At 40.2% G+C, this 72,089-nt stretch overlaps 2 protein-coding genes across 2 annotated transcripts; one reads left to right on the top strand and one right to left on the bottom strand.

Moving 5' to 3' along the window:
- Window positions 1-29,752: 29,752 nt before the first annotated feature.
- On the bottom strand, window positions 29,753-34,353 carry hmgn6 (high mobility group nucleosome binding domain 6). Its single transcript, XM_061901767.1, has 6 exons — window positions 34,193-34,353; window positions 33,238-33,261; window positions 33,092-33,121; window positions 30,880-30,927; window positions 30,674-30,793; window positions 29,753-30,593 (listed from the first exon to the last, which is right to left on the bottom strand). Exons 1-6 carry the CDS (start codon window positions 34,205-34,207, stop codon window positions 30,549-30,551), a joined length of 282 nt encoding a protein of 93 aa, XP_061757751.1. The 5' UTR covers window positions 34,208-34,353; the 3' UTR covers window positions 29,753-30,548.
- Window positions 34,354-35,021: 668 nt separating this feature from the next.
- sh3bgrl (SH3 domain binding glutamate-rich protein like) lies at window positions 35,022-63,694 on the top strand. Its single transcript, XM_061901768.1, has 2 exons — window positions 35,022-35,235; window positions 63,470-63,694. The coding sequence occupies exons 1-2, from the start codon at window positions 35,191-35,193 to the stop codon at window positions 63,677-63,679; spliced, it is 255 nt and encodes an 84-aa protein (XP_061757752.1). The 5' UTR covers window positions 35,022-35,190; the 3' UTR covers window positions 63,680-63,694.
- Window positions 63,695-72,089: the final 8,395 nt, after the last annotated feature.

The raw sequence follows: 72,089 nt of genomic DNA, 5'->3' as shown, positions 1-72,089 counted from the left end.
GCATTGTCTTGCTGAAATAAGCAGGGGCGTCCATTAAAAAGACGGCGCTTAGATGGCAGCATATGTTGTTTCAAAACCTGTATGTACCTTTCAGCATTAATGGTGCCTTCACAGATGTGTAAGTTACCCATCCCTTGGGCACTAATGCACCCCCATACCATCGCAGATGCTGGCTTTTGAAAGTTGTGTCGATAACAGTCTGCATGGGTTGCTTCCCCTTTGGTCCGGACGACACTATGTCGAATATTTCCAAAAAACTATTTGAAATGTGGACTTGTCATACCACAGAACACTTTTCCACTTTGCATCAGTCCATCATAGATGATCTCGGGCCCAGAGAAGCCGGCGGCGTTTCTGGATGTTGTTGATAAATGGCTTTCGCTTTGCATAGTAGGGCTTTAACTTGCACTTACAGACGTAGCGACGAACTATATTTAGTGACAGTGGTTTTCCGAAGTGTTCCTGAGCCCATGTGGTGAAATCCTTTTGAGATTGACGTCGGTTTTTGATACAGTACCGTTTGAGGGATCGAAGGTCACGGTCATTCAATGTTGGTTTCCGGCCATGCCGCTTACGTGGAGTGATTTCTCCAGATTCTCTGAACCTTTTGATGATATTATGGACCGTAGATGTTAAAATCCCTATATTTCTTGCCATTGCACTTTGAGAAACATTGTTCTTCAACTGTTTGACTATTTGCTCACACAGTTGTGGACAAAGGGGTGTACTTCGCCCCATCCTTTCTTGTGAAAGACTGAGTATTTTTTGGGGAAGCTGTTTTTATACCCAATCATGGCACCCACCTGTTACCAATTAGCCTGCACACCTATGGAATGTTCCAAATAAGTGTTTGATGAGCATTCCTCAACTTTATCAGTATTTATTGCCACCTTTCCCAACTTCTTTGTCACGTGTTGCTGGGATCAAGTTGTAAAGTTAATGATTATTTGCAACAAAAAAAAATGTTTATCAGTTTGAACATCAAATATGTTGTCTTTGTAGCATATTCAACTGAATATGGGTTGAAAAGGATTTGCACATCTTCGCATTCCGTTTATATTTACATTTAACACAATTTCCCAACTCATATGGAAACGGGGTTTGTATGCAAAGTAAAACAAAAATGACGCAACTCAGTCTAGGGCAGTGGTTCTCAAATGGGGGTACGCGTACCCTTGGGGGTACTTGAAGGTATGTCAAAGGGTACGTGAGATTTTTCAAAAATATTCTAAAAGTAGCAAGAATTCAAAAATCCTTTATAAATATACTTATTGAATAATGCTTAAACAAAATATGAATGTAAGTACATAAACTGTGAAAAAAATACAACAATGCAATATTCAGTGATGACAGCTAGATTTTTTGTGGACATGTTCCATAAATATTGATGTTAAAGATTTCTTTTTTGTGAAGAAATGTTTGGAAATGAGTTCATGAATCCAGATGGATCTCTATTACAATCCCCAAAGAGGGCACTTTAAGTTGATGATTACTTCTATGTGTAGAAATCTTTATTCATAATTAAATCACTTGTTTATTGTTTAACAAGTTTTTAGTTATTTTTATATCTTTTTTTCCAAATAGTTCAAGAAAGACTACTACACATGAGCAATATTTTGCCCTGTTCTACAATTTAATAAATTAAAAACTGATGACATAGTGCTGTATTCTACTTCCTTATCTCTTTTTTTCAACCAAAAATGCTTTGCTCTGATTAGGGGGTACTTGAATTAAAATCATTTTGACAGGGGGTACATCACTGAAAAAAGGTTGAGAACTGGTCTAGGGGACAAGACTGGCATATAACGCATCCCGATTGGCTACCAGAGACAGGTGAGTCAAATCAGCACTCCAACAGAAACTTGAAAAGGAGCAGGGGAAGAAACAGACACAAACATAAAGTCCAGGAAAACATTGGCCAAGTCCAAAACTGTCATTTGGGAATTATGGTTTGAGATACAGTATATGATAGTATAATATGTGTTGTCTTTTTAGATATCGATAAAGAATAAAAGACCTGCAACTGCATGCAATAAATGCATGCAAATAATAAAAAAATGGAAATAAAAAATATAGTGACAACTGATGTTTTCACTAAAACCTTTTGGACAATTGTAGACTTCTGTTTTTATGGAACAAAGGATATTCAGCAGGTGCAACATCAGTGACCTGTGACACCACAAATGTTCTTCTGGATGAATGGACAAAAAAGTCACCCAGACACGCGCCAACACATCGTACAAAGTGTCCCCAGTGGAAAAAGTTCCTGTATATTATATTCAACTGCAAAGCGGAGACCAACTATATTTTCTTTTCTTGTAGGTACAGTGATCAGGTGCCTTTAGGTGTTTGTTTTATACATTTGAATAACATTATTGGATTTCCATAGTTCAGTTCTGACCAGGAAGGTTGTTAGTTAATTTTCAGACTAAAACGTGAATTTGTAGTTTATAATATTCCACTGTGTGACCATTTGTGAGGTACGGAGTTTGTTTTAATTAATTAACTGTAAGATATAATCCTTATGAATTTCACTAAGTTTGGGGTGTCCAACCATTTTTTCAATGAGGGCTACATTGAAGTTATTACTGCCCCCAGAGGGTCGCTTGTAACACTAAATAAATATAAATACAAAATAGATAATAATTTGATGATTATGTTTTTTTATGTACAAATTGAATAGCTTCCTTTGAAATTATAAGTCGAGGTGATTAGCAGATGTTTAGGTCATTGTTGCAACACAAATGTTTGGAATATATGATAAAATAATAACTGTTCTATGATCAGATAATACTAAAGTTCAAAACAGGGGTGTTAAACGTAGCGCCCACGGGCCGGATCAGGCCCGCGAACAGGTTTTATCTGGCCCGAGGGATGAGTTTGTTACGTATAAAAACGGGCCAACATTTTTGAATGAAAGAAACTGCTAGTCTAAATGTGTCCACTAGACGTCACAATAGCAATTATTTGTATCTTTGTAGATTATGCTACATATGTAAAAAATAAATAAATAAACCACATGATGTTTGTGCACCAGTCAATGAAAATTAGCAAACTGTAATTTGATTTTGATATTATTTTTGTACCTCAAAGATTGCAAATCAACACCAATGAGTTAACTGATGAACATCCATCCATCCATCCATCTTCTTCAGCTTATCCGAGGTCGGGTCGCGGGGGCAGCAGCCTAAGCAGGGAAGCCTAGACTTCCCTCTCCCCAGCCACTTCGTCCAGCTCTTCCCGGGGCATCCCGAGGCGTTCCCAGGCCAGCCGGGAGACATAGTCTTCCCAACGTGTCCTGGGTCTTCCCCGTGGCCTCCTACCAGTTGGACGTGCCCTAAACACCTCCCTAGGGAGGTGTTCGGGTGGCATCCTGACCAGATGCCCGAGCCACCTCATCTGGCTCCTCTCGATGTGGAGGAGCAGGGGCTTTACTTTGAGCTCCTCTCAAATGGCAGCGCTTCTCACCCTATCTCTAAGGGAGAGCCCCGCCAACCGGCGGAGGAAACTCATTTCGGCCGCTTGTACCCGTGATCTTATCCTTTCGGTCATGACCCAAAGCTCATGACCATAGGTGAGGATGGGAACGTAGATCGACCGGTAAATTGAGAGCTTTGCCTTCCGGCTCAGCTCCTTCTTCACCACAACGGATCGATACAACGTCCGCATTACTGAAGACGCCGCACCGATCCGCCTGTCGATCTCATGATCCACTCTTCCCTCACTCGTGAACAAGACTCCGAGGTACTTGAACTCCTCCACTTGAGGCAGGGTCTCCTCCCCAACCCGGAGATGGCACTCCACCTTTTTTGGGGCGAGAACCATGGAATCGGACTTGGAGGTGCTGATTCTCATTCCGGTCGCTTCAAACTCTGCTGCGAACCGATCCAGTGAGAGCCATCAGGACCACATCATCTGCAAAAAGCAGAGACCTAATCCCACGGCCACTAAACCGGAACCCCTCAACCCCTTGACTGCGCCTAGAAATTCTGTCTATAAAAGTTATGAACAGGATCGGTGACATAGGACAGCCTTGGCGGAGTCCAACCCTAACTGATGAACATTATCACATAATTTATTCAGAAAGTATAAATAATGACAAATAAAGGTATACTATACAATTAACGGCAACATGGAAGTGTAAAAAAGATGCTAAAATAAAAAATATTATGATTTGTACATTTTCAGCATGTGTTTGTTCTATTTTTAAACAAAGAAAACAATCTGAAGTTGTCTTTATTTTTAAGTTATCATGCCATGATATTACCAGTCCGGACCACGTGGGAATAGATTTTTCTCCATGTGGCCCCCCCATCTAAAATGAGTTTGACACCCCTGGTTTAAAACACATGCAAAAAAAAAAAAAGTACATTTAGTCATTTTCTTCCAGGCTCTCGTGGGCCATATACAATGATGTGGTGGGCCAGATTTGGAATTTGACACCTGTGACTTAAGGGGGAACATTATCACCAAACCTATGCAAGCGTCAATATATACCTTGATGTTGCAGAAAAAAGACCATGTATTTTTTTAACCGATTTCCGAACTCCAAATGGGTGAATTTTGGCAAATTAAACGCCTTTCTGTTTATCGGTCTTTTAGCGATGACGTCAGAACGTGATGTCACCGAGGTAATACAGCCGCCATTTTCATTTTCACATTACAAACACCGGGTGTCAGCTCTGTTATTTTCCGTTTTTTCGACTATTTTTTGGAACTTTGGAGACATCATGCCTCGTCAGTGTGTTGTCGAAGGGTGTAACAACACTAACAGGGAGGGATTCAAGTTGCACCACTGGCAAGAAATCTGCCGCCAGACCCCCCTTGAATGTGCCAGAGTGTCTCCACATTTTACCGGCGATGCTAAGACAGACATGGCACAGAGATGTATGGATAACCTGCAGATGCATTTGCAACAATTAAGTCAACGAAATCTCAAAGGTGAGTTTTGTTGATGTTGTTGACTTATGTGCTAATCAGACATATTTGGTCACGGCATGACTGCCAGCTAATCGATGCTAACATGCTATGCTAATCGATGCTAACATGCTATTTACGCTAGCTGTATGTACATTTGAAACTAGATACCCACATTTAATGCGAAACAAACACTTAACAATCGACGGATTTAAGTTGCTCCAGTGTCACAAGATGCGAAAGTCCTCATCGTTTGGTCTGCACATAAGGCAGCCATGCTATGGGCCAGTTCATCAAGTACACCCACGCTATGGCCGAATAGCGTCAATAGCTATTCGCTCAACAGCTTCCATTTCTTCTTCAATTTCGTTTTCGCTATCTGCCTCCATACTCCGACCATCTGTTTCAATATATGCGTAATCTGTTGAATCGCTTAAGACGCTGAAATCCGAGTCTGATTTCGAGCTAATGTCGCTATTTCTTGCTGTGGTAACCGCCATGTTGTTTGCATTGGCAGCCCTGTATGACGTCGAACCCCAAATAGGGAAAATCAAGTACTTTAAAGCTTTTTTTAGAGATATTCCGGGAGGTGTAAAATTTTGAAAAAAAGTTTGAAAAATAAAACAAGCCACTGGGAACTGATTTTATTGTTTTCAACCCTTTTGAAATTGTGATAATGTTCCCCTTTAAATTAATTAACCTTTCAAACATTTTGTGATGCAGGAAGATGCGTAGTCCCCATAATAAAATGCCAAGTTGTCCGACAAGATATTAACTATGACCATCCGCCACAACTGAATGGCATGAAATAAAAATAAAAAACTGCAATATACCTAGCACACACAACACACAGACACACACACACACACTCGCATTGTTCACTAATGTGTGCCTGACATGATGACGTCTGAAACTGTGTGTGTAAATGTTTGTATGACATTTGAAGATAGTCTGTGACGTGTGAGGGCACTGCTGCTGCTTGAAATTAAAAACATTTAGCATGGCACTGGATGACAAGAGTGGTTTGTGTGCGTGTGTGTGTGTGTGTGTGTGGGTTTGTGTGCGTGTGTGCGTGTGTGTGTGTGGGTGTGTGTGTGTTTGTGCCTACACTGATTGACGTCACAGACTCCCACTCATTTCCATCTTGCCTACATGCGCAAAGACAATAGACCCCATCTGCATCCAGCTTCTTTTCCCTCTGAACACTTTTAGTATACTCTTTCTTGCTCGCTCCTCACTCACTTGCTGTACTCTTATTTTTTTTACCAGTCCTTTACATCCAGCCGAGCACAGCCAGCTTGGCAGATAAACAAGACTGTTAAGCATAAACAATTTAGGACAGCCAGACAGCGCCACCCTCTCAGAGATACACATTAGGGACCCTCGCCTATAAACATCTGTTCATTTCAAGCACCACTAAGGTTTTGTCATGAGGGAGGGTATTTTGACTCCTGCACCTGATGCGTACGTGTGTGTGTGTGTGTGTGTGTGTGTGTGTGTGTGTGTGTGTGTGTGTGTGTGTGTGTGTGTGTTCTTGTATTTTTACCCTTCTTGAGACATCAACAAGGAAAAGTACCTTCCATATGAGGACCGGTGAACAAGTTAAGACATAAATCATGGTCCCAATACGGGAAACCATTGCATCTAATAGAGATTGTCTCATTTGCATCCCTGGTAGTGAAATCTATCAAAATTAGGATGGTCCAACAAAAAGGAGGGATTTTTCAAAATTACTAAGTGTTGGTTTTACAGTAAAAGTGGTTCCCATTGAGTCAACATATGAAATAACAAGTGTGTGTAAAAATTTGTAGTGCTCCCCCTCTGGCCAACATATGGAGTAACAAGTGTGTGTAATACATTGCAATGCTCCCCCTTTGGCCAAAATGTATCTAAAAATAAATAAATATGTATATAGAGACGTACTGTAATAACTTAAAGGCCTACTGAAACCCACTACTACCCACCACGCAGTCCGATAGTTTATACATCAATGATGAAATATTAACATTGTAACACATGCCAATAGGGCCTTTTTAGTTTACTAAATTGCAACTTTAAATTTCCCGGGAGTTTCTTGTTGAAAACGTCGTGTAATGCTGACATGTACGCATGACGTCAAGGACTGTTAGGAAATATTAACGCTGCGCACACACACAGCTAAAAGTCATCTGCTTTAACCGCATACTTACACAGTATTTTAGACATTTGTGTTGCAATTTGTTCAATTAATAATGGAGAAGTCAAAGTAGAAAGATGGAGTTGGGAAGCTTTAGCCTTTAGCCACACAAACACATGGTGATTACTTGTTTAAAATTCCCAGAGGTGAAGCTTTCCTATGGATCAGAGCGGTCAAGCGAACATGGATCCCGACCAAATGTCAACCAGCAGTTTTTGGTGAGAAAATTGTGGTAAAAAGTCGCGACTTACCGGAGATCAGCTGAGCTTGTGCCGTCCATACAGCTGCCGTCGACTTCCATCAGACACTGGCCTCAAAACACCTGTGGACAAACCCCTCCAACTATCAGGTACTATTAAACTCACTAAAACACTAGCAACACAATAGAAATATAAGGATGATCCTAGTAAATGTGTCTAAAAACATCTGAATCCGTCCCAATGCAGTCACGTTTTTTTTTCTAACTTGATTTAAAAAAAAAAAAAAAATGTTCTAGTCCGTCGCTATCAATATCCTCAAACACAAATCTTTCATCGTCGCTCAAATTAATGGGGAAATTGTCATTTTTGTTGTAAGCTCCCATTAAAAACAATGTGTGGATGTGAGGAGCCATCAACAGGTGACGTCATCGTCTACGACTTCCGGTAAAGGCAGGGCTTTTCTATTGGCGACTAAAAGTTGCGAACTTTATCGTGGATGTTCCCTACAAAATCCTTTCAGCAAAAATATGGCAATAATGCAAAATGATCAAGTATGACACATAGAATGGACCTGCTATCCCCGATTAAATAAGAAAATCCAATTTCAGTAGGCCTTTAAAGTCAATAATAAAGGTTAAAAAACAATTACAAACAAAAAATATATACAATTGGAAACAATTTCTTATATTTGTGTTTCTGTAAAATTGCAATATTTTCTTGTAAAAATTATTACTTTTGTTATGTAAAATAATTGCTTTTTAATGCAAAATGGTGACATCTGTCATAAAAAAATGCTATCTTTTATCAAAATATTGCCAATTTTTATGTTGTTTTTGTCAAATCTGACATTTTTCTGAGTAAAATTATGAATTTTGTCATAATTTTTTGCCAAGAGAAATTTCCGATTATTATTATAATATTGTCAACATGTTTAATTTTTTTTATAAAATTGTGACTTTTGTCGGGTAAAATTACGACTCGTTTCATAAAATTGCCAAATGTTTACGCTTTTCTTTTCAAATTAAAGTTAAAGTTAAACTTCAGCCTTAACGTGCGACTGTAATTGAGAAAAATGCCAACTTTTATCATAATATTGCACAAATATTCAGTTTTTCTTGTAAAATTTTGACTTGCGTTGAGTAAAAATACGACTTTTATTATAACGCTTCCCCAAAAAATTTCTTACAGTATTAAATTGTGACCTTTTTCTTTTGCAATACAAACTCATATTTTACAACAAGCTTTTTTATATTTGCATAGTATGTATGTATTATTAATGTTGTAAATGCAAATCTTTATAAATCTCGAAAGGGTGGTCCTAAAGATGTGGCATTTTTTTGGAGGTCTTAAGAAGGTAAGAAATACAAGTATATGTGTTTGTATGTGTGTGTGTGTGTGTGTGTGTGTGTGTGTGTGTGTGTGTGTGTGTGTGTGTGTGTGTGTGTGTGTGAGGGAAAGAGAGAGAGAGAGAGAGAGTCTGCATTCTCCTCTCCTGTTTGCTATTATTTGTCTCAGCTTGTGCTTTGTGACGTTGTTTCCACAGTGGATGCTCATCCCCACTCGCTCTCTGGTATCCCTGGTGACGACAGGACATCATTTAAATCACTTCCCCATGAAAGGTCATCCTCGTGCTTTTACGCAGGAGAAGGTGTGCGCAAACTCAGTCACACACCCCACCGTACCCTACTCCTGTGTGCAAAGCCATGACCATAATCATATGCAGAGTGGGTGTGGGGAGGAAAGAGGAGCTGCAAATGCGTGGGTTGACAGAGTAGGACAAGCAGAGGTTTAAAAAAAGAATATTAAGGCTATTTTAGTCACCATTCAAAAAGTTGGATCGGAGAGAAAGTGCACAGTATTCCCTGTGATTATTTTGGGGGTGGAGGGGGGGGCGGACAGCACCCACAGACTAACCTGAGTCAGGCCAAAGTGGAACTCAAGTAAATAAAATAAAAAACCACACACGGGATAAAGTAAAACTGTAATAATGAGCTCTTTGATGCCAGAGAGCCTGGGGAGATTATGTGAATGAGTGTGCCTGTAAGTGTGTGTGTGTGTGTGTGTGGGTGTGTGTGTGTGTGTGTGTGCGTGTGTTCTTGTAATTATATCCTTCTTGAGACATCAACAAGGAAAAGTACCTTCATTGTGAGGACCGGTGAACGAGTTAGGACATAAATCATGTTCCCAATATGGAAAACCATTGCATCTAATAGAAAATGTCTCATTTTCACCCCTAGTGGTGAAAACTATCACAATTAGGGTGGTCCAAAAAGGAGAGATTTTTCAAATTGGGCAAATTAATTTGGCCAAAATTAATAAATCATAGATCAAATACCCTAGTATGTTAATGTGTATGTGAACGTCGTCTGTCTATCTGTGGTGGCCCTGCGATGAAATGGCGACTTGTCCAGGGTGTATACCGCCTTCCGCCAGATTGTAGCGGAGATAGGCACCAGCGCCCCCCGCGACCACAAAGGGAATAAGCAGTAGAAAATGGATGGGATGGGATAAATCAAATACGTATTATAGAGACATATTGTGATAACTTAAAGTAAATAATGAAGATTAAAAGCCAATTATAAACAAAAAAGAAAAAAAAATCCATCCATTTTCTACCGCTTAAAATTAATTATCAATCCAAACCAATCCAATCCACTTTATTTATATAGCACATTTAAACAACAAGAACGTTTCCAAAGTGCTGCACAGCCATGTTAAAAACAATATTAAAAACAATATTATGCTCCACCAATGACTGAATAAAAACGAAAAATAAATAAATATAAACCCAATATAAAAACAAAATAAAAATAAATATGATTAAAAACAATTTTAAAGGGAAAAAGCAATTAAAACAGTAAAATAGAAATCAAAGTGTATAAAAAAAACACAGAGCACAACAGAGGACAGAGGACCACACAACTCACGTAGTGTTAAAAGCCAAAGAATAAAATTGGGTCTTAAGACGAGACTTAAAACACTCCAAAAAGCTGTGTTAATTTTTTACTTATAAAATTGGGAACAATTGCTCATATTCTTTCTGCTTCTGTAATATTGCAATATTTTCTTTTTAAATTATAAATTGTTTATACAAGCCGTAGAAAATGGATGGATGGATGTTAAATTTTTACTTTTTTATGCAACATGGTGACATTTTTCATATAAAATTCTGACTTTTATCACAATATTGCCAGATTTTTTGTTGTTCTTGTAAAATAGTGACATTTTTGGAGTAAAATAATGACTTTTGTCATCATTCTGCCAAGTAAAATTCCGATTATTATTATAACATGGCCAAAATGTTAAATTTTTCTTATAAAATTGTGTCTTTTGTCGAGTAAAATTACGAATGTTTTCATAAAATTGCCAAAATGTTGGGCTTCACGGTGGGAGAAGGGTTAGTGCGTCTGTCTCACAATAAAAAGGTCCTGAGCAGTCCTGGCTTCAATCCCAGGCTTGGGATCTTTCTGTGTGGAGTTTGCATGTTCTCCCCGTGACTGCGTGGGTTCCCTCTGGGTACTCCGGCTTCCTCCCACTTCCAAAGACATCCACCTGGGGATAGGTTGATTGGCAACACTAAATTGGCCCTAGTGTGTGAATGTGAGTGTGAATGTTGTCTGTCTATCTGTGTTGGCCCTGCGATGAGATGGTGACTTGTCCAGGGTGTTCCCCGCCTTCCGCCCAATTGTAGCTGAGGTAGGCACCAGCGCTCCCCGCGACCCCAAAGGGAATAAGCAGTAGAAAATGGATGGATGGATGCCAAAATGTTAAGCTTTTCTTGTAAAATTGCGACTTGCGTTGGGTAAAATCACGACTTTTATTATACTACTGCCAAAATTCTAAGTTTTTTTTGTGAAATTGTGACCGTTTTCTTGTGAAATTCCAACTAATTTTTCACAGCAAGCCTTTTTATATTTGCATTGTATATACAGTGGGGCAAAAAAGTATTTAGTTAGCCACCCATTGTGCAAGTTCTCCCACTTAAAATAATGACAGAGGTCTGTAATTGTCATCATAGGTACACTTCAACTGTGAGAGACAGAATGTGAAAAAAAATCTAGGAATTCACATTGTAGGAATTTGAAAGAATTTATTTGTAAATTATGGTGGAAAATAAGTATTTGGTCAATCATTCAAAGCTCTCACTGATGGAAGGAGCTTTTGGCTCAAAATCTCACGATACATGGCCCCATTCATTCTTTCCTTAACACGGATCAATCGTCCTGTCCCCTTAGCAGAAAAACAGCCCCAAAGCATGATGTTTCCACCCCCATGCTTCACAGTAGGTTTGGTGTTCTTGGGATGCAATTCAGTATTCTTCTTCCTCCAAACACGACGAGTTGAGTTTATACTAAAAAGTTCTATTTTGGTTTCATCTGACCACATGAAATTCTCACAATCCTCCGGTGTATAATCCATGTATCCATTTTGGTATTTTCCATCATAATTTACAAATAAATCCTTTAAAATTCCCACAATGTGAATTCCTGGATTTTTTTTCTCATTCTGTCTCTCACAGTTGAAGTGTACCTATGATGAAAATTACAGACCTCTGTCATCATTTTAAGTGGGAGAACTTGCACAATCGGTGGCTGACTAAATACTTTTTTGCCCCACTGTATGTGTTATTAATGTTGTAAATACAAATCTTTATATATCTACAAAGGGTGGTCCCAAACAGCATTTTTCAGAGGTCTCAAGAGGGTAAGAAATACCTCGCCTGCGAAGTCACTAACAAGTCAGAGGGCTGATCACAGGAGGCAGCGTGAACTGATCGATCCAAGTGTTGGAACTGAGAAATATCAAGAGGACTTCACAGATGAAAGAAAGCAGATGCTTACATTAGAATGAATGGAGTTAGCGTGTCTAATGGAAGTACATCACTTCACTTCATAAGCGAGAAAATGTGTTTGAGTTTGAGGGTGATAGAAGATAATCATTGAACAGATGATGCTTGGAGATGATTAAAAGACTTTTAGCCCGACAGTATGGGATATCTATACATTTTTGCTGTGATTCATACGCGTACAGCTGGGGGGGGAATAATGGATAGTATTGTAATAGTATATTAAGAAGACTTTCTGCAGAATATGTGAGCTTGTTCCCTTTTCAGCCTCCTTGTTGAGTCTCCCTTGATGTAATTAACGTAGTTTTAACACCAAAGAGGGAGAAATGTGGATTTCAGAAAATTTTCCACCGTCTGTGAGGCAGTGAATGTGTATGTACAGGCCAGGGGGCAAGGAAAAAAGGGGGAATAGGCAGCAATAAAGACCTCTGGCTGCCCTACACCTATTCATCTACACCTTCCGTTTCCTCAGCAGTGGCAAACACTGTCAGCAGGGACAGCACCCACCCTGTGTTGCAGCTGTTTGACAAGTTGCCCTTTGGGAGGCGCTTCTTGTGTATTTAAACAAATAAATTCAAGAACTTTCACCTCTGACATCACATGAACAAAAGATGAGAACTTCTGGAGGAAAGTTCTGTGGTCAAATGAAACAAAAATTGAGCTGTTTGGCCACAATACCCAGCAAATGTTTGAAGGAGAAAAAAGTGAGGCCTTTAATCCCAGAAACACCTTCCCTACCGTCAAGCATGGTGGTGGTCGTATTATGCTCTGGGCTTGTTTTGCTGCCAATGGAACTGGTGCTTTACAGAGAGGAAATGGGACAATGAAAAAGGAGGATTACCTCCAAATTCTTCAGGACAACTTAAAATCATCAAAGCTCTTCAAAATGGCCGTGGCAATGTGTACAGGATGTACATAGGAGGGCCATTACCTCTTCAAATTGGCCATGTCTGCATGTACGGGAAGTAATGTCATCAAAATGGCTTCAATTGGCATGCAAAATGAATGAATGAATGAATGAAGCTTACATACGCAGAGCCATGGTCCACACACAGAGGCATATTCGGCTCAATGTAAACAATCGTAAACCGGAAAGGACAAAGAAAGAGAAGTTTATGAATCGAGGTTCTACTGTATTTAATATTTTTCACTTTAATTATTTCGCAATACTGATAATGGTCTCATACGATAAGAGCAGGAATCCTACTTACTTCTATTGTTTTGTAGTGTGGCTTGTTAGATCAGGTGAACATAGTCCATCCATCCATCCATTTTCTACCGCTTATTCCCTTTTGGGGTCGCGGGGGGCGCTGTCAAACGGAGAAAAACACAAACCTATTTATTATTAACTGTCTGTAATGGATGTATACCGTCTTTAAATTGAAGTGGGATGGTGATATGTTTTAGCAACACCTAGGGGCCACAATAATGTTGTATTTTGAACTCATTGATGTACATTGTGTTACAAGAATATAACATGCAGTGAACTAATGTGTCAGTAATTGCTATGAAATAGAAGAGAGGTTGGATTAATTCAGCTTTGCTTCTTTCTACTCCTTTTCGAACATGTTTAAAAGACAATTAAGAATGTGTGGCATGGATTATATGATGTATCACAATGTATCTGTATACAAGTTCAAAATAAACTCAAACCATAACCATAACTGTAGTGCTGTGTATCATAACTCGCGTTGTCCAATATCCACTCATCAGTTTTGTAAAACCAGTCCAACTGTGCAATATTAATATTTGTTACTTAACGTAACCCACACATTTGACCTGTTCGCACATGTATACAGTCCAAACAATGCACCTGTTATTTCTTACTCCTTTTCTTTATATTATTGCACTATTTTTATAATTTACCTTGATATTGTTCTATTTTTTCCCTATTATACTGCTTATTACTGCATACCTGCACCAGAGAAGGAGCTGTTTTAATCCCATATGTATTGTGACAATACTGTCACGGCGCAGGTTCAATCCCGCAAGTCCTCTGCGGCAATCTCTAGAAGCGTGCCGGTACACGCCCCTATTCGCTCTGCACAAATCGCAGCCACGCACTTGCAAGGCTGCAGGCAATCGTCAATCAGCGCACTTGGGTCTGACAAGGGCAGGCAAAATAAAGACTAGCAGACCCGAACATCCTGTGCCATAACTTAGTTCGCTCTCGCAGTAAGCATCCTGTCTCTGGCTTCCCTCCTGCATACTTGCTCTCTCTCTGTGCCTTCCCTGTTCCCGTGTCTTATATCCTTTGTGTTCCTCGATCCTCGACCCCTGCTTGGACACGAACCTTGTTGCCTCTCTCCTTATTATATATAATCTTAATTGCTTGTTTGTACAAGGTGTACAATGTGAAGTGAAGTGAATTATATTTATATAGCGCTTTTTCTCTAGTGACTCAAAGCGCTTTACATAGTGAAACCCAATATCTAATTTTTACATTTAAACCAGTGTGGGTGGTACTGGGAAAAGGTGGGTAAAATGTCTTGCCCACGGACATAGTGGCAGTGACTAGGATGGCGGAAGCGGGGATCGAACCTGCCACCCTCAAGTTGCTGGCACGGCCACTCTACCAACCGAGCTATACTGCCCCCAATGTTGTACCATTTTTTTTATTTTTTTTATTCTGACCAGCCTGAGACCAGCTGGTAAGGCAATAGTTGAAGTGGCTGAAAATCATCGAATGCAAATACCAATTTTGCAGCTTTAGTTGACTTTTATTTTGTACAATAAATTGTTGAACTTCAGTTTAGTCACCTGGGAATCTGTTATTCTAAAAGGGAAAATCCTGATAATATCCACCTTCACAACAGTGATGCCTTTAGAATGTTCACTTAAATTAATATGTTCTAATTACTGTTATTACAGTTTACAGTTTAAAGAAGGGAGTAATTCATCCATCCATCCATTTTTTACCGCTTGTCCATCTCGATGTGGCAGGGGTTGTTGGAGCCTATCTCAGCTGCATTCAGGCGGAAAGCGGAGTACACCCTGGACAAGTCGTCACCTCATCGCAGGGCCAACACAGACAGACAACATTCACACTCACATTCACACACTAGAGCCAATTTAGTGTTGTCAATCAACCTATCCCCAGGTGCATGTCTTTCACTTTCATAAAAATTTTATCAGATGAACCAAATTAAACATTTGCAGCACTGTCTCCATGTAAACGTACAGTACTCAGATTAATCACCTCTATTTTGTCTGAACGTCCAGTTTAAAAAAATGTTTGATCATAGCTATATAATCCTCCATATTGGCAGCCATATTCATTCATTTTTTTAGTCGAGTGCAAAAACAATGTTATTGCTTCCAACAAAAAACAAACACAACATGGCAGCAACATGCATCTGCTCGATAGACCGCATGACCGCCCCCACTTCTCCCAGTGTGGCTAGTCAGAATACTACAAAAGACTCTGGAGCCTACAGCATCTCGTTTCTCGATTTATAGACCGATTAGCAAGAATAATGTTGTCACATTGACATCAAAAACATTAAACAGGCTTTAGATTCAACAATGAAAAAATTTGAAATTCATGGTGTTAGGACTCTATCTATCTATCTATCTATCTATCTATCTATCTATCTATCTATCTATCTATCTATCTATCTATCTATCTATCTATCTATCTATCTATCTATCTATCTATCTATCCATCCATCCATCCATCCATCCATCCATCCATCCATCCATCCATCCATCCATCCATCCATCCATCCATCTATCTATCTATCTATCTATCTATCTATCTATCCATCTATCTATCTATATATCTATCTATCTATCTATCTATCCATCTATCTATCTATCTATCTATCTATCTATCTATCTATCTATCTATCTATCTATCTATCTATCTATCTATCTATCTATCTATCTATCCATCCATCTATCTATCTATCTATCTATCTATCTATCTATCTATCTATCTATCTATTAGGGGTGTGAGAAAAAATCGATTCGAATACGTTGTGCGATTCAGAAGGGATTCTCATTTTTAAAATAATCGATTTTTCATCTATTTATTTATTTATTTATTTTTTAGTCAATCCAACAAACCACTACACAGAATACCATAACAATGCAATCCAATTCCAAAACCAAACCTGACCCTGCAACACTCAGAACTGCAATAAACAGAGCAACTGAAAGGAGACACAAACACGACACAGAACAAACCAAAAGTAGTGAAACAAAAATTAATATTATCAACAATAGTATCAATATTAGTTGTAATTTCAGCATAGCAGTGATTAAAAATCCCTCATTGACATTATCATTAGACATTTATAAAAAAAAAAAAAAAGAACAATAGTGTCACAGTGGCTTACACTTGCATCGCGTCTCATAAGCTTGACAACACACTGTGTCCAATGTTTTCACACAGATAAAATAGGTCATATTTTTGGTTCGTTTAATAGTTAAAACAAATTTACATTATTGCAATCAGTTGATAAAACATTGTACTTTATAATTATAAAAGCTTTAAAAAAAAAAAAAAATACTACTCTGCTAACATATCAGCAGACTGGGGTAGATCCTGCTGAAATCCTATGTATTGAATGAATACTGAATCGTTTTGAATCGGAAAAATATCGTTTTTTAATTCGAGAATCGCGTTGAATTTAAAAAATCGATAAATTATCGAATCGCGACCCCAAGAATCGATATTGAATGGAATCGTGGGACACCCAAAAATTCACAGTCCTACTATCTATCCATCTATCTATCTATCTATCTATCTATCTATCTATCTATCTATCTATCTATCTATCTATCTATCTATCTATCTATCTATCTATCTATCTATCTATCCATCTATCTATCTATCTATCTATCTATCTCTCTATCCATCTATCTATCTATCTATCTATCTATCTATCTATATATATATATATATATATATATATATATATATATATATATATATATATATATATATATATATATATATATGTATATATATATATATATATATATATATGTATATATCTGGAAACATGTTTGGTAACATTTTGACAAGCAGACCAGCCAGTAAGCCACACCCTCATCCTCTTCCGCTTTCCACAAACACACACATGCAAGAACGAGAAGCGGTACGATAACCAGAAACTTTATTAGGTCTGTGTGAATAATTTAAACATGCATTATAATCATATAGAAAATAAATTTATAACAACGTTTAATGGACAACTTTTGATATTATTTGATGGTTATAATTTTTTTTGTGTGTGTTTTTTCACCATGAAAAGTGAGGCTCCACCTCACCTGGCTATCCTGACCGCTCGTCTCTGATATCCACACATGCACTACTATTCCATATCCGTGTCACACCTAGACCGACTCAACTAAACTTTAAAGTAATATCTCAGCCAATCTCCGATAAGTAATTATCACACCAAGTATTATATATGTAACATTTATTTGCAAGATTTCCTTCATTGCGACTCTTGCTTGTCAATAAAGTTAAAGTACCATTGATAGTCACACACAATAGGTGTGGTGAGTTTACCCTATACATTTGACCCATCCCCTTGTTCCACCCCCTGGAATGTGAGGGGGGCAGTGAACAGCGCTCAGGCATGTGTTTTGGTGATTTAACTCCCATTACCAATTTTTGGGGCTGAGCGCCAAGCAGGGAGGCAGTGGGTCCCATTTTCAGAGTCTTTGGTATGACCTGGCCAGGGTTTGAACTCATGACCTACCGATATCAGGGTGGACACTCCAACCTCAAGGCCACTATATTTATGTGCTACTTTGGTATATCTATGAACTAGAGATGCGCGGATAGGCAATTATATCATCCGCAACCGCATCACTAAAGTCGTCATCCACCCGAACCAACATTTCATTAAAGCCACACCCGCCCGCCACCCGCCCGTTGTTATATATCTAATATAGACGATGCAAGGCATTAGTGAGGTTAGAAAGTCTAACTCTCTCCAAATACCACAGACACAATGTTTTTCTTGAACTGATTTATTTGAAAGCGTACTTTCCTTTCAAATTCACCGTTAAAATTTGTAATAAATTAACCATGTTACAAACGTAAAAATAATAACATGCACAGCATGTAAATCAAACATTTTACCAAGTAAAATACCAACAAATGACAAATACCTCGTTGGCCATACCCGGAAGTAGCTTCCTTACAAACGAGACACTTCCAAATAAAAGTATGCCCACATACTCTTTCAAAGAGTGCTGCTCATTTTTTGTATGTGGGTAACAACATTTAACTATTTATAAATGGTTGATTTCTATAGGCTATTAAGGTAAAGTGTTGTACCTGACAAGTTTGGGCTACCTTGCTTCTGCAGCCTTCATCAGAGGTGTCACGTGATGTTAGCGTGACGTTGTCTGTGACGTGATATATGGATTGTACCATCAAGAGTTGTCAGGTACAACACTTTACCTACTAGCCTATATAAATCAACCATTTATAAATACACATCAGTAGGCTAAATGAACCTCTTCAACATAACATTTAATCATGTATAATGTAGCAGCTGGCTACGGGGTGTTAGCCAATGACTTTGGCTGGGAGATACTTCCGGGAGATATAGGGAAGTGACGTTATCGACAGGAAGTGAGACTTCGAGTTGTTCCGGGAAAAGCGTTAGAGACATGAGAGCTGTTGTGTGGTTGTATTACATCTTGTGCAATAAAGACAAGACAAACGAAGAAGTTTTATGAGCCTACATTCCTGGGATTATTACATTATATATTTCCGAATTGGTTCAACCGCCACCCGCCCGAATCTATTTAAAATCTATTTTTTCGTCATGTCACCCGCCCGACCCGCGGTTTATCCGCGGACTCCGCGGTTGTGACCGCAAACCGCGCATCTCTACTATGAACAGTGTCGACACTGTATTGTAAAGGAAAATGCATGAATATGATACTTTTGTTTTAGCTGGCATCGTTCAGGGCTTCACGGTGGAAGAGGGGTTAGTGCGGCTGCCTCACAATACGAAGATCCTGCAGTCCTGGGTTCAAATCCAGGCTCGGGATCTTTCTGTGTGGAGTTTGCATGTTCTCCCCGTGAATGCGTGGGTCCCCTCCGGGTACTCCGGCTTCCTCCCACTTCCAAAGACATGCACCTGGGGATAGGTTGATTGGCAACACTAAATTGGCCCTAGTGTGTGAATGTGAGTGTGAATGTTGTCTGTCTATCTGTGTTGGCCCTGCGATGAGGTGGCGACTTGTCCTGGGTGTACACTGCCTTCCGCCCGATTGTAGCTGAGATAGGTGCCAGCGCCCCCCGCGACACCGAAAGGGAATAAGCGGTAGGAAATGGATGGATGGATGGATTGCATCGTTCATCAGATGAACTTGTAATGAAACTGTCCTTTGTCGAGATAACCAATCCGGCTCAAAAGCGTGGCATATCAAGATGCTGATTAGAACCATGGTGTATATTTGACCACTGTAAAAGGCCACACCAAAATGTGGAGTATGGAGACCACATGTTACCACACCAGTCCAGGACGTCCTTATTCTGCATCCTCACCTCCAAAATGGTCTAAGACCAGTTGCTGAAAGAAGTGTTTGCTTTCTTGCCTTAAACCAAGAAAATGACTTGCCTGGGCACATGCTCACATTGGATGGCGTCTGGCACATTGGAGAGGTGTTCTCTTCACGGATGAATTTACTTTCTCACCGTTTAGGGCAGATGGCAGACAGCGTGTATGGCGTTGTGTAGGTGAGCGCTTTGCTGATGTCAATGGATTATGTGGACTGTGGTGACTGTTTGGACAAGTATGACAAGCTATGGATAGCAAAAAAAGGAACAATATTCTATTTCATAATGAATGCGCAGATATACTCGATGATAACCTCAGAACCTTCGTTGTGCCATTCATCCACAACCATCACCTCATATTGCCGCATGATAATACACGGCCCCACATTGCAAGGATCTGTACACAAGTCCTGGAAGCTGTAAGCATACAATTTTCATCCCTACTTACTGCACATGCTACCCACTGAACATGTTCGAGATTTTCTGAAAAGGTTTTTTTAAAAGTGTGTGTTCTAGTCCCAGATATTATCCAGCAACACACAGCCTTTGAAGAGGCATGGACCAGCATTCCACAAGGCAATAAAATTACCTGATCAACTCATTGCACAGGACATGCGTTACACATTTTGCAGTAGCCTGTACAATTATCATGCTGTCTAATCAGCATCTGATTATCTCGCCAAAGCAAAAGTGCTCACTGACACTGATTAAGACAGATTTGTGAAAAATATTTGATGAACATAGGCCTTTTGCTTACGTAGAAACAGTTTTGGATCTTTAAGTTTGGCTCATGAAAGATAGGAGCAAAAACAAAAAATGTTCCGCTTATATTTTAGTTGAGCTCAGGAGGCTTTTGCAGTTAATTTTCTGATTAGAACACAAATAGCACAGCATCGACTAGTTCATGAGATACTGAACTTGCAGGTTTTATTAGCTTTAAGATATAGTTATAAAAATATTACAAATAGATTCCTAATTATTTCACTATCTGTAATATGTTATTGTAGATACAAACAGGGTGGAAGTGGAAAGCCTAGGAAGAGGTTGGCAGGGAGATCAGCAGGCTAAAGTTAAAGTTAAAGTCCCAACGATAGTCACACACACACCAGGTGTGGTGAAATTATCTTCTGCATTTGACCCATCCCCATGTTCACCACCTGGGATTTCAGGGGAGCAGCGAACAGCAGCGGTGGCCGCGCTCGGGATTCATTAAATGATTTAACCCCTAAATCCAACCCTTGATGCTGAGTGCGAAGCAGGGAGGCAATGGGTCCCATTTATTAGTCTTTGGTATGACTCGGCCGGAGTTTGAACTCACGACCTTCCAGTCTCAGGGCGGACACTCTAACCACAAGGTCACTGAGCAGGCGTACACCGCAAGGTTGTCGAAGAAGTCGTGGGGGGTCGGCTAGGCCTTGAGAAGACCGAGACACCACACTTCTGGTCTGAGGCCTCCAAGAAAGAGAATGGTGGTGGCATAAATAACAAGGACATGGAGCAAAAATGCCTCAATATCAAAGCGGTCTCTCAAAGCTGGATGTCATGGTAAGGTGTCACAGGTCGGTCAATGTGAGGGTCACATCTCTGGAGGACCCCGCAAGCTTCTCGATCAGATCCACCTATGACCCGTTACATTGTTCCTGAGACTTATCCCTATGATAATACTAGCTACACAAGTTTCCAGCATATCTTGTCGGGCCTCAAAACAGCATTGTCCTAATAGTGTGTCAGTGGTGACACGATCAAGTGCTTAGGAAATTGGCAGACCTCCAGCTCCAGCAGCACATACTATCCTGTTTCCAAGAATCAGAGAGAACACCAGTACACCCCGCCGAAGACAGACTGCAGGATTCCTGTCACCCAGCAGCAAGACATCTTTGAGAGTCGACCTGGGAAAGCAAATTCCATTCCCCATGGACAGTTGTAGAAACATCCCTCCGGCAAGACCTAATCATGGGGTCACAGTCACGCAAGATCATTATGCAAGTGGAGCTCACTCTCCCGTGAGAGCGGGCTACGGATGCCGCAAACATGCGGAAGCGCTGCAAGTATATGTAGACATGGTGGTAGAGTGCATGGAGGCTGGCTGGATAACTTACACAAAACACATCAAAGCGGTATACGGTTCCTCGGGTCAGCTGATCCGCTGCTCCTGGAGGTACCCAAACTCTGGAACGATCTCCCTCTCCAAGTGAGACAGGCCCCTTCTTAGGCTACTTTTAAAACTCTTCTTAAAACCCATTTTTACTCACTGGCTTTTAACCCAGCATGAAACTTTGAACTGTTTAAACTGAGGCCGACAGATCTTCCGGAGCCCGGTACACAGGTTTGAGCCAGACTTTTATTGGCATATATACAAGGCGCAGACTTTTCAGCCAACCGTGTGTGTGTTTTCTTTCTCGTGTGCTTCTGCTCCCAGCCGCTCTCCTCCTCATGGCTTCGGCCCCTGCTGATAAAGGCGACAGGGGATTACACAACATATAGTCCGAGCTGGGCAATCTACTCACCTGCAGCTGGGCTTCGAAGCCGGGCCATACACACTCCCGACCACGCCCCCCTCCACAAAACTTTTTTAACTTTTTAACTGCTTTTTATCTAACAAATTGCTCTTAAGCTCATTTGTATTTGCTTTTTAATGGGTACATATATGTGTGTGTGTGTGTGTGTGTGTGTGTGTGTGTGTGTGTGTGTGTGTGTGTGTGTGTGTGTGTGTGTATATATCCATCCATCCATTTTCTACTGCTTATTCCCTTTTGGGGTTGCGGGGTGCGCTGACGCCTATCTCATCTACAATCGGGCGGAAGGCGGGGTACACCCTGGACAAGTCGCCACCTCATCGCAGGGCCAACACAGATAGACAGACAACATTCACACTCACATTCACACACTAGGGCCAATTTAGTGTTGCCAATCAACCTATCCCCAGGTGCATGTCTTTGGAAGTGGGAGGAAGCCGGAGTACCCGGAGGGAACCCACGCAGTCACGGGGAGAACATGCAAACTCCACACAGAAAGATCCCGAGCCTGCGATTGAACCCAGGACTGCAGGACCTCCGTATTGTGAGGCAGACGCACTAACCCCTCTTCCACCGTGAGGCCCTTGTATATATATATATATATATATATATATATATATATATATATATATGTATATATATATATATATATATATATATATATTATATGTGTGTGTGTGTGTGTATTTCACCTTGGTTTTAAATGTTATTTTTTAGTCTGTCCTTTGCCTGCATTTCTTTGTGGTATACAGCCCTTAGTTCTTCAACTGTGGTTGTTTTTAAAGGGTTTTATGAATAAAGTTGGTATGGTATTATATAGGGGCTTCGTGGGGTCCTCAACTTTCTGTCTATACACCGTGATTCTGGCTGCACAGGAGTACCGTATCAAACAGCCATTAAGGAACTGTCTGAAGAGGCAGAAAAGAGGGGCTTCTGGCTATTGTTAAAAAGGAAGCGGATGGTTTGGGGGGCTAAGTAGTACCAAAAGATGTGATGGGTTGAAGGAGCAAAACATTCATGACTGGTGGTGCCACCGAAAACATACTTGCACTTCAGGAGGAATAAAACGGACATCCTGCCCCTAAACATCAGCGGTGTCTGCGTGAGAGGGTCTCCGACTTCCGCTTCCTGGGAGTTCACCTGGCCGACGACCTATCCTGGAGCACCACCACCACGGCTACCATCAATAAGGCACACCAGAGACTGCACTTTCTGAGAATACTCAGGAACAACCACCTCTCTCAGGAACTTCTGGTGTCCTGCTACCGGTGCTCCATTGAGAGCATCCTGACCTACTGCATCTGCGTGTGGTTCAGCAGCATCACAGCCGCAGAGAGAACGGCGCCCCAGAGGGTCATAAAGACCGCCCAGAAGTTAATCGGATGCCCCCTTCCCTCCCTGGCTGACCTGTACAGCTCCCGCTGTCTCAGGAAAGCACAGAGCATCCTGAAAGACCCATTCCACTCCGGGCACTGCCATCTAGAACCGCTACCCTCGGGCAGACGCTATAGGGTGCTAAAAGCTGTCACAAATAGTCTAAAAAACAGCTTTTAGCCAAGAGCCATAGTAGCATTAAACAGGCACTGAGTGAGCACAATATGTGCATCATGTCCTCATGTGTCATGTCTTTTATTTATTTTTATTTTTTTCGGACTATAATGTGCAATAAAGTTATATGTATGTGTGTATATATATCCATATGTATGCATCTGTGTGGATTTACATATATATATATATATATATATATATATATATATATATATATATATATATATATATATATATATATATATATACATATATACATCTTTTATTTCTATCTTTTTTTACTATTTATATTACCATATTGTATATGCACCTTAGGAGATCTGCTCCAATTTCGTTGGTCTTTGAAACTCCATCCCTCCATCCATCCATCCATTTCCTACCGCTTATTCCCTTTGGGGTCGCGGGGGGCGCTGGTGCCTATCTCAGCTACAATCGGGCGGAAGGTGGGGTACGCCCTGGATATGTCGCCACCTCCTTGCAGGGCCAACACAGATAGACAGACAACATTCACACACTAGGGCCAATTTAGTGTTGCCAATCAACCTGTTCACTGCAATAATGACAATAAAACTCTATTCTATTCTATACTAGTGCACTGGTGGAGGTACAGTACAGGCCAAAAGTTTGGACATAACTTCTAATTTCAATGCATTTTCTAGTTTTTCTTGACTATATAAATTGTATATAGTCACTGAAGTGATTGATTGATTGAAACTTTTACTAGTAGACTGCACAGTTCAGTACATATTCCGTGCAATTGACCTCAAAATGGTAACACCCGAATAACTTTTTAAACTTGTGTAAGTCGGGGTCCACATTAATCATTTCATGGTACAAATATATACTTTTAGCATAATACAGTCATCACACAAGTTAATCATCAGAGTATATACTGGTACATTGAATTATTTACATTATATACAATCGGGGGGCGGGGGGTTAGGTTTGGTTGATATCAACACTTCAGTCATCAACAATTGTATCATCTGAGAAATGGACATTGAAACAGTGTAGGTCTGACTTGGTAGGATATTTACAGCGAGCAGTGAACATAGTGAATTCAGAAAGCATAAGAACAAGTATATACATTTCATTATTTACAATCCGGGGAGGTGGGATGTGGAGGAGGAAGGGGGATGGAACATCAAAACGATGACACCTGTGAAGTGAAAACCATTTCAGGTGACTACCATTTGAAGCTCATCGAGAGAATGCCAAGAGTGTGCAAAACAGTAATTAGCGCAAAGGGTGGCTATTTTGAAGAAACTAAAATATAATATATGTTTTCAGTTCATCATTTTTATATGCCTTCAATGACATTCTACAATGTGGTCATGAATAGTCACAATAGTCACTGTAACTCCCTCCAAATAGCACTGACACAATGGCTTTCTTTGACTGATTTATTGAAGGCTTCCTTTCCCTTCAATTCACCGTGAAAACTGTTAATAAAATAAAGCACGTTACAAATGTAAAAATAACATGCACAGCATGTGGCTCAAACATTTTACCGAAGTAAAATACAAACAGAAATGACAAATACCTCGTTGGCCTGCATGCTTCTTTTAGGAGGAAATTGTGATCTTCTGGCTCTTATAGCCCAAACGCTGAAAGTCCTTGTGACACTTTTTAGTCCTTGTTACGATTAGTCGCTCTCTTGATCCCTTCTCATTGCATCAAATGTTCACTCATAGCCGGAAGCAGCTTCCTTATATCCATTCACAGACCAATCGAGACACTTCAAAACAAACGCATGCCCACAAACCCAACAAAAAGGCATGACATAACATTTTTAACCATAGTAACTTAAATAAAGCCTTCTTATGAACTTTTATGCATTTTGATTTAAACTCTCTTTTATGAACTTAACTTATTCTGTTTTTAGAGAAATAAAACAAATTATAGTGTGTGAATGTGAGTGTGAATGTTGTCTGTCTATCTGTGTTGGCCCTGCGATGAGGTGGCATCTTGTCCAGGGTGTACCCCGCCTTCTGCCCGATTATAGCTGAGATAGGCGCCAGCGCCCCCCGCGACCTCAAAAGGAAATAAGCGGTAGAAAATGGATGGATGGACGGAAAACAAATTATAATTATTTGTCGCAACAGTTACAGTCTGAAAATAAAGAAAACACATTGAATGAAAGGTGTGTGCAAGATTTTGGCCTGTACTGCACATCAGGCACCAATGCACAGCAAGTTGACCATCAACTTATATCTGCATGACTTCTACCAAGTCTGAAGAATATTAAAGGCCTACTGAAATGAGATGTTCTCATTTAAACGGGGATAGTAGGTCAATTCTATGTGTCATACTTGATCATTTCGCAATATTGCCATGTTTTTGCTGAAAGGATTTAGTAGAGAACATCCACGATAAAGTTTGCAACTTTCGATGCTAAGAGAAAAGCCTTGCCTCTACCGGAAGTCGCAGACGATGACGTCACATGTTGATGGCTCCTCACATATTCACATTGATTTTAATGGGAGCCTCCAACAAAAACAGCTATTTGGAGCGAGAAAACGACAATTTCCCCATTAATTTGGGCGAGGATGAAAGATTCATGTTTGAGGATATTGATAGCGACGGACTAGGGAAAAAAAAACAGTTGAAAAAAAACACGAATGCTTTGGGACGGATTCCGATGTTTTTAGACACATTTACTAGGATAACTCTGGGCAGCTGTATGGGCGGCACAAGCTCAGCTGATATCCGGTAAGAAGCGACTTTTTACCACAATATTCTCACCGAAACCTGCTGGTTGACATTCGGTCGGGATCTATGTTCGCTGTGATCCATAGTAAAGTTTCACCTCTGTGAATTTTAAACAAGGAATCACCGGTTGTTTGTGTGGCTAAAGGCTAAAGCTTCCCAACTCCATCTTTCTACTTTGACTTTTCCAATATTAATTGAACAAATTGCAAAGGATTCAGCAAAATACTGTGTAATTATGCCGTTAAAGCAGACAACTTTTAGCTGTGTGTGTGTGTGCAGCGCTCATATTTCCTAACAGCCCGTGACGTCAAGCGTACACGTCATCATTACACGACGTTTTCAAGAAAAAAACTCCCGGGAAATTTAAAATTGCAACTTAGTAAACTAAAAAGGCTGTATTGGCATGTGTTGCAATGTTAATATTTCATCATTGATAAATAAACGAGGGGTCACCAACCTTTTTGAAACCAAGAGCTACTCTTGGGTACTGATTAATGCGAAGGGCTACCAGTTTGATACACACTTAAATACATTTCCAGAAATAGCCAATTTGCTCAATTTACCTTTGAATTGGTAAATTTATATAAATAAAAAAGTGGGTATTTCTGTCTGTCATTCCGTTGTACATTTTTTTTCCCTTTTACGGAAGGTTTTTTGTAGAGAATAAATGGTGAAAAAAAAACACTTAAGTGAACAGTTTAAAAGAGGAGAAAACATGAACAAAATGAAAATTAAATTTTTTAACATAGTTTATCTTCAATTTTGACTCTTCAAAATTCAACCCCAAAAAATGAAGAGAAAAACAAGCTAATTCGAATCTTTTTGAAAAAATTTAAAATATAATTTATGGAACATCATTAGTAATTTTTCCTGTTTAAGATTAATTTTAGAATTTTGATGACTTGTTTTAAATAGGTTAAAATCCAATCTGCACTTTGCTAGAATATATAACAAATTGGACCAAGCTATATTTCTAACAAAGACAAATCCTCATTTCTTCTAGATTTTCCAGAACAAAAATTTTAAAAGAAATTCACAAGACTTTGAAATAAGATTTAAATTTGATTCTACAAATTCTCTAGATTTGCCAGAATATTTTTATTTTATTTTAATCATAATAAGTTTAAAGAAATATTTCACAAATATTCTTCGTGTAAAAAACAGAAGCTAAATTGAAGAATTAAATCAGAATGTATTCATTATTCTTTACAATAAAATAAATACATTTACTTCAACATTGATTTAAATTGTCAGGAAAGACGAGGAAGGAATTTAAAGGTAAAAAGGTATATGTGTTTAAAAATCCTAAAATATTTTTTAAGGTTCAATCAATCAATCAATGTGGCGCAGTGGGAGAGTGGCCGTGCGCAACCCGAGGGTCCCTGATTCAAATCCCACCTAGTACCAACCTCGTCACGTCCGTTGTGTCCTGAGCAAGACACTTCACCCTTGCTCCTGATGAGTGCTGGTTACCGCCTTGCATGGCAGCTCCCCCCATCGGTGTGTGAATGTGTGTGTGAATGGGTAAATGTGGAAGTAGTGTCAAAGCGCTTTGAGTACCTTGAAGGTAGAAAAGCGCTATACAAGTACAACCCATTTATCATTTATATAGCCCTAAATCACAAATGTCTCAAAGGACTGCACAAACCATTACGACTACGACATCCTCGGAAGAACCCACAAAAGGTTTTATTTTTTCTCAAAAAATAAGTTATAAGAAGCAAAGTAAAAAAAAAAAAAAAAGAATTTATTCAAACAAGTGAAGACCAAGTCTTTAACATGGTGGTGGTGGTTTGTGCAGCCCTTTGAGACACTAGTGATTTAGGGCTATATAAGTAAACATTGATTGATTTAAAATATTTTCTTGGATTTTAAAATTCTATTGAGTTTTGTCTTTCTTAGAATTAAAAATGTCGAGCAAAGCGAGACCAGCTTGCTAGTGAATAAAAACAATTAAAAAAATAGAGGCAGCTCACTGATAAGTGCTGCTTTTTGAGCTAATTCAGAACAGGCTAGCGGGCTACTCATCTGGTCCTTACGGGCAACCTGCTGCCCGCGGGCGCCGTGTTGATGACCCCTGATATAAACTATTAGACTGCGTGGTGGGTAGTAGTGGGTTTAAGTAGGCCTTTAAGAATTTCTCTTTTCCCATTTGAAACATTGAACATTTCAAAGATACTTTCTTTTTTTTTTCTAGATGCACCTGCAGTGGACAGAGACTACTGTCAGATCACGAGAAGTGCGGCAATGTCGCCATCTAGCGGCAGTCTCTGGATACAGCAAACCCTTTTCCCAGGGACACAACGTCGACAAAATGGAGCCCAGTGCTCGGTCATGACAATGCTGTGCCAGAGAGACCGCATCTGCTGCACAAAATAAACCACCAGCAGTTTAAAGCGATTATGACGCCGCTACTGTGGAGGATTCAGGGCTTGAATCTCGTTGGGTCCTTCGCAGCCATTGCCGTATACTTTAGAAACCAGTCAATATGAACTGCATCTAAAACACTTAAATACGGTTTGCTTGTTGCAAACATGCACGAAGGACGCTTTTCGGTTAGCTGGATTGCATGTATGTGAGAGCTAAATATGGAGGCGGATTGTTTGAATAATCTGGATTTGAGAACGCAAGTGAATGTAGGTCATCGTGGCGCACATGCTCGAGTTCGTATAGTGAAATATGAACGTGTGAAGCCTAAAAGGGGGGCTGAAAACGTCAAGGTGGAATCAAACCATAACATTAAGTGAGAGTAAAAGTGGACATTTTGGAGCTGTTAACCTGGCCCTCCATTTAGTGTTCTAGAAGGATGCATGATCAGGTCAGACTTCATGACAAAAAACGTCTAAAAAGTGTTTGTTCAATAGTGATTTATGCGTTAGTCAGTCCATGTAATGCATCAACGTGTCTTGAATTTGGAGTTTCTCCTAACACAGAGGTCAGAAACCTTTTTGGCTGAGAGACCCATGAAAGACAGCTATTTTAAAATGTATTTACTTGAGAGCCAGATAATATTGTTTAACACAGACTATAACTAAATGCATGCAATTTTAAGACCAACATTTTTAAGAGTGTGGTAGAAAACCGATGGATGAGAATGTGTTACATTTTGAACGTTATTTTTAACGCTGTGATTATCAGCGGAATTGTTCATTATTAATCATATTAAGCAATCTCAGCAAATATTTATCCGAGCCGGATGCAATCATCAAAAGAGCCATTAGGTTCCTTACCCCTTTCCTAACATAAAATCTTTTGGATTCCGTGATCTCAACCGTTTTAAAGAAAGTCTCCACACACGTCAGATTTGAGGAAAATTCCCAGGACTTGTTTTTATTAAGAGAATTTCAGAACATAATAGAGGGACCGGACACCTGCGTTTTTTGAGATTTCCCAATTCAAATAGTTTAAAAAGAACAACGGTGTTTTTAAAAAAGGTGACTCTACAGCACAGATGGAGCAGGGGCTGTTTTTTTTCCCTCTTTCTCATAACGCAGGGTCGTCAGGCATCGCTGTTCCAGGAATGTTTCACATGTTCGTCTTCCTCTTTCTTATGGACAACACGCTTAATTCTTTTCAAAAACACATTTTCAATGAGGACCCCAAAAAAAATGAAACCAAGATCATGAGACACGAGCAAAAAAAAGGGAACTCACTGCACATTAAGAGGTCTAAAAGAAGCAGCCACGTTATAACATGGCTGAACCGTTAATAAAACATGAGTAGGGGGCGGGGGCCGAACTGTATAAGGGGGTTTGTGGGGTGGGGTAACAACTACACAAGTCACATCAAAGCCAATCCAGCGAAGGGGGTGTTGGGGGGACACTTTCTACACCAAACAAGCCTTCAACAATCACGAAATGCCATTTAAAAAAGATTTTAGTGTGTTTGTCTTGCTTGCAGACACTTGATATGACCACTGCAAATCTGCAAGGTGCTCCATAATCAGCTTCGCTTTTTTGTGCTAAAAATCTGTACGGATACTTATAAAATCATTGATAAAAATATTCCTCTGTTAACAATACGCCTTGGAGGGAAACCGTGTGAGAGACTTGAGAGGGGAGCTTCGAGGGGAGTGTTGGGGACGCTGGGGGCAGTGGTGCTACTCTGACTTGGCCTCTTTGGCCTCCTCCGGGGCTTCCTCCTCCTAGGTAAGAACACAAGATGGAGGTCAGTCGGTGACGTTTTGGTGACTTAAAATGAACCTCGACCGAAGTCGCCGCTCACCTCATTGGTCTTGGCCTCGCCGTTCTCAGAGTGGTTTTCTTCATTGGCCTCTGCCTCGGCGTTCTCCTTTGACTTCTTGGTCTTCTTGTCCTCCTTCTTATCGTTCACAGCCTTTTCCTTCTGGATAGGACAACAGTGCAAAGAGGTCAGCTGGGTGGAATATTGAGAGGACTTCTCAGTCACGCGTGGTACATGTTCTAGCTTACCTTCGCTGCCTTCTTCACCTTTGGTTCCTCCTTAGATGGGGCCGGTTTCTGTGGACCAAAGACAAGATTAAAATGTGTTTTTGTCCATTTACAATGTGTTTTAGACAGCTAGGAAAACACTTACAAACTGATTTAGACCTCAACTACTTTTGATCAGACATTTTAGAACTCAAACTGAGAAAAATCTAATTGTGATGTTTTTAATTCTATACTACCCGTTAAAATGAGTAAAGAAAGGCATGTTACTTTTAGGGTTCCAAACTCAATTGAACTATATGGACTACTGGGGGTTAAGGCTCGTATTTACTTCAGAATCGTTTTTAACCACATGACTAAATCAGACTGGATAACGCAAGTTGCTCTTTATTTGTCCAGTGAGTGTTTGTCGTGCTGTAATATTTGTGTTACACCTGTAATTGTAGTTAGCGCCTAGTGCAGAGGTCCTCACTGATTTCCATGCCTCGAACCCTCTACTTATACATCTTGTATAATATTGTGTTTTAAATTAGACTACCAAAAGGTACCTTGTTGTGTTGCAATGCTAAAATTTTCAAATAATACTACATGGAGTCGCCAATCTCTACCTGGCAAAAAGAGCGCTAATAACTAGCTATCTAAAATGCATACATAAATATAACTGATATGTTTTCATTCATTATAAACCTGCAATATACAGTAAGTACAGTGGCCATGTCATTGTCATTTCTTAACTACACTCAAATGCATCTAATCAATGTTAATGTTTATATGAAGGTATTAATACCTTTGGAAAAAAAAACAGGGGGAATACAAATATATTTAAATAACGTACAATCAACACAGAAAATTACCAAACCGCTGCAGACTCCCAAACCTTTTGTTGAAGACCTCTCGTCAAGAGGGATTTAAGATTTCCGTAATATATTTAGATATTAGCTGTCCAGAATGAGCTGGCTGCAATTACACTAAACTCTGAAGTTAAGTAGGTTCAACATATAGTTGAAGACCCATGTTTCAGACTGTCAGTCAACAATTGTCGCAAGTTACCACGCTTTAATACAATATACAAAACTGTAATTTCTAAAATATTTGGGTTTATTTTTGATCAGCCAGCAGGCCAAGGACACTACAATTGTTATAATACGTCTATCACTCAAATGTCGGAGATGAAAAAAAAAACACCAGCCTGTTGTGGTCAGGTTGTTGCAATTAAAACTGCAATGTTAATCAATCTTGCAACCCTACTTTATCAGTCAAATTATACATATTGAAACATATTTTATTCAGCAAAGTTGATATTTAAGGGTGCCCTGACTTGAAGCACTAGATAACAATTGGAAAATAGTCTGCACTATTGTTATTCCTCGCCTAAATTTTCAAGTGCATAACAAATATTCCTGTCCATGTGCAGCCTTTTAGAGGATTATAAGAACTATTAACAGTATATTATGCACAATTTTGTCTACCCTTCCATGCAGATTGTGAAAATAGAACATTGTTTGCATTGTGCACACTGTCATAAAACTATGTTTACATTAGAATAATACTAAACCCCAAATAATATTTTGAGGGACAATATTTCACTCAAGGAACACCCTTTATATAATTTCCCTGCATTGTCTGCCAAATGTGAAAATACATTTTGCTTGCAACTGCAATTCATACAATATAATGGTAAATGGGTGTACTTGTATAGCGCTTTTCTACCTACAAGGTACTCAAAGCGCTTTAACACCACTTCCACAATTACCCATTCACACACTGATGGAGGGAGCTGCCATGCAAGGCATTAACATATTTAAAATGGCTATATTATGTTTAAAAGGCTACTAAACCCCAAATGTAACTTTTTTCGTGCAATTTTTATTTTAATGTACATGCACATCGGGCTTCCATTGAAATAATTTTGTTTAACAACTCTACAATATGCTTGTGTATGCGCCGATAATAAAATATATTCAGGATTTATACAATTAAGTTTTGCTGGGGGTTTTAATCAAATTTGATCTTTTCTGCACCCTTTAGAGCAGTATTTAGCTTAAAAGTAAAATAATATTGTGTTTTATCTGCAATCGCATTCTTTAATGAATAATTAATGCTTATATTGGTATATTACATGAATAACTGTTCATTTTACATAATTAGCTGCAACCCATACTATTGAGCAGTTTATATTATGTGTAATATAAATATGTTAGCCAATGTTAAGTTATTCATATGCGTGTCCTCTTACCGCCGATAACCGGGCTGATCTCCTCTTGGGCTAAAATAAAGCACAAGTTAATATCTGAGAATACATACACACAACAAATGTAAACATCATTTTTATTGTTAAAAAAATTGGTTACACAAGCGCTATGCGACCTGCGCCAGGCTTACCTCCTCTTCTTCTGTTTCTTGTCTCTGCAAAACAAGAAATGTACAGATTGGTATCAAAATACGAAGAAAATATGTTTATAAAGGACAGGAAAAGACTTTAAAAAGACTTGTTAGCATAATGTGGTTGGGAACCAAGCAAGAGAAAAAACTTTTTCAACTCATCCAAAAACACCAACATGTGGCAAAAAAGGCGCATTTTCGGGGTTTAGGGGTTGGCAATGTGGCGGGAAAGCATGGCTGCCGAGAGGGGGACTGAGAGCTGAGCCATGCGGGCCTCAGGGGACACATTTGCAAGGCCTGGGCCTCGCCTGCCCCCTTTATTCTCTCCCCCAAGTCTGCCTCCCATTCAAAGCATGCAGCTCACATTTGAACGCTGGCGCGGGAGTCTCAGGGAGAGGAGGGGGCGGGGAGGCGGGGGGGGAGACCACCCTGTGACTCACAGGCGCCACCAGACGGTAGAGCCGCGCCACCGCAGCCATTTGAGACCACGAACAAAGAGAGAAAATATATAATTTTATCAAAACGCGCCGGCGAATGTGGGATTTTGAGGCCAAAATACACGGGAAAGTCACCGTGGGATTTTCCCGCGGTGCTTTCGGAGCGGTTTGACGCACGGTCGGCGATAAGCGAGCCGTTTTGTTCTCGGTGTCTCGCCGACGACAAGAGCTGCAAAGCATGGCTGCTGCTTGCTTGTGCTTTAACTGCATGGAGGAGACTTCCAGCTCCCCGACCGAACAACGGCGGCTTGCATCGGCTAACGAACAGGAAAATATTCAACGCCACCGGCAAAAAAATCCGCTTATTTTATTTCCGTTATGAATAAATTACCAACGGTATCCGAGCGCGGTAAAATCTGTTATAATTAAGTAATGTCTCGCAGGAATGTCTCGCGCGCGTGTGCATACATTTCGCGCTCGTCAAAGTGCGTTGTTTTTTTTTTATTGGAAATACTCACCTTTCTCCTGGGCATGTTGATCTCTTGGAGGTTTTTTCGCGCAAATCCAACTAAAAACAGTTATTTCTCAGTACATGTGAAGACGAGTGTCTCCCCCTATGCTGGCCAGTGTAGTAAACACACTGAAACAGCGAGGCGAGTGGTTGAATGGGGGGAGGGGTGCGGCTAAACGCTTGATTGACAGCGGCGCGGGCCAATCAGAAGGCGCAGTTCGGGGGCTGCGGAACACTTGGAATTTTCGGAGCCCGGCGCGAATGGCTTCTCCCTCTGCTTCTTCTCGCAGGGAAGCCCCGGCACGAATGAAAGGATTCGAGGGCTGCGTTGGTTGAGTGTTTACGGTCGGGGAGTGGGTTGCGTAAATTGGTGTATTCGACCCCACCGCTAGTGCGCTTTCCGCCATTAATTAAACGAACTTACGTATAACAATGTGCAATTCAATCATCCAATATGGCGCCCACTCCTCTCGCGGACACATTTTTTTTTTTGTTTCCTAAATTCGTTTGAGTGGAAAGGCATGCGTCGTCTTCTCCACACGCCGGCAGGGGGCCCACTGAGCCCGTGTCTTTAACATCATGGCCGCCGTCCACTCTCACTCCCGGACAAAGACCCACTTAATCGCCATTTTTATTTTTTGCTTCCCTATAAAATACCGGTGTGATTGGTACGTAGTACAAAAACAACACCAGAATGCATGTTTTCTGCAGAAATACACGGAATGCCATTTTGGCTTTCTAGTTCTGCGTGTACGTGTCTCCGGCTCACAACCGAAGAGAGGGGCTGGAAGGGGCGGGGAGGCCGGGGGAGAGGCGGAGGAGGAATGCAAAGCTCCATCTAGTGCACAGAGGAGGAGTATTTGCACATACACACACACACACACACGCAGTCTGCCTGCAACACAGGAATCAAACCCGAGGACTTTGTCGTTTTTTTTGTGCAACAATTAATCCAATCCTGCAGAGCATTTGCGAGGAGCCAGAGAAAAGCACCCGGGACTGACCATGGTGATCAAAGTGTACATAGCCTCATCCTCCGGATCCACTTCGGTAAGGGAGGAGAATGGCACAGCTTTGTTGTGATGTGTGCTTAATTTTTTTTGCAGCATCATCTGCTCTCCAAGCCAATATGAGGGCAGATGAACTTGGATTGAACTCACTTAGTGATGTGCCCTCAGGATGGAAATGTCTGACCTCTGCTTGCTTGGCCACTCGTTATGAGTTTTGCATAGTCTGGGTTGTCTTTGGTGACTTTTGGTGCTGCGAGAGAAACTTGTTCAAGTGTTGTGGTTGTGTTGTGGCGTTTTCCGACAACCTGCTAGAAAACAGGAAATCAAACATTTGCAAAATTCCCCTAGTTTGGATTATATGTGGTGTTTAGTTCCATGCCAGTTATGTCCAGTGCATGAAGAAATGATGTGATGCAATTCTTCAGGGATTTTTTTAAGACATGCAGCTGCAGAACAGTTTTTTAAGGTCTGAACACAGTCTGATTAGCGTGCCAATACTGCAAAACAGTAAATCTTGCATATTAACTTATCATGTGTGTGCGCATAGATAGAGGAGGACGATACTTGAAATCTTAGTGTCAATCTGATAATAAGTAAATACAGAGCCAGTATGACCAATGCCAATTCAATGGTCATTCAATTTAAAAGTGTTTTGAAATTAGAGCTGTCTTTTAGAAATAATTTCAGTGACAAGTATCCCGGCTTTTAAATGGCTTCGCGAATATGGTGACCCTGTAAAATCAGCAAAACATCTGATCTTATTTGGATTAGCTCACAGGTGAAGATCTACATAACTTAATTTTTGTAACCACTTAAAGGATGAAAGTGAGTGTGAAAAACAGTGCTGAGAAGAAGACAGCCCTGATTTTTATTGAATTGACGAAATGTGTCATCCATAACATGAGTGTGTTGCCAACTTGTCGAGGTAGTTGGACCGTATCGCTGCTAGTCTGCACCACAATGAAGCAAACTGAGTCTAATGCCAGCCAAGAATGTTAATATAATTTCTAAATAGCAGACATTTATCCATAAAAATAAAGAGAAGCAGCAGGAAGTGGATACCGTAAAAGTCCACTCTCCAAGGAAAATAGTGTAAATCATTATTATATTACTTCATAAAACTACTGAACTTGTTATGGAGTGTTCTGTTAGTCGAAGAAGTTGGAATTTCCGAGTTTAAACTGGAACGCCCCTTGAGAACGGATTTTCAACTCGTAATGTCGTAACATTCTCACCAGTTGGCTACAAAGATGGCTGCTCTGGATTTAAACAATGATACATGCTTCTATAATATCCGTTATTAGCACTTCTGATTCATTTTTGTCACACTAAATCAGCCATATATGATGTATTGTTTAACGTTTGTGTATGGGTTCGTTTACTGTAGCGTAAACATTTTTTTGTAAGTGTTTATTTACTTTTACATTGCTAGCAAAAGTGTATGTTTCCCCACTTCATACACCGTGTTTTATAAGTTGCAGAAAGAGTGCATATTTTAAGTGGTTTACATTCAGACAAGGCACGCGCAAAAATAGCTTTGGTGAATGTGGCCATCTTGATTTCCAACCCCGTCACTGGAACGCTCACAACTCGGCTGTGATGTCATTCTCAGCTCTGACTTTTAACTTCTGAGTAAATGGAACACACCACAAGGAGTGAATCCTACATTGTTTTTGTACAATATTTGATATATAAAAGTCAGTTTTTGTTTTTAAAAAGCATGTTACATGTTGAAATTTTGATATTTTGGAAGATGGTAAATTCATGGTAGATCCTCGAATGATTATGAATTAATTGATCATTATTATAACCAGAATTGTAGCTGAGATAGGCGCCAGCGCCCCCCGCGACCCCGAAAGGGAATAAGCGGTAGAAATGGATGGATTATTATAACCAGAATAGAAAACAGGACATAGACTAAGATAAATGTAACATTAATGAAAAAAATGCAATTTTTACGCAATTATTTTTGCAAAATAATTTCACTAATGACAAATAAGTAAAGCAAAGGAAAAACGTCAATTGACTTTTCTTCTGTGTCTGTCTGTTTCCAAAGTCCTGCTGTCTCCAAACATGTATTCCCTATTTTTGCAAACTAAGGATGAGGTGGAAAATGGTGTCAGGGTAAAAGTATGTAATGTCACAAGAAACAGTTAAAATGTTGACATTAATACACTAACCCTGACACACTTTGTCACCCGAATCACAAAGCTGACATGCCGACTATTTTTTCTTTAAACATACCCTTACTTCTTAAAATATATAGAAAATTAACAAATAAAAATATCAAAATCATCCCAGCATCCTTTAATTTTTAAGTATGATGCTGGCCTCCGTGGGAAAAAAAACACCACTGTCGTAAGCTATATCACAATATATAAACAAAACTATACAATAATATGAATAACACAACAAAAATACTACTATTTGTGAACATGGACATAGAAAAGAACCAATCGATCCATTGCTGATACTACTCTTGTTATTAATACCGTCGACATTTACAGAGATCCTCCCATCCTCTACACAAAAACAAAGGCGGATTTCTGGTGTAATTTTAATTAAATATGTTTGTTGGTTTCAAAGTGCACCGCATCTTACTGAGATCTTTCTAATAGTTTGCGGTACCTAATAATGTGACGATGATTTCTGTCAGTTCGGTGTCTTTTTGTTGTATTTTACTACTGTTACTTAATGGACATGCCCGTAACACCTTTGGGAGGATGCACTTCCACTTAGCACAGAGCCTTTTTTTAGCCAAGCAGCACTAAGTGTTATTATTGCCGTTACAGTAAATGATCGTCAAAGACTGCAGTGTTATAAAAGGAGGGACTCATGGTCTAATAGAACAACTCTCAGACGCACTTAGCCTGTCAAGACCATTTTAGTTTTGAGCGATGGGGAGCTTCATAAATGTTCATTTAGAAGCCAGGTTTGGCATTACTGTATATATCTGCTCACTTTTCACCTTCAATAGACCTTAGTCATGTTTACTGTCCAACAGGCCATCTTCTCAGTGCATAGTGGACTTGAAAACCGCTGAATGGCTGACAATAAATTCCCATATTTCACAAGCTTATTGCAATAATAATTGCATTCCATTGTACTCACAGAGTAAAAGAAGACAAATATTGCGGTCTCTCTTAAAGTTAATGTCTGTTTTTTGTGAACCCAAAACATTTTTCAAATTCTTTGTGCGCAAAAATGGTTGAACCGCAGTATTCAAAGGCATTAAGACTTTAATAGTAAATATTCAGCGTATTCATTAGATCAGAATCAAGTCTTGTATATAAAAAGAACAACATATGTGTGACAAGGCATTCACACAACTAGGAATGCAAAAAAAAATGTTCTGAAGACATTACCAATAACTTCCTACTTTTCTAGACCAATAACAATATCCGATAACTTAATCCAAGGCTAGCACCTGGCATTTAATGCTATGACCACTAGAGGGGTTTCACATGATTATGGTGGCCAGTCATTTCAGTAGATGATAATCAATAAGCAGATATTAACAGTAAAAGAACAAGGAGAGCAATAATATTTTTTTTACATTTTGTCCCTCATAATATTGACAAAATAATAGAATGATAAATTACACAGTATGTTACTGCATACGTCAGCTGACTAAATTAGGAGACTTTGTTTGCTTACTCACTAATAAAAGACAAGTTGTCTAGTATGTTCACTATTTTATTTAAGGACAAACTTGCAAAAAAAAACATATGTTTAATGTACCCTAAGATGTTTTGTTGAATTGTGGTCCCCTTTATTTAGAAATAATTTTGGTACCGGTACCAAAATATTGATATCGGGACAACACTAGTAAGCACACATTTCTAGTGTATACCCTCTTTCATGGAAAAGTTCAGATGTATCAAGACTGAACTTGACGTGGCGTTTGCACATTTGTGGATGCTGTGGATACTTTGGCGACACACAGAGGTGGCCGTTCAGGCTTTGCCAACATTAGATTTCAACAATGTAAAAACATCAAGGCAAGGACCCAAAACTCACTTTTTTGCCAACGTATTTAATGCTACATATTCCTGTTATTATTTGTGAGAAAATCTATTAAATGTTCTAAGTGATTATTTTGCAACCTATTGCTGTCACAATGTAGTCCTGTAACTCAAGGACAGCTTCATGGCAAGTCGGGAGCTGCGACACAAATGGCACCAAAGACGGAGGAATGACCTGCCTTTGTGTCACATACGGCTGCTACAGCAAGTAGCTCTCCTGGGTTGTAATAATAAATTGAGTAATCAAACAGGAATTACAGTCTTTCATACCCTTTTTGATATGTGAGCATATTTACTTTTAAAAGATTGCTAAGTAAATATTACTTCATTTTCACATGAAACTCTAATCTATCTGTGAGCAGGCTATTGTATGAACACATTTTGTTGTAAGTTATACAAATTATATCTGTATTGTGGGTAATCAAGAGTCAACCACCTCTTGTAAGGTTTTACGAAACATTAGGCCTTTTTCCACCACAGGAACTTGCACAGTAACTTTCCCATTTAGCTGGGTAAATAAAGTACCCCCCTGTGTTTCCACCAAAACAACCCGGGTAGGTTTAGTTTTTCAGTAGCTATTATATAGTTTGTAGTAGCGTGGTTGGACTTTCAGGAGTCCCCAGTAAACCTGAGAGGGGCGGACTATGCGTTCAGGGAGTTTATAAAACTTTGTAGCCAAAGTTTCAACCACTATTAAAGTATGCAAAGACATCTTGTTTATGTTTATTTTTTGTGTGTTTCTATTATAACAAACTTAAACAACAAATAGAAAGAAGAACAAAAGGAATTTTCGTTTTGCAGGAAATTTTGTCGGGCATCTTTGTGCTGAAGAATGCTGATGTGTGAAACTATTTTGCAGTGTTGTTACTCAGCTGTAGTTTTTTAACTCTTATGCAGTTTTGTGCTGTTTATACATTTTTACAAACTTCATTTTACACGGGAAGCTATGTGAAGTGAACAGTCTCTTTTAAACTTATTTACAAAGGAATATATCGAATTCGGGCTTCACGGTGGCAGAGGGGTTAGTGCATCTGCCTCACAATACGAAGTTCCTGCAGTCCTGGGTTCAAATCCAGGCTCGGGATCTTTCTGTGTGGAGTTTGCATGTTCTCCCCGTGAATGCGTGGGTTCCCTCCGGGTACTCCGGCTTCCTCCCACTTCCAAAGACATGCACCTGGGGATAGGTTGATTGGCAACACTAAATTGGCCCTAGTGTGTGAATGTGAGTGTGAATGTTGTCTGTCTATCTGTGTTGGCCCTGCGATGAGGTGGCGACTTGTCCAGGGTGTACCCCGCCTTCCGCCCGATTGTAGCTGAGATAGGCGCCAGCGCCCCCCGCGACCCCGAAAGGGAATAAGCGGTAGGAAATGGATGGATGGATGGATATATCGAATTCAGTTAGACTTAGCGGCAAGACGAGCTGCTCACTGGGACTGCGACCTTATTTTTTGAAGATAAATGGGAAATGAGGACGAGTTGAATGAAGGTAAATCACATCAAATATTAACTATTTACTTTGTTACATGCTGTAAAAGTAGTCAGTGACGCTCTATTATTTGCTTCAACCCGAGTGAACCATATGCTAGTGCTATCAAGCTAATGCTAAATCTGATGTTTTTGGGTTGTTGCTGTGAGATTAACACTGACATTTATTGTTTGTATATTATTTACAGCTGAAATGGATCAATAAGACTTGTTTGACCCTCATTAATTCATCATTAATTGAGGGGCCGACTTTCTGAATGTTGCACACTGTGGACAAAAGCCTGACGTTTTATGTAAAATCTGGTACACATGGTTTTTAAATCATATTTTTTTATATGTAATTGCTTTGTACATACTGTATTTCAGTTACCTTCCGTTTTGTAAAAGAAATATGACTTAACATTGCCTGTTTAGTTACATGGTATCAGTGTAAAAATATGCTGTAGCACTCGTTCATACGTCATCGGCCTGATTTGTATAAACTACCCTGAACTGTGAAATGCGGTGGAAACACAAACCACAAACTTAACGTTTCTGAACTTTTGGTAGAAAAAAGGCAGATTGCAGCGATTATCTTTTCAAACGGGGTCCAGCACTACTTTATGCCATGCACTTCCATCTCCTTTTTCACCTTCTTCCCGATGTCCGACTATTTCCTTTTTATTTCTGCCTATTTGTGGTTCCCGTATCCCACTCACTCGTCTTTTGTTCTCTCCAAACACGAGAAAGAAGCACCTACTACTGACTCCGACTGAATTCTAATTGGACAGATTGTGCAGATCTTAGGCACTTGTCTAATTTCAATATACAGTAAGTTGTTTATCTATAAGGGGGCATGGCCTGGGTATGGTCTGGGCGTGCCCAGCTACACAAATATCTGTGGTCAATTCCATGTTGATTGGGATGTAACAAAATAAATGTGCTACTAGTGCATGCGCTCACTTTAATACATCTGAATATTTTATTAAGTAAGCGGTTTTCTGGATTTGAATGTGCGCCATTTTTTTCCCACGTCACACTTAATACATGAGGCCTCATGGTTACAATTATACTCGGTCTTTGTTTAACGTTTATTCAGCAGTGAGTCAACATGTCCTTTGTACTACTTTTAGTTCTGTTTAGCTGCATCTTGGCCACGTCCATTCAAAACTCCATAGAGATAGTTTCTGATTTAGTATCGTTTCAAAGCCATAATTGTGACAGATTTAAAGACATATTTCTAAAAAGACTATAGTATTTAAGTTTATACTTTTGCCAAACCTTTTCCCAAAAAAATGTAATGTGTAAATAACTTTATTTTTTTAATAGTTTTTGACCATTTATTTTGTTTTGTTTACTTTTTCAATTATTGCTGAAGCAGTATTGCATTTAATAGGGAATATCGAACACTTTTCTTTTGAACCTTGGACATATCAGGTTTTGTTCCCTTTTTATATAAACTTTGGACCCAAAAATACAAAGGCCCTGATTTAATCTTTAGTTTTTTTTATGTTGTTCTCTGCATACTTGGAAGTAAGAAAGAGTCAAACAAAGGTAAGTTTGACAAACTGTACCTATACATTTGTCCTAGTCAAATATGATATCACTCTTATGATGGGTGTAACATAACATAGCCATAAATCAGCAGTGAAATGTATGTATTATCTATAAGTGTATCCAAGAGTATAGCGATCACCTCGTATTTTGATAGCAAACTGACGCGTTGGTGATGCAGGTTTCGTTCTCCCAAGGATGCAGACGCGCTTTGGACACAGCGTGCAGGTAGGAAATGATTTATTTTAGAAAAAAACAGACTTAGACAAAACAAAAAGAGCTAGCATGGGTGCTAGGAAACACTAAAGGACCTTAGCATGTAAGCTAGGATAAACTGAACCGAGAACAAACGTTGTCACTTGTTGCGTATGGCAAATTAGGAAGCAAAACAGACTGACAGGAGAAGGCAGGCTAAATAATGATGGTAATCACAAAAACAGGTGCACGTCAGGAGCAAGCGGCAGGTGAAAACAATGAGCAACAATGGAAACAAACCGAGAGGTGCACAAACCGCAACCGAATGAGTCGAAAACCAAATGAAAACACAGAAAGACTAAAAAATCCATACCACAACATGATCCGGGCAGCGGATCACAATGGAACGCCGCTGCCGCAATTGCAGAGGCAGGCGACCTCGAAAAGGCCACATTGGTGGCCGCCGAGAAGGTGGGCGTGAGTGGCGCCAGAAGTTCAGCAGCCGGAGAGTTCTAAAACAAAGTCTTGGGTGTCGATGCTGTTTGCGCCACTGGCGTCCATACACTGACCTCCGAGGGAGCTGCTTGCAGGCCCCTGATTGCAGCAGGCCAGCTTGAGGTTGCTGAGACGTTGTCGTGGAAAGAGGAGGCGGAGCCATCATCGCCATGGAAGCGGAATGGGGTGTCGTCGTCGTGGAAGCAAGAGGCGGCACCGTCGCCGTTGTGGAAGCAGGAGGCGCAGTCGTCGTCGCCGTGGAAGCAGGAGGCGGAAACGCCGTCGCCGTGGAGGCATGAGGTGGTGTCGCCGTGGAAGCAGGAGGCGCAGCCGTTGTAGCCGTGGAAGCAGTAGGCGGTTGTGTGCCTTGGAAGCTGGTGTGGGAACCAGCCTTTGAGCATGTGCTGGTGTGGGAACCAGCCTTTGAGCAGGTGCTGGTGTGGGACCCAGACATGGAGCAGGTGCTGGTGTGGAAACCAGACCTGGAGCAGGTACTGGTGTGGAAACCATACTTGGAGCAGGTGCTAGTTTTGAAACCAGCCTTGGTGCTAGCCTTGGACTTGGACTTGGTGCTAGTGGCCTAGCCGGAGGTTGCGGCTTGGCGGGTCGAAAGACTGGTGGTGGTGGCCGCGCCGGAGGTTGCGGCTTGGCGGGCCGAAAGACTGGTGGTGGTGGCCGCGCCGGAGATTGCGGCTTGGCTGGGCGCAGCTGTGCTACATCCGTAGCACAGCTCCCAGCACTAGCCCACCCTCAAGAAGCGGGTACCAGACGCGCTCCCCGTGGTCTGGAATTGTCTTTAAGCATGGGTGGAGGGAGGTGGGGGGTAGAGTCCTCCCCTTTTGATTGTCCAGAATGTGCACTATGCTTCCCAATAGCAGGTGGAGTGTTCTCTGCCGCTTGGGATGTTCCTCCAGCTTCAACTCAATTAGAACACTCTGGTACCACTCATTCATCCAAACAGGACTGTATTTCTCGAGATTTGTCTCGAAAGATGGCTGAGTTGGAGCAGGAAGTGCAGTGGACCGAGGAGTGGGCTGAGCTTGAGCCATAGGGGGTGAGGCGGAAGTCATACAAACAGGTGACTGGGATTGACTAGACTGAAATCTAAAAAAAATATCCTGATAATTCTTAGTAGTAGTGTCAAAGTAATTTGTAAATGGCTGAGAGAAAGAATTTACCGAATTAAAAAAATGTCCTTATCTCTGACGTCATCAAACGTGGACGGGGGGCGTCAACGGAGTGACGTCATAGCTGCTGTCCTTGTGATTGACAGGCCAGCCGGAGAAATCTTTGGAAAAGTGATCAATGGAATTACCAGACACCTGAAGGGAATCCTGGGCGGCTTGTAGCTGGCTGTGTTCCGGAGGGGAGGATTGTGGGATTTGCGCGTCTCTTTCGCGAGTCGAAGCCTTCTTGAGAGACTTTCGCTGACGCGTGCGAGCGAGCTGAGAGTGGAGTTGATCTGGACCAGAAACCCTCCAGGTCCCTACAACATGTCTTCACCTGGCGAACTGCAGAGCGTCTCTGCCTCCATCGCTCGGAGGACCATCCACGCACCTTCATCGACCTCCGAAAAAGCCGCAGCAGGAGAACTTCTTGATGCTTGTTTCCTACTGTGACGCGTTGGTCGCATGGTGATGCGAGTTTCGTTCTCCCAAGGATGCAGACGGGCTTTGGAGCACGTAGGAAATGATTTATTTTAGAATAAAACAGACTTAGACAAAACCAAAAGAGCTAGCATGGGAGCTCGGAAACACTAAAGAGCCTTAGCATGGAAGCTACGATAAACAGAACCGAGAACAAACGTCATCACTTGTTGCGTATGGCAAATTAGGAAGCAATACAGACTGACGGGAGAAGGCAGGCTAACGAAAACACAAAAAGACTCAAAAATCCAAACCACAACATGATCCGGGCAGCGGATCACTACAGCAAACATAGATAAGCAAAATAGCTGATGCTCAGAAATGAAAAATAAAACATGGCTCGAGGTCATTTATTAGCCGACACAAATCGGTATCTTATAACAGTGGTAAAGGGTTAGTTGTCCGAAATCGTCATATCCTTGATGAAATATTGCTTTACCTCTCGGGTCATTTCTGGCAAACCTTTTGCACTTTTCAAATACAGCGATGACTGGAATGAGCCCTAAACTTTTCTTTGTGACTAGCTTTGCAGCTTCTTTAGCAGCATGCGTCTTTGTAAGAGTTTCAAAACACCATCGTAGCGATGATGGCTGATAAAGTTTGATGTATTGAAGGCTGTTTTTTTTCCTTTCTTGTGAAATGTTTGCAGAACATTTGGTGCATAATATCTTCCTTTCAAATAGTAAATAAGTCCCACATGGTTAACTTATCCTTGTTTACACCAGTGGTTCTCAACCTTTTTTTTAGTGATTTACCCCCTGTGAACATTTTTTTAATTGAAGTACCCCCTAATCAGAGCAAAGCATTTTTGGTTGAAAAAAAGAGATAAAGAAGTAAAATACAGCACTATGTCATCAGTTTCTGATTTATTAAATTGTATAACAATGCAAAATATTGGTAATTTGTAGTGTTTTTTCTTGAAGTAATTGGGAAAAAAAGATATAAAAATAGCAAAAACAATGTTGAAAAATAAACAAGTGATTTAATTATAAATATATATTTCTACACATAGAAGTAATCATCAACTTAAAGTACCCTCTTTGGGGATTGTAATAGAGATACATCTGGATTCATCAATTTAATTCTAAACATTTCTTCACAAAAAATAAATCTTTAACATCAATATTTAGGCAACATTTCCACAAAAAAATTAGCTGTCAACACTGAATATTGCATTTTTGTATTTTTTTTTTCACAGTTTATGAACTTTCATTCATATTTTGTTGAAGTATTATTCAATAAATATATTCATACAGGATTTTTGAATTGTTGCTATTTTACCCCCTTTGAGAACCACTGGTTTACGCTATACAACTTAAACTGTCATGATCCGTGGTGCGGACCATGTTTTTGTGTTTTCTGTTAGTTTTGGACTCCTTTTGTTCTTGTTTGTGCACCTGTGATTTTGTTTAGTCACCATGGTAAGTTATGATTTTCACCTTCCTTTTACGCTCATCAGAGACTCTATTTAAGCCTGCCTTTTCTGGTCACTCGTTGTGGCTTCGTTATTTGCTATACGCAGCTTTTACGTTTCGATGTTCCTGTGCCCGGCTCCTGTGTTTCCTATGCTAAGTTGTTGCCCTAGCTTCCCATGCGATTGGCATGTTTTTCTTTTGTTTGTTTCTGTCTCTTTGGTACTTGTTTGGTAAATAATCATCTCCTACCTCACGCTGTCGTCCAGAGTGTCCGTGTTGCATCTGGAGGAACGATCCCGCAGCAAGCTGCAACCCCAACCGTGACATTAAACAAAAAAAAACAGTCATTGAAGCAATGTTTTAATGTTACATAGATAGACAGATAGATAGATAGATAGCACTAAATTTATTCCTTCAGGAGATTTCCTTCAGGAAAATTACAGCAGCAGTATATGTGATTGATTGATTGATTGATTGATTGATTGATTGATTTTAAAAGTTAATAATAAATAATGGGGGTATATGTTATTGTTTTCCATCCCCTGTCATCCTAGTACCCCCCCAAAGAGAGGAGCTGTACAGTCTGGAGCGTGTGGGACAAAAGAGGTTTTTAGTCTATTAGTCCTGCACTTGGGATGAAGCAGTCTAGCACTGAACAGGCTCCTCTGGCTACTGATAACGGTATGCAGTGGGTGACTGGCATCATCTACAAACCCTGTTTCCACATGAATTGGGAAATTGTGTTAGATGTAAATATAAACGGAATACAATGATTTGCAAATCATTTTCAACCCGTATTCAGTTGAATGTGCTACAAAGACAACATATTTGATGTTCAAACTGATGAACATTGTTTTTTGCAAATAATCATTAACTTTAGAATTTGATGCCAGCAACCACATTGTATGCAAATTGTCGAACAGTTTTAGAACGACATTTCTCAACGAGCCATTGCAAGGAATTTAGGGATTTTACATTTTACGGTCCGTAAAATCATCAAAAAGTTCAGAGAATCTGGAGAATATCATTGCACGTAAGCGATGATATTACAGACTGTTGATCCCTCAGGCATTACTACATCAAAAACCAACATCAGTGTGTAAAGGATATCACCACGTGGGCTCAGGAACACTTCCTAAAACCACTGTCAGTAACTACAGTTGGTCGATACATCTGTAAGTGCAAGTTAAAACTCTACTATGCTAAGCCAAACCCATTTATCAACAATATCCTGGGCCCAAGCTCATCTAAGATGGACTGATGCAAAGTGGAAAGGTGTTCTGGGCCTGACGAGTCCACATTTCAAATTATATTTGGAAACACAGGATGTGGTGTCTTCCGGAACAAAGAGGAAAATAACCATTCGGATTGTTATAGGCGCAAAGTTCAAAAGCCAGCATCTGTGATGGTATGGGGGTTTATTAGTGCCCAAGGCATGGGTAAATTACACATCTGTGAAGGCACCATTAATGCTGAAAGGTACATACAGGTTTTGGAGCAACATATGTTGTCATCCAAGCAACGTTATCATGGACGCCCCTGCTTATTTCAGCAAGACAAGTGTTACAACAGCTTGGCTTCGTAGTAAAAGAGTGCGGGTACTTTCCTGCCCCGCCTTCAGTCCAGAGCTGTCTCCCATCGAAAATGTGTGCGCATTATGAAGCGTAAAATTACGACTGTTGAACGACTGAAGCTCTACATAAAACAAGAATGAGAAAGAATTCCACTTTTAAAGCTTCAACAATTAGTTTCCTCAGTTCCCAAACGTTCATTGATTGTTTTTAAAAGAAAAGGTGATGTAACACAGTGGTGAACATGCCCTTTCCCAACTACTTTGGTATGTGTTGCAGCCATGAAATTCTAAGTTAATTATTATTTGCGAAAAAAAATAAAGTTTATGAGTTTGAACATCAAATATCTTGTTTTTGTAGTGCATTCAACTGAATATGGTTTGAAAAGGATTTGCAAATCATTGTATTCCGTTTATATTTACATCTAACACAATTTCCAAACTGATATGGAAACAGGGTTTTTTAGGATGCTCATTAGTTTTTCCACATTCCTCTTCTGTGCCACCGTCACCAGTGAGTCCAGGTAAATTCAGATCGTAGAGTCAGCCCGTTTCTCCATTTTGGACCTTTCCTTCTTAGATGTACTGCCCCCTCCAGCACACTGTGATGTACAACAAAACACTGGCTACCACATACTGGTAGTACATCCACAAGTTTTTTGCAAGTGTTGAAGGAGCACAGCCTCCTCAGGAAGTACAGCCTTCTCTGTCCTTTCCTGTACAAGTGGTCCGTCCAGTCCAGCTTGTTGTCCACCCACACCCCGAGGTACTTGAATTAGTCCACGGTCTGTACCGCAACTCCCTCGATCACAATAGGTTGTGACCTTGGACTCGATCTCACGAAGTCAATGACCAGCTCCTTGGTCTTTGACGGATTGAGCTGCAAGAGGTTCCTGTGGCACCAGACAGCAAAGTTCCTCACCATGCTCCGAAGTTATCGTATTTATTATTGTAATGTCATAATTTCTAATATCAATAACCAACAATCATTTTGCACCTCTCAAAAGGACAGTCTCATCAAAGACAATTTTTTTTAAACATCACTTTTAATAAACATATTATTATTGTGTGCTTTTTTTCTAATATCGTGCTTTTTTTTTAAGTCAGACATATTAGGAACATCCCATTAAGTTGAGCAAGTGTATGTGTATCGTGAGAGAATATTTGAGTTGTATTAAAACAGCACCAATCGTAATAATGATCATGGTGGATACAGTATGTAGTGACCATATGTTTTATACCTATTGCATTCTATATCATACCTTCAAGTGTTTCTCAGTAAAAGATCCTCTGGTAACTTGGTGACTTCTATAATAGTTACCGGTAATTCAAATTGTGGCGCTGCAATGTTAACAAACATGCGGGTTGTTCTGAGTAAAGACCAGTTATTTATTTGGTGCCCAGCTCTACCTCACACGCAATGTATGGCAAAACGTGTTCATATTCACTGTTTTTCTCAAAAAACAAGAGCAATTTCATAGATTAATTTTTTTATAGTCTTTATAATGTTTAGTTTTGAATGCGTAGACTTGTAGTACTGTATTTTTCGGACCATACGGCACACCAGGTCTATTTTATACAAAAGGTGCACCAGATTATAAGGTGCATTTAAGCGGACATGTTAGGATTTTTTTCTACATTTGAAACACATAACATATAATGGTGGTTCATTGGTCAAAATCTTGCACATATTTTGTTTTACAGACCATCCTTACAGCCGCTTTCTGACCGTCTCTTCAGGATGCACCGTTACGTGGACGATCCTATTTATGTGGCTCCACTTTGACAAAATCTTTTCCCTGTCTTCTTTGTTGTAGTTTTTAGCTCTTCCATGGCGAGTCTAGTGACATATGTATTAGAAATATACGCTACTTTATTATAAAAATGGCAAGAGTGGAGGATGAATGCACCACTAAAGAGGATTGAGAAAAAGAAGGAGCTTATTGACTACCATGCGGACTACAATGGCGGACATGCCCACATTTTCAGGACATATGCAGATCCCAAATACACATCAGCAGGTACTAATAGGTAAGAAAAGTTGATTTGGCCTAATACATTTTAACAAAACTCCAGATTATATGTCTCCTAAAGGGTGCCTTTTTTGGGTCCTATACTTCATATGTTGAAGCACAGTACGTCTGACTATAGTAGCGGTAAAGCGCTGACAATCCATCAAGCTGTGCGGCTTCCTCCTAAAATATTTAACGGATTTTTAAGCACCGTGTGTAATGTTCCATATTCTCAATTAAACATTTGGGCTTACAAGCATCATTTATTGAACAGGCCTCAACTTGCAGTCCACACATATATTTTATGTGTGACTGCCATCTGCTGGTCACACTTATTACACCATGTACCAAATAAACATGCTTTGAGGTCAGTAAGCACAACCAGAATTAATCTGTGAATTAGGCGCACCAAGTTATAGTGCGCACTGTCGATTTTGGAGAAAATGAAAGGACTTGAAGTGTCTCTTACTATCAGAAAATCTTTCAACACTCATTGCACCTATTTTTGTTGCATATAGATTTCAAACCACATCCTGCAACATGTCTTTATTACATTATACACACTGGAGGAGGCACACAGTTGAGCAGTTTCCTTATTGCCATGATAAAGTCGTGGAATATAAATCCATGACAGGGGATAGGGTGCATTCATTGTATTTGTGTATGTTCTTCTTATGTGTTTTTTCTAAGAGTTTGTAGGTCAGACATTGTGTAATAGGTTGGTTTAAGTCTCCCCCCCCCAGGCCGCAGTAAGGGAATTCAGCCAAAAGTGTTCTTTTGTAATGCTGACTGAGTTTAAGCTTGGGTGGAGACTACCGTTGCTGTCAAATGTTCAGCAATTGTCTGGTCTTTACACAAGCTTGATTAAATTCCCCGAAAACTATTGTTCCTTTTTCACACACAAACAGTTGACTAAAGATTATCCTGGCGGACCACCAAAAATAAATTTGGCGCTACCTATAAGCCCTCACTGATAAGCACATTCTAACAAGACTTTCTGTGGATATAGCTTGTCATTACAACGCCATACAATAGAAGACAGTATGCGTCCGAACTCCGCTTATTACCACACGTCATTAAGGCTGCAGCTATCGTCAATCGATTGATTTAGTACCTAAGTAATCTATAAATTAGTTTGTTTGATTAGTCGAGTAATTGGATAAAACACACTTTGTATTTCTAATAAATGCACAACAGAACATACATATATATATATATATATATATATGTGTGTGTGTGTAAATATATATATATATATATATAAATATATATGTATATACACATACATATGGACAAACCCCGTTTCTATATGAGTTGGGGAATTGTGTTTGATATAAATATAAACGGAATACAATGATTTGCGAATACAACATATTCAATCGAATGCACTACAAAGACAAGATATTTGATGTTCAAAGTCATAAACTTTATTTATTTTTTGCAAATAATAATAAACTTAGAATTTCATAGGCTCCAGCACCCCCTGCGACCCCAAAAGGGACAAGCGATAGAAAATGGATGGATGGATGCTCATTTTAATCATACAGCAGCATATTGTTTTCAGACGCATCACATAGTTCGCTTTTCCCTTCAACAATAACAGCAACTACTACTCATGCAGTCTTCAAGAGAGTTAACAATTACTTTCGGAGAAATTATGATTTAGAACCTTCCTTTTTTGGTAAGGACGATGGGCAAAGGGTTTTAGAAGCTGTGTTTTAAACAGATCCAACTTTAGCGAAACACTATAAGCATTACATTGCGAGGTGCTAAACAAGAAATACAAACTACAACATTAAAAAAAACAAAAATTTAGTGTACATTGTCTGGTCTTACTCGGATGCCGTCTGATGGGATGTTCATATTTTCCCGTTTAGATGAAGAATTAATCATAATCCTCATGCAAGTTTAAAAAAAAAAGTGGCAGCAAACAAGCATTATTTTCGTGTCTTTCGGTCTAAGTTGAATGTCAAAGTTGACTACTGTAACTCCTCGGTTTATGACCATAAACTTCTACATCTAGACATATTTTTTGACGCAAGAGTGTATATAGGGTAGCACGGTGGTAGAGGGGTTAGTGCGTCTGCCTCACAATACTAAGGTCCTGAGTAGTCCTGAGTTCAATCCCGGGTTCGGGATCTTTCTGTGTGGAGTTTGCATGTCCTCCCGGTGACTGTGTGGGTTCTTTCCGGGTACTCCGGCTTCCTCCAACCTCCAAAGACACGCACCTGGGGATAGGTTGATTGGCAGCACTAAATTGGTTCGAGTGTGTGAACATGAGTGGGAATATTGTCTGTCTATCTGTGTTGGCCCTGCGATGAGGTGCCAACTTGTCCAGGGTGTACACCGCCTTCTGCAGGATTGTAGCTGAGCTAGGCTCCAGCGCCCACCGCGACCCCAAAGGGAATAAGCAGTAAAAAATGGATGGAAGAATGTTTACCAAAAAAAAAAAAAAAAAACATATGTGTTTTTGTCTTACATAAGGATTGTGATTGATAGACAAAATTCCAAAAAAGTGCAGTACCCTCATCAAGTATATAAGAATGTTTTGTTTTTTTTAAATGGTGGATCGTTTGTTTTGTTTTAATTGAGTGAACCCTCAGTATACTTTACAGACTATTGATCGCAACCTGTGCTCGATACAGTACATCTAATCCACTCCTGCCCTTGTCTGACTGCTGTAAATGCCTGCATGACCTTTTTGGGGATTGATTAAGGCCTGAATTTATTCTTACTTCCTCGACACCAAAGCAATATTGCATAACTGAGATTGTCTAATCTCTGGAACTATTATGTATTTCAATGAACCATCAGATCTTTTAGGTTCAAAACTGTATTGTTTCTCTCAAAATGTTCTAACATTGTGGACTAAAGTATGGTAAAAAATCAGTTCATATAATGAACAATTTACATTGCAACACTGATTACATAAGGACAACTCTCCAAGCTCAAGCTTGAGTCATTAGGTTTGTATTTCGGTGTATGACAGGGGATTGCTAAAATAAAAATTGCAGATTGTGTGGTGTGTATTGAAGTACTTCTAATCCTCATACATTTAAGACTAAACATGTTGACAATTTTACTGCTATTGCCAATGGTCCATATTTCAAAGGCCTACTGAAACCCACTACTACCCACCACGCAGTCTGATAGTTTATATATCAATGATGAAATATTAACATTGCAACACATGCCAATACGGCCTTTTTAGTTTACTAAATTGCAATTTTAAATTTCCCGCGAAGTGTCTGTTGAAAACGTCGCGGAATGATGACGCTTACGTTGACGCGTGCTTGTGACGGTATTGGTTGGAGCAGACATTTTAGCCCAGCACCACTCACGGCTAAAAGTAGTCTGCTTTAACCGCATAATTACACAGTATTTTGGACATCTGTGTTGCTGAATCTTTTGCAATTTGTTCAATTAATAATGGAGACTATAAAGAAGAATGCTGTTGGTGGAAAGCGGTGGTTTGCAGCTGCCTTTAGCAACCAAAACACAGTCGGTGTTTCTTTGTTTGTTGTGAAGCTTTAATATGGAACAGAGCAGTCAAGCGAACATGTTTCTCTACCACGTGTCAACCAGCAAGTTTTTGGATGAGAAAATTGTGATATTAAGTCGGCTCTAACCGCAGACTTGAGCGGAGTTTGCGTCCTCCTGCAGCAGCTGTCAAAAAGGCAGCTGTGACTTTCTTGGCTCCTCCATATGGCTTCCTTCAGAGACAATGGCAGTCACCCCAGCCCTCCGACTTTCAGGAATGACTTTATAATCTCATTAAAACACTAGTAACACTAAGCATATAAGGGATTTTCCAGAATTATCCTAGTAAATGTGTCTAATAACATCTGAATCGCTCCCACTGCCATCGCCTTTTTTTCTTTTCTTTTTTCCCCCTTTTTTTTCTATTTTTTCACTCTAACTTTCCTCATCCAGGAATCTTTCATCCTCGCTCAAATTAATGGGGAATCGTCGCATTATCGGTCCGAATCGCTCTTGCTGCTGGTGGCTATGATTATAAACAATGTGGGGATGTGAGAAGCCCTACAACCCGTGACGTCACGCGCACATCGTCTGCTACTTCCGGTACAGGCAATGCTTTTTTATTAGCGACCAAAAGTTGCGAACTTTATCGTCGATGTTCTCTACTAAATCCTTTCGGCAAAAATATGGCAATATCGCGAAATGATCAAGTATGTATCTCCACGTTGTAGGGCCGACGGTGTGGCGCAGTGGCAGACTGGCCGTGCGCAACCTGATGGTCCCTGGTTCAAATCCCACCTAGTACCAACCTCGTCACAGCCGTTGTGTCCTGAGCAAGACAATTCACCCTTGCTCCTGATGGGTGCTGGTTAGCGCCTTGCATGGCAGCTCCCTCCATCAGTGTGTGAATGTTTGTGTGAATGGGTAAATGTAGAAGTAGTGTCAAAGCGCTTTGATTACCTTGAAGGTAGAAAATCGCTATACAAGTACAACCCATTTATTTATCATTTAAGTACGACACACAGAACGAACCTGCTATCCCCGTTTAAATAAGAAAATCTCATTTCAGTAGGCCTTTAAAGGATATGTGGCCCAAAATGCCCAATGGATCTTAGGTCCAAGGTCTCATGCAAAGTTTATGTCCCTTGTTGCTTCCTTACAGCTCACTTCTGTTGTAATCTTTCTCAAACAATCAGGTATTGTTTCTGGTCGAGCCAAACAGATGATAAAGGATTGAAGTCTCTGCAGGTGGGGGCAAAGGTCATTATAATCATTTTTATTTCACTGCTTAGAGACTTTTTACTCATGGTTGTTGTTTTTCTTTTTCTTTTTCTTTTTATCTCTGGATGTAGGTGGATTTGTACAAAAAGTGTGGAAAAAAATATGGTGCCATGTGGGGAATGACCTGCATCAGCAGTTTTCATTCTCCGCGTATTAGAAACACCTGATCCATTTTTAGTCAAACAATGAGTCTGCTGTTTTTGCACCAGGCCGATCACAGTGTTATTTGCATGCATGGACAAGCTATTTCACCAAATTGTGAGAGGGAATGCAGATTGTGGAACTGAAACCAGTAAAGCTGACTCTTGATTCTGCACTCGAGCATTCGTATAGTTAGAATCAACACAGCAGCTTGTGTCCTGGCGTACTGTTAGATAGATAAGGACAAGAAGATAAACAGCAGTAAGAGCTGAGAGGAGTTGTTTATTACCACTCCCAAAACCTTCTTGTTGGTTTTATTAGTATTACATTGAATTTTGATTTAAAAAAAAAACCTTTTTATTCCAGTAGATCAAAATAGAGAATTTTATGCTTAACCAGTTACAATGCAAGTCTGGTTAAAGAGAGGATGTAAACGTTGTTCCTCAAGAGAGAGGACTGTGTGTTTCTGGTAGTTCCAAGCCGCTGTCACGTTGTTCCAAGGAGAGTACCTTTTTATCTAAATGTTTCAAGATTAAATAATGGGAGAGGCATGATAATATGAACTGCCGTTGTGTCATAAATTTGGCTCAGTTTGGTACCAGGTGTGCGTTAGTGTGCAGCTTACGGCGTACTTGTTTGTGTCTACTCGCAAAAGGCCATATTTGGCTCGTGTCTGACTGGTTACCTCCTTTCGAGACCCAGAGGAGCTCTTATTTCCGTCTGGCCTTGTAGGGCCATCCTCACTCTGACTCGCGCCCATCAGAGTCCTATTGGACAATGCACACAAACACACGGGCACATAGAAAGAGGCGGGGTTAAGATGCAGCACAACACACCCTTTTATCTATTTCTAGTCAGAGGCACCTATTATATTCCTGAAACGAAAAAAAAAATCCACACAACAAGATGCAATGTTATGAAATACCATCTCGGATGGGTACCTTTCACATTTGAATCGATTCCCGGTACCTGGGAATCAGTGGCGATTGCTCTAAGACAGGGGTCGGGAACCTTTTTGGCTGAGAGAGCCATGAAACCAAATATTTTAAAATGTATTTCTGTGAGAGCCATATGATATTTTTTAACACATTTTTAAGTAATACCAACATTTTTAGAGTATAATAAGACTCTTATTCTTTTTAATAACAATGTTATTCTGAAGCTAAGCAATAATAAATCAAATACTTCTTACCATTAATACGACTTCTTGAACAGGTGCGGTAGAAAACGGATTGATGGATTAAAATGCATGAGAATGTTTTATATTTTGAACATTATTTTTAACACTGATTACCAGCGGAATTATTCATTACTTATTGTGTTAAGCAATGTCAGCTAAGATTTATCTGAGAGCCAGATGCAGTCATCAAAAGAGCCACATCTGGCTCTAGAGCCATAGGTTCCCTACCCCTGCTCTAAGACTACAAGAGAAGCTCAGCTTCCCCTAAAATGTAAAAAAAAATAATAATGTGTCGAGGTATGCTCGCCTGTGTATCGGTTGGGGACATCTCTACGCTGCTGATCCGACTCCGCTTGGGATGGTTTCCTGTGGACGGGACTCTCGCTGCTGTTTTGGATCTGCTTTGGACTGAACTCTCGCGGCTGTGTTGGATCCATTATGGATTGAACTTTCAATGTATCATGTTAGACCCGTTCAACGTCCATTGCTTTCGGTCCCCTAGTGGGGGGGGGATTTGCCCACATATTTGGTCCTCTCCAAGGTTTCTCATAGTCATCATTGTCACCGATGTCCCACTGGGTGTGAGTTCTCCTTGCCCACTGGGTGTGAGTTTTCCTTGGTTTGTGCAGCCCTTTGAGACACTTGTGATTTAGGGCTATATAAATAAACATTGATTGATTGATTGATATGCACTTATGTGTTTACATTTCATTGACTAAATATTCGCAAAAATGCATTTAACTTTTATTCAGAATTAGCTACTTCCGCAAAAGCTGAGGCAACTTTCTTCTCATTCATTGTGGCAGCGTCACTGTGGATTAAACAGTGTTAACGACCCCGAAAGGGACAAGCGGTAGAAAATGAATGGAAGGAAAGCGGACTTTGATGAGAGAGCATAGAGTGGGTTTTTCCACTGCAGCCAAACTAGACAGTCGTTGGATTAATGAATTTTACAATCCTGAAGTGAAGTTTTCTTGGTAAAATCTAGCATCTTTATATATTTTATCTGGTATTGGAGACTGTACTCTTGTTTAGGGTGTAGGGTATTGAGCTTCCCTTTCCTAAAAACCGGCAGTCCCCACTGCTTGGAATCGATATATGTATCGATTTTTGGCACTTTTGTGTGTGTTGAAATGTTCAAATAAATATTGATCGTTTAAAAACAAAAATATTTGTATTCAACAATGAGCTGTGCTATCCAGTTATCTTTTATTCTTGCACTTCTGTGTCTCATAAGTAATTGCAAGTACCGTACTATATTGTATTTTATTGGAGACTTTGGATTAGTGATGGTAAATATGACATACTTGCCAACCTTGAGACCTCCGATTTCGGGAGGTGGGGGGTGGAGGAACTTGGTCTGGGGTGGGACGGAGGCGTGGTTGGGGGCGTGGTTTTTGCTGGGGGCGTGGTTAAGAGGGGAGGAGTATAATTCACCAACTCGAGTATTTCATATATATTTCATATATATACATACATTTATATATAAATATATATATATATATACATATGTATGAATACTTGACTTTCAGTGAATTCTAGCTATATATATATTTATTTTATTATATATATAAATAAAATAAATAGTTGAATTTCAGATGGCACCGATCAAATACACAGTAATAAAAACACAGTTGTTCTACTAACTGTACTGTGCTTGCTGGTTACTAAAAAACAAACAAAAAACAACACCTACCTTTCACTATTTGAGTAACCTTTGTTCTGCCATTTGCGTAGTGGCGGGAGTCACTTGCCGTCAGGTGCACAACACCACGTAAATCGTTGGCCAATCAAAAAGCAACCCCATAACGCTATAGCTAACATTCACCAGGAGATGGCAACAGACAACATAAAATCACTCTATTACAGAAGGCGTCACCATGGCTGTAACTTCCTTGTTCTTCTGCTTTGTCTCCTTGTGTGTGCAGTTTTTATTAATATCCGTAGATGTTGTAACGTGATTGGGCAGGCAAGCTGTTTATATAACAGGAAAGCGGACGTGAAAACGGGCTGTCCCCACTCATGTCCACATGGAGCTGTAGGGGGCGTGGCTTCCAGCTCCGGCTGAATTTCGGGAGAAAATGTCTTCCGGGAGGTTTTTGGGAGAGGCGCTGAATTTCGGGAGTCTCCCGGAAAATCCGGGAGGGTTGGCAAGTATGTAAATATGATTATTTTTACTCACTCGGGTACTGACGAGTCACTTACCGAAGTGAATGGATTCACTTGATTCACCAATCACAGAATGCATGTGCAAAAGCTCGCACATGGTTTCTGCACGTTATAGTTCGCCCCCACTCGATATACTTGATTCATCTGTCATAGTGCATATGTGCAGAACCTCACAATGCATTTGGTTTGCTCATCACACAGCGCATATATAGAGAAATTGCCCATGATTGGCAACTCCACGAGTCTTGCTCCATCTGTCAACTGTCATAAGGTTCTTGCGAACAGACTCGCACACACTACAGTAACATGTAATCCCATTTAATAACACCTGCCAAAGTTAATGCTGCAGAAATTTAGAAGTAACAGCATTAATTCTACAATTTTAAAAACAATGAACGATATGTTCACTTTGACTTGACAAACTGCAGCCTTTATTGACAGCTAATTATATTCACAGTCTCAATAGCTGACAGCGTGTTTGCCAACCACTCATGTCTCTTTCTGTCTGTGTACCCTCCCCCATGTGCTACTAATAACAATAATAATGCAATTTGAATGAGATCGCTACATCGCCATTATAGAATAATAAAAGTCTATTCATCATATGTTGAGCAGACGGTGCAATAAAGACATCCATAATACTGATCGTCAGTGATGTGTTGATGCATCACATGCATACAGAAAAAAAACAATGCAAAAAAACCCCTAAACAATAGCGCAACATCACAATAAGATTGGACAGTGCAATAATGAATATAATAATGGGCTATAACAGAGAAAAATAGGCTCACGCAGATGCAAGTTCAATCAGTTCACTTCCTGATTCGCTGACGTCGATGGGCCCGCCCCCAAAAACCAGCGAGTGAGTGCCCTATAAGGGCACCTTTTATGCAAACCCAACTTTTCTTACCTATTGGTATCTGTTTTCGTGTATTTGGGATCTGCATAAGTCCCAACAATTTGAAAACAAACCACGGAGGCATGTCAGGGATATTTATAAAACAATCCTGCCTTCCTTCATACTTCCTCCAAACGCTTTTTCCCCCAAGTGTGACGTCAGCCGAAATCTCCCTATGTGGAGATTTTTTGTAAGGGGCGCTGGAAGCCGGCAGACCCGTCAGCGATCCTTTTCTGTCTCCCTGTAATGTTTGTTTGATCTTGAATGGGATTGTGCTGAAAATTGTAATTTTCCTGAAGGAACTCTCCTGACGGAATAAATAAAGTACTGTCCAATCTATCTAATCTAATCTTGTTTTGCAGAAGACTGGCTCGTACATGCGCATTCATCTTCCGCTGTTGCCATTTATACTACCAAGTGTCGCATAGTCCCAACTTATATCTGTCAGTAAACTCCATATAGAAGCGTTAAAATTCACAACATGTCTGACGGGGAAAACATGTGGTCGAAGTGGAGGCACGTAAATAAGACGGGCCACAAAATGGCACATCCTGAAAAGATGATCAGGAATCGACTTGAAGATGGTCTGTAAAATATAATCCAAGCACAATTTTGAGCAAATAACCATGCGTCAACATGTTAAGTAGACCACAATCAATGGTTTTAAATGTACAAAAAAATCATGTGACCCTTTAAGTTGATTTTGCCATTTTTTGTTGCGCCTTAAAAAGTGTTTAACCTGTTAATATTGTACTTATTAAACACCAGCTGTTGTGCATCTTAGTTGTAGTTTTCATCACCAGATTTGAAAGTGTTGAAATCACCCCCAAAATTTGGTAATGCTAATTGGTAGTATATCAATCACACATCAAATGTAAGTTCGCATTGAGCTAGCACATTTGTAAAAGTTGTGTGACGATCTGTCACTTCATTTCTGTTTGTTTCCTTGTTTTGTATTTACTTCCCATCAGTGCTCTTATTTTGTTTCCATTTCCTGTTCGTCCCGCTGAGCACTGTGGTTCTTCCCTCACCTGGTGTAGATTGGTAGCCGGTCCACACCTGGTGCTAATCATCTTGTCTCTGTTTATGCCTGTCTCGAGCTGTTTGTTACTATTATATGCACGACTGCTTCACTTTCTGTTTAATGAGATTAAAACTCACCCTACCTGTTATCCGTTCTCCTGTTCCTGCATCTTTGGGGTCACTATAATTGTAGTCATGCGAGTCCCTCACAAGTTGAGCATTACTGTGCTTTTGAACGCCTTCTTTTTGCTTTGTTGGCATGTAAAATTGTAACATTAGCTAGAGGCTGCGACCTAACGTAAAGTCCCGTGAAACAAATGTATCAAAATATGGCACAGTTAGAATCTACGGTACCCATTAGCACTGTTGGACTCAGGTTGGTATCTACATAAGAGTACCAAGTTCAGTACCCATCCTTGCTAATGTATGACATGGGTTTTAGTCATCGACAGCCACCACATATTCCATTAAAATTATACAAGTGGATGGGACTACAACATCATGTGTTTGCTCGATGGACGACTACTTCTTGGTTTTTGGAACATGACGTAGGATGAAACAAATGGTCAATATCGTGACTCAAACCGGACAAGCTAATTCCTGAAAACCAAAGAACGACTAAGTCAAACAGTGATGATGTTAAAGATAGGCACCATTGCTGGTAGAGAATGACCTACAGATGGAGGAGTTTAGAGCAAACACAAATACATTTTATAATAAAGACACAGTTTGACACACATGGACTATTAATAACACTACAAGACTGGGCTTCTTAGTCTGAGCACCTGTTCCACGGAATGATATGTGGGCAAAGAGACCATTGAATGAATGAAAACTACAACTAAGAGGCTTGTTACAATCAAACACCTGATATGTAATTAATACAATACTTACAGTTTAACCACTTTTTGGGGCGTACAAAAGACTACAGTCAATTCATGACAAGGCAACACACCATAGTATATACACTACTGCCATCTAATGTCTTGGAATTGCAACTCCATGCTCAGTCTACTACATAACAGTTGCAAATGAGACTCAGTAGTGTAAGAAAACAATATATAACAGTAATAATTATCAGCTCCCTGTTGAATATTAAATAGAAAATAGAGTAAAACACACTAGGTGTGGTGAAATTTGTCCTTTGCATCTGACCCATCCCCTTGTTCACCCCCTGGGAGGTGAGGGCAGCAGCGGGCAGCAGCGGGCAGCAGCGGTGCCGCGCCCGGGAATCATTTATGGTGATTTAACCGCCAATTCTAACCCTTGATGCTGAGTGCCAAGCAGGGAGGTAATGGGTCCAATTTTTCTATAGTCTTTGGTATGACTCCCAACCTACTGATCTCAGGGCGGACACTCTAACCACTAGGCCACTGAGTAGGTCATTAACAAAATAACATGTATTGACATATAAAGAAATACCGAAAATTGGTACCATTGAGTACTGATTTAGATTCCAAGCTACCGGAAATTGGTGCCATATCGATTCAAATGTATTTGTTACCCATCCTCAGCCATACGATAACTGATAATATACTGATATTAATTATTATAACAATAATAATGGCTTTCATTGGCTCCAGCACCCACCACAACCCTGAAAGGGACAAGTGGTAGGAAATGGATGGATGGATGGATGGATAGATGGATGGATTTTATATTGCACCTCTCTGTATCCTGTTGCGTCTGACCAGTCATCCTCTCAGGGAATAGAACACACTGGTCACTCCCAAGTTCTTTCGGATGACATGTATGTTGACTGAGAAGGACCACCGAGATGGAATAGCCATACTACCAAGTTTTACTAAAGTTTTAGGAGACCAGCCCTTACAATGCGATAGATACTGTAGTAACAGCATCAAGAAGAGGTCTAAAATTCTAACGGGAGGAGTCAGCTTATTTAGTATGAAAAGAGCCCCTCCCACCCAGAAAGGGATACATCCATTTTGTTCTAAAAAGGGAGTACATTATACTCCGGGTAGATATTCCAGCCTTCAAGGTGAAACACAGAGTTTACTAACGATCATAAGTTAATAAAAAACAAAGTGTACACATGGGAACATATTAGCTGCTTTCAACATGATTATGGATAAAGAAAGAACACTTTAAAAATATCCCAATCAGCTTTACAGTTAGACCCATTCGTATTTATATAAATGAGGTAAGCTACATTTGTATCTATAGCGGTAGACTGGCGGACACATGGCGGCCATTTTGTACAAAATATCACCACCAAACATTCATTCTAGAAATGTCCGATAATGGCTTTTTTGCCGATATCCGATATTCCGATATTGTCCAACTCTTAATTACCGATACCGATATCAACCGATACCGATATATGTACAGTCCTGGAATTAACACATTATTGTGCCTATTTTTGTTGTAATGCCCCGCTGGATGCATTAAACAATGTAACATGGTTTTCCAAAATAAATCAACTCAAGTTATGGAAAAAAATGCCAACATGGCACTGCCATATTTTTTTATTGAAGTCACAAAGTGCATTATTTTTATTTAACATGCCTCAAAACAGCAGCTTGGAATTTGGGAGAGAATGAGGAGGTTGAGGTGGGCGGGGTTGGGGGGATGGATAGTGGATAGCGGGGGGTGGGTGTATATTGTAGCGTCCCGGAAGAGTTAGTGCTGCAAGCGGTTCTGGGTGTTTGTTCTGTTGTGTTTTATGTTGTATTACTGTGCGGATGTTCTCCCAAAATGTGTTTGTCATTCTTGTTCGTTGTGGTTTCACAGTGTGGCGCATATTTGTAACAGTGTAAGTTATGGCTGTTGATCAAGTATGCCTTGCATTCACTTGTGTGTGTGAAAAGCCGTAGATATTATGTGATTGGGCCGGCACGCAAAGGCAGTGCCTTTAAGGTTTATTGGCGCTCTGTACTTCTCCCTACGTCCGTGTACACAGCAGCGTTTTAAAAAGTCATGAATTTTACTTTTTGAAACCGATACCGATCATTTTGAAACCGATACCGATAATTTCCGATATTATATTTTAAAGCATTTATCGGCCGATAATATCGGCAATCCGATATTATCAGACATCTCTAATTCATTCATACACCAGTCTGAGACTCTAGACGAAAACCGGGGCAAACTTTTGGTAACATATTTAGTTGAAAACAGAGTTCTATGAAGAGTGGGGTATACGAAAACCGTCATAGCGGTAAAGAATGGGGCTTCTGTGTTGCGCATTTGCAAGTTTCCGTGTATGCACAGAATGACTATGTATGTATGAGTACCAGATTCATTTCAGTGAGTAACTCGTAAGAAATCAAGTCAATAAAAGGATTCGAGTTTCCCAGAATGCAAGATCCCTGCACAAAAGTCAGGTGCTTCAACTACTGGACTGAATAATTTATTAACTATTGACTGAGACCAAGATACCATTTTTGTATCATTTTTGTATATTTTCTGAAAGTATATAAAAAGTCTGATCTACTCACAAAAATAAGCAACAAGCAATAAAGCTTAATATACTCATCTGGTTAGATATTTGATAACTCTGTACTTCAACACAGCGACTTCACACCAAATAGATAGTTACTTAGTAACAGTATGCAATACGTCTTTTGTGATTTGTCCCAGCAAAGAGGAAGTTTGCCCACAGCCAAATCGACAGTTGGGTGAAGCCACGCTCATCTGTTTCCTCAAACGACTCCCTGGCTGTTGACATATGACTAACTGACAACTTCCTCTCCCTCCCACTCCTAGATTAAAAAGCAGCAGCAGGACGTGATGGGCTTCCTGAGAGCCAATAAGATCGAGTTTGAGGAGTGTGACATCGCCGCCAACGAGGCTAACCGGAAATGGATGAGAGAGAACGTTCCGGAGGAGTCGCGTCCGGCCACGGGGAACCCTCTCCCTCCACAAGTGTTCAATGAGAACAAATACTGCGGGGTGAGACACAAGTTCTTGCTCTAAAATGACAATTTTACAATTTTTCAGGTAGGAATTCGTCACTGCATTTCATAATAATGCATTATTGTATTATCTCACTGAGCTTCAACTTTTCTTGAAATTTTACCCATCATTCACAATCCCTATGTGGGATAAGAACACATACGTCTCTCTGTTTTATGTGCAGTCTAAATAGTGAAAACAATCTAGCAAGAGGTGGCTTACAATGCAGATAATGGGGTGTCATCTATTCTGCCTATAAAGCCCTCTAAAAACATGACCTTTATTCACCGAGCTGGAATGACATCGCTATTGCAAGTGCTAATACGGAGGAACTACTTTTCTGGCATAATAAAAAAGCGCCTTACCCACAGAGACACTAAGGCCATGTCTACACTTAGTTGTTTAACCTCTTAAAGGGGAACATTATCACCAGACCTATGTAAGCGTCAATATATACCTTGATGTTGCAGAAAAAAACATGTTTTTTTAACCGATTTCCGAACTCTGAAAGGTTGAATTTGGCGATTTAAACGCCTTTCAATTGTTCGCTGTCGGAGCGATGACCTTTCATCCGTGGCGTTACAACGGGAAGCAATCTGCCATTTTCTCAAACACATTACACACACCAAGTCAAATTAGCTCTGTTATTTTCAGTTTTTTCGACTGTTTTCCATACTTTGGAGACATCATGCCTCGTCGGTGTGTTGTCGGAGGGTGTAATAACACGATCAGGGACGGATTCAAGTTGACTTACGTGGAGTGTGCATCGATTAGCACGGAATGCTAATCAATGCTAACATGCTATTTAGGCTAGCTAAATGTACATATTGCATCGTTATGCCTCATTTATAGCTATATTTGCCTCCAGCCTTTCCCTCCACCCACATTTAATGCCAAACAAACACATACCAATCGACGGATTCAAGTTGCACCAGTGTCAAAAGATGCGAAAGTCCCTCGTTTGTTCTGCACATTTTACCAACGATAGCGATGCTACGACAGAGATGTGTGGATATCCTGCGACACTCAAAGCAGATGCATTTCCAACGATAAAGTCAACGAAATCACAAAGGTGAGTTTTGTTGATGTTATTGACTTATGTGCTAATCAGACATATTTGGTCACGGCATGACTGCCAGCTAATCGATGCTAACATTCTATTTAAGCTAGCTGTATGTACATTTGTAGCTATATTTGCATCCAGCCTTTCCCTCCACCCACATTTAATGCCAAACAAACACTTACCAATCGACGGATTTAAGTTGCTCCAGTGGTCAAAAGATGCAATCGTTGGTTGGAAGGCGATCGCCGAATAGCTTCAATAGCTATAGCTACAGCTACAGCTATTGAGCGAATAGCTTCAATAGCTATTCGCTCAATAGCTTCAGTTTCTTCTTCAATTTCGTTTTCGCTATCTGCCTCCACACTCCAACCATCCATTTCAATACATGCGTAATCTGTTGAATCGCTGAAGCCGCTGAAATCCGAGTCTGAATCCGAGCTAATGTCGCTATACCTTGCTGTATTACCCGCCATGTTTGTTTGTATTGGCGTCGCGCAGTGACGTCACAGGAAAATGGACGGGTGGATTTACAGATAGCAAAAATCAGGCACTTTAAAGCCTTTTTTGGGGATATTCCATGATGGGTAAAATTTTGAAAAAAACTTCGAAAAATAAAATAAGCCACTGGGAACTGATTTTTATTGGTTTTAACCCTTCTGAAATTGTGATAATGTTCTCCTTTAAACAAATAATTATTTAGCCTTAGCCCCGTTTCAGCCACATTAAGCCAGCGTTTAAGGTCCCCTTACTCGGACAAATGTTTTGTGCGCCATGTATTTCTTGAATCTCCGGCACTTAGCTTTGTATGGACTCATTGATCGTTTGCAAACTGAGTTCGGCGAGGAAGTGAAGCCTGAAAGACCACGCCCACACAGGAAATGACGTCAGAAACAACACGCCACAGCCAGCTTAATAATGAAGCGGTTTCGTAACTTGGAGTTAATCACTGGAAAGAAGGAGGCGAGTCATCCATACATGCCCGTGTTTCTCCTTCTACTACATGTACAGACTCTTGTGGAAATCACACATGAATACCTTAAAGAGGAAGCCATTGCAGCTATTTCAGATACAACACTTTTCAGACCGCACGAAAACATTTGAATGTCGAGGGCAGCTGTGATTCTACTTAGCGTAAAACTTCATCCATTTGTCGAAAGAGAGACAACGAGAACGCAAGCTCCTGTGGATATGATAAAAAAAGGTCGCGTGTGCTTTGTATTACCTGGCCGTCGAGGGAAGACTAACTACGGAAAACGGCAAATGCTTTTGGACTGGCAAAACTGACTGTATCAGTTATTGTCCACCATGTATGTCGCGGACTCAACGTCTAGGTCCAGAGTATATAAAGTCACATAAAACGAATGGACAATGAAGGTAAAGGCAAAAGAGTGAGGAGTGTCCTGACCAGATATCTAGATCCCTAGTATGATTGTTCTTTATCACATTGTGTATGTGTCCAATAAAGATTTGATTAATTTATGATGGCTCAGGTGTGATTCACTACAATAGGGTCCCACAGCAGACTGGATTCCAATTAATTGAAATACCACAACACTGGATATTTTTCAGATAAGTTACATTTAAGAACATGCACACAAAGCAACACTGGATGTGACTTTGACGTTCGCATTTTCCGTGCATGCGTATTAGTTCGCGTTGCATCGGCGGACGGAGGGGTGGGGTTCTTAAATGGTGGCATTGTTGTGTGTGGATACGGATAATGTTAGGTTGAATTTATCCCGGATGTAAATGGGGCCTAACACTGCTCCTTCGGACACTAGCGAGAGGTAAGTTAGATAAAGTTAATGCTTGATCATAGATCATGCCTCTCACCTTTATAGTAGAAGGATGTGGCCATAACGTTGACATTTTTTTACTACATTACATACATAATACATACATTTTTTTTTTCTTTTTTCCCTTGGCCTCAGTCTGCACCCCCTCTCCAGGGCCCAGGCTAAGACCGATTTTTTTATTTTATTTTAATCTTCTATTTTTTTCTCCCCCCCTTGTTTACCTGTATCTCATCTTTTTTTGTAAGGGGCGCTGGAAGCCGGCAGACCCGTCAGCGATCCTGTTCTGTCTCCCTTTAATGTTTGTCTGATCTTGAATGGGATTGTGCTGAGAATTGTAATTTTCCTGAAGGAACTCTCCTGACGGAATAAATAAAGTACTATCTAATCTAATCTCTAATCTAATACTTACAGCATGTATATAAAACACTGTTTGAGGTTTTGGAATGTTTTTTAAGAGGACGTTTTTGGTGAAATAGGCCAAGCTGTCATGATCCCACATGACAGTTATTATTAGTTTCCTGTATTGAGTAATATTTCTTGAACAGCGTTGAATTTTTTTGTTCTACTTCCTGTCTGCCTTTGTTTCCCAGCCACTTTGCTTCTGGCCTGACCACCTGCCCTCAGTTTGTTACTTAGGAGACTCACCTTCTTACGCCAGCCTCGACCCAAGGATGGTGCTTAATATGGCTGCACAATTGATTGACATCGAATCGACAACGAGGTTTGAAATAGTGCGATAAATAACCGCAAGAGGCTGAGGTTTTGTTTTTATACTCTTCCGCCGTCAAGAACATCAGAGTGACGGAAATGTTCACCGATCAGAATTGTTGAGCCTCGTGTTTATTCGTCTCTCGCTTCAAACAGGAAGGAAGCGGTCTCACTCTGTGCAGAGCTCTCAGCATCTGAACACGTTTATTTAGAATAGAAAAGAATAGAAAGTACTTTATTGATCCCTGGGGGAAATTCAGCAAATTAACAGCAGGCTTAAAGGCCTACTGAAACCCACTACTACCCACCACGCAGTCTGATAGTTTATACATCAATGATGAAATATTAACATTGCAACACATGCCAATACGGCCTTTTTAGTTTACTAAATTGCTATTTTAAATTTCCCGGGAGTTTCGTCTTGAAAACGTTGTGTAATAATGACGTGTACGCAAGACGTCACGGGTTTTTAGGAAGTATGAGCGCTGCACACACACACAGCTAAAAGTCGTCTGCTTTAACGACATAATTACACAGTATTTTGGACATCTGTGTTGTTGAATCTTTTGCAATTTGTTCAATTAATAATGGAGAAGTCAAAGTAGAAAGACGGAGTTGGGAAGCTTTAGCTTTTAGCCACACAAACACGTTGTGATTCCTTGTTTAATATACTATGGATCAAAGCGCGGTCAAGCGAACATTAATCACGACCGAGTGTCAACCAGCAGGTTTCGGTGAGAAAATTGTGGTTAAAAAGTCGCTTCTTACCGGAAAAAAGCTGAGCTTGTGCCGTTCATAGCTGCCGTCGACTTCCCTGAGACATTGGCGTCAAGACACCCGTGGACACACCCCTCCGACTATCAGGTAATATTAAACTCACTAAAACAGTAGCAACACAATAGAAAGATAAGGGATTTCCCAGAATGATCCTACTAAATGTGTCTAAAAACATCGAAATCCGTCCCAATGCAATCGCGTTGTTTTTTTAACTTGTTTTTTTTTTTTCTAGTCCGTCGCTATCAATTTCCTCAAACACGAATCTTTTATCCTCGCTCAAATTAATGGGGAAATTGTCGTTTTTTCGGTCCGAATAGCACTTTTTGTTGGAGGCTCCCATTAAAATCAATGTGAATATGTGAGGAGCCATCAACATGTGACGTCATCGTCTGCCACTTCCGGTAGAGGTACGGCTTTTCTCGTAGCACCTTAAGTTGCGAACTTTATCGTGGATGTTCTCTACTAAATCCTTTCAGCAAAAATATGGCAATATCGCAAAATGATCAAGTATGACACATAGAATGGACCTGCTATTCCCGTTTAAATAAGAAAATCTCATTTCAGCAGGCCTTTAATTCGGCGGCTGTATGGGGCTGTGGCACTGGACGTGGTCGGCGGTGTGTTGGGGTGTATGGTTGGCCGAGGTGGATGTCCGGTGGCTGGATTGGCCTTGCTGTTTATGAGTTGGGGTCGGTAGGTTGACAGCCTTGGTGGTAGCTGCGGGTGTGCGGTGTTGTGGTTTACAGGGTCGGTTGCTTTTTTGTTTCGGTTTCGCCGACCGCGGGTGTTTGTACTGCGAACGGGTGGTAGTGGTGATGGTTGCTGTGGTGTTACCAGTGGTTGGTATTGCTGTGTTGGGTTGGAGTGGTTCGGGGACTGTGATTGGCGTCTGTGGGCTTGTGGGGGCTGGCTGGCGTTGGCTTGCCGGCTGGTTCTGGTACTGACATGCGGACGGGATGCATTGGCTTCTTCCCCCGTTTAGGGGCTCTGTCCCCTGGCCGGGACTCGTATGGACACGTTTTTTGATCGATTGATTGATATATTTTTATTTCAAATATGCAAAAAAACAAAACAAGAGCAAACATGATCCAATACAGTGCTATAGCCTTAACAGCCATTATAACAAAATGAAAACAATGGAGAAAAAAAAACGAAAACAAATAAGCATTGGACTTCCTCTTTTTTTCTTTTTTTTTTCTTACATATTCGAAAAGGAGTGAGAAGAAGTATACACTTATTTGATCCCACCCCTTTTCTTTAAATCATAAATTACTCTGAGCTAGAACTACCTGTTCACTCTATGTGCAAACTTAATGAACTTGTATATATATATATACAGTAAATGATAAATATATACATACATATGCACACTACACACATACATAGCCACACCCGTACCACAAGTACTCATGGAAATGGTATCATGCCAAAACAGCAGTACCAGTGCCTCAGTGGGCAGCCCCAAACTCTTTTGTAACACAAGAAACCCAATATCAAAGCCCTTCTTCATCTCTGTACCTCTAGAATACATTGTACCTATACTTCTTTTTAAACTGGTTTATGTTTGGACATTGCTTTAATTCCACATTCAAACCATTCCAATTGTTTCACTCCACAAATTGAAATATAAAAACTTTTGATGGTCGTTCTATAACTAAGCATTTTTAAATTAAAATAAAAATTCCTCCTTAAATTATAATCTCCCTCTTTTTTGCTGAACAATTTTTGAATGCTTCCTGGGAGTTTATTTATTTTGGTCTTATACATTATTTGTGCAGTTTGATACAAAATAATATACTTATATTTCAATATTCTTGACTGTAAGAATAGTGAATGAGTATGGTCCAGATATCCAACCTTGTTGATGATGCGTACAGCTCTTTTCTGAAGTATAGTTATTGAGTTTAATGAGCTGTTATAATTATTCCCCCAGATTTCCACACAGTAGGTTAAGTATGGAAAGACTAATGAACAGTAGAGAATGTGGAGTGATTTGTGATCCAGAACCTGCTTTGCTTTATTTATTACTGAGATGCTTCTTGACAGCTTAGACCAGTGGTTCTCAAATGGGGGTACGCGTACCCCTGGGGGTACTTGAAGGTATGCCAAGGGGTACGTGAGATTTTCTTTAAAAATAGTCTAAAAATAACAACAATTCAAAAATCATTTATAAATATATTTATAGAATAATACTTCAACAAAATATGAATGTAATTTAATAAACTGTGAAAAGAAATGCAACAATTCAATATTCAGTGTTGACAGCTAGATTTTTTTTGTGGACATGTTCCATAAATATTGATGTAAAAGATTTCTTTTTTTGTGAAGAAATGTTTAGAATTAAGTTCATGAATCCAGATGGATCTCTATTACAATCCCCAAAGAGGGCACTTTAAGTTGATGATTACTTCTATGTGTAGAAATCTTTATTGATAATTGAATCACTTGTTTTTTTTTTCAACAAGTTTTTAGTTATTTTTATTTTTATTTTTCCAAATAGTTGAAAAAAGACCACTACAAATGAGCAATATTTTGCACTGCTATACAATTTAATAAATCAGAAACTGATGACATAGTGCTGTATTTTACTTCTTTATCTCTTTTTTTCAACCAAAAATGCTTTGCTCTGATTAGGGGGTACTTGAATTAAAAAAATGTTCACAGGGGGTACATCACTGAATAAAGGTTGAGAACCACTGGCTTAGACTGTACATGTTTTATATGTGGTTTCCAGTTAATTTGATCGTCAATTGTCACTCCAAGTAATTTTATTTCAAAAACTCTTTCAATATCCACCCTATCTATTTGTATCTGTACCCTTGTTTCACGTGTCCTCTTTCCAAACAGCATATTAACTTAGTCTTAGTCAGGTTTAATGACAATTGCTGTGTGGACGTTGCTGTGTGGATGGCTGGGATGCGGTGTTTGCAATGGGCATGGGTGCTGTGCATTTTTTTGTGCGTTCGGTTGTTGGTATGGACTCTGTAGAAGTTGGGTTGAGGCAGACGGGGGTTGGCTTTGTTTGGCAGGGGGTGGACTTGCGTGGCTTCATGTTAAAGTGGTCTGGTGTGGGTCACGGGCCGTGGGGGGGCGTCCTGGCCGTAGTTCCTGGTTGTCGTCTGTATGGACTGGGGTGGGGTGGAGGGGGGTGTCTGGGCCTTCTACTCCTCCTACTTATAGCACACACACTCACACATACATATATAAGACGTTGGGGGATTGTCCTGCGGGGGGATGACGATGCCTGCTATGGGGCTCCAGTCCTCCTGTCTAGTCCCCTGCTCGTCCATTTCTCAATTTTGGCTGCATATTAGACACTTAGGATTTGGGTTGCACGGCTTGGTTTGGACGCACCATGACCCTGATGTCTGATGAAATCTGCGTTCAAAGGACTCCGGCTTATTAGTGATTCCCAAAGCCCAAAAAAAGTCTGCGGGCTATAGAGCGTTTTGCGTTCGGGCTCCAGTACTCTGGAATGCCCTCCCGGTAACAGTTCGAGATGCCACCTCAGTAGAAGCATTTAAGTCTCACCTTAAAACTCATTTGTATACTCTAGCCTTTAAATAGACTCCCTTTTTAGACCAGTTGATCTGCCGTTTCTTTTCTTTTTCTTCTATGTCCCACTTTCCCTTGTGGAGGGGGTCCTGTCCGATCCGGTGGCCATGTACTGCTTGCCTGTGTATCGGCTGGGGACATCTCTGCGCTGCTGATCCGCCTCCGCTTGGGATGGTTTCCTGCTGGCTCCGCTGTGAACAGGACTCTCGCTGCTGTGTTGGATCCGCTTTGGACTGGACTCTCGCGACTGTGTTGGGTCCATTGTGGATTGAACTCTCACAGTATCATGTTAGACCCGCTCGACATCCATTGCTTTCCTCCTCTCTAAGGTTCTCATAGTCATCATTGTCACCGACGTCCCACTGGGTCATTATTGTCACCGATGTCCCACTGGGTGTGAGTTTTCCTTGCCCTAATGTGGGCCTACCGAGGATGTCGTGGTGGTTTGTGCAGCCCTTTGAGACACTAGTGATTTAGGGCTATATAAGTAAACATTGATTGATGTCCCCCAATTTTAATCGCATTATTAGTT

The sequence above is a fragment of the Nerophis ophidion genome, linkage group LG05, assembly GCF_033978795.1.
Source record: "Nerophis ophidion isolate RoL-2023_Sa linkage group LG05, RoL_Noph_v1.0, whole genome shotgun sequence".
NCBI lineage: Eukaryota > Metazoa > Chordata > Actinopteri > Syngnathiformes > Syngnathidae > Nerophis > Nerophis ophidion.
The sequence above is the reverse complement of the archived record's forward strand: the minus strand, read 5'-3'. Positions and strand labels throughout refer to the sequence as shown.

What these genes read in the sequence shown, in the direction of transcription:
- hmgn6 (XM_061901767.1), bottom strand. An exon ending in AAGAAACAGAAGAAGAGGAG is followed by an intron (nt 33,122 to 33,237) that starts GTAAGCCTGGCG and finishes GCTTTATTTTAG; the next exon opens with CCCAAGAGGAGATCAGCCCG. An exon ending in GATCAGCCCGGTTATCGGCG is followed by an intron (nt 30,928 to 33,091) that starts GTAAGAGGACAC and finishes TTTGGTCCACAG; the next exon opens with AAACCGGCCCCATCTAAGGA.
- sh3bgrl (XM_061901768.1), top strand. Translation starts at nt 35,191, where the DNA reads ATGGTGATCAAAGTGTACATAGCCTCATCCTCCGGATCCACTTCG. An exon ending in CATCCTCCGGATCCACTTCG is followed by an intron (nt 35,236 to 63,469) that starts GTAAGGGAGGAG and finishes TCCCACTCCTAG; the next exon opens with ATTAAAAAGCAGCAGCAGGA.